This window comes from Pinus tabuliformis, chromosome Q (genome assembly GCF_031772625.1).
Source record: "Pinus tabuliformis cultivar Carrire ecotype Pingquan chromosome Q, CPIR1, whole genome shotgun sequence".
Taxonomy (NCBI): domain Eukaryota; kingdom Viridiplantae; phylum Streptophyta; class Pinopsida; order Pinales; family Pinaceae; genus Pinus; species Pinus tabuliformis.
Window position 1 is genome coordinate 352549745 of NC_142296.1, and position 72089 is coordinate 352621833.

General features: G+C 37.6%; 1 non-coding gene and 1 pseudogene across 1 annotated transcript; both read left to right on the top strand.

Moving 5' to 3' along the window:
- Positions 1-5140: 5140 nt before the first annotated feature.
- On the top strand, positions 5141-51235 carry LOC149219628 (leucine--tRNA ligase, cytoplasmic pseudogene; annotated as a pseudogene).
- On the top strand, positions 15774-15881 carry LOC149219629 (U6 spliceosomal RNA). Its single transcript, XR_016249809.1, has one exon. It is a non-coding gene; the product is annotated as a U6 spliceosomal RNA (small nuclear RNA).
- Positions 51236-72089: the final 20854 nt, after the last annotated feature.

Sequence of the window (72089 nt, forward strand, 5' to 3'; positions counted from 1 at the left end):
GACGGTGTGTTTTCAACATGATCTTCAGAGGTTGACGACACTGGGTTGTGCAAACGAGGAGACCAGTCCCTTAAGATCTGAGGGATGCAAGGACAATCTCTGTGATAGTGGTCTCCTTTGCAAATGACACATGGTGATTTAGGCCTGGTCGGTGCAGTGTGTGGATTTTCACTAGACGACGCTCGTTTGCCCCCATTCGCTTTTGGCTCCTTCTTCTTCTTCTCTTTCTTCTTCTTTTCCTTCTTCTTCTCAGGTACTTGACTTTTGGCTTTACCAGCCCCGTCAAGCGAAGAGGAAGGAGGAGAGCAAGAATTAGAGGAAGTAGAAGGTTGGTGGGTAACTCTGGACTCGTCTAGTTGCTGATTCAAATATTCAAGAATTGCGGTGTTCTGAACGACAGAGGTTGAGAAAAGCCATACTGGCAAACCAATTGTCAGTCCTGGAAGTGACATTGTGGCCATATGGGGTGCACCAACATCTCCCCAAGAGGAGAAGGGACTGGGATTTCCTCCAAGGGAAATTCCTTGGTTGGTGGATTCCATTTTCTCAACCCAAGATCAACGTAGGAAAGTGTAATGAATATTCTGTTTAAAATAAATTTTAGACGCTTTGACACAACTTGTTTTTTCAATTTTTAAGAGTCGAGAAAAAACAAAAGACGACTCTAGTCGCCTTCGATTTTTAATGAGCCTGAAGTGACAAGTGCTCAGATGGACCTTTTCTGTTAAAGAGTCTGAAAAGGAACGAAAGGGACTGCTCTGGAAATCTAGGTAGAGGGATTACCAAACCAATTGCAAAACTGCAGAATACTTTTTACGATACGGCAGTCAATCTTTCTGAATGCTGTGTTCAGTGCATTGTGATTGATAGGGCGGCAGACACGGATTCCTATGGATAAAGGATTAAGCCTATTGGGGTCTCCCAAAATATACTCGACGATACGTGGGAGCACAAGTCCGTATTGGCACTTAACGTCTCAAAGTGGAGGAATCACCCAACCATCAGTGAGAACAACAGTTACTAGGGTTTACGACGCTGGAATACGTCCCTAGCCTAGACTTCTAAATGTTGTGCATTAAGGTATAAAGCATTGTTAGATTCATTGAATTTATTTTATAGTTGATATTGTTTATGAATTTTGCCTTTCAGGTTCACCGCGAGATGTAGATGTAATTCCTAAAATGCAATCTAAGATGATAAACAAACTTTTTATCTTCTTTGTGCAATGAAAATCCTAGCTACTAAGGAAAAGAAAGACAGAATCTTTTCACAAAGAGCAAAGAGCACACTCTAAATGCACTTTCCTAAATCAAGCCAATCAGACTGTCTATATGCAAATGCACATGCATGTATTTGTTTTCGACTTTCTTAGTATATGAATGCTAAAAAGAAAGTTGATGCACAAATCTGAATTTCTTTTCAAGCGACAAATATATCAACAAGTTTCTTTCTGAAATAAAAAATGGAGACGATCACAACACCTTACGATTTTGAAATGAATACTTGTTCTTGACACTAGAAAATTACAAATTCAAACCAAAAGCAATAGTAACAGGATAATCGACCATCAACAGCAATCAAACTCTTTCCTATGATCTAAATCGACACTTGTGATAGTTTCAAATCAAAGGACGACAGTACGATTATGCTACTTTTGCAAAGGAGAACTGAAAATGACTCAACAAACACAAAAAACATTTACAGTTATTTTGTACAAAGGAGCCGAAATAACAGCAAGGAAAAGGGGTTTCAAACAGACATATACTGATCACAGGCAGCAAAATTCAGGAATAGAACTGGAAAGAGTGAATCACAGAAACCAAAATTGCACAGAGCCTAGCCTGATCAGCACACCTGTAACACAGAGAATTTGAAATGTAGCGCAGCTTGTCCACTCGGGAAGTGCGCTGAAGTTCAGATTCTCTGAACAGTACCTACGCTAGGCTAGAAATGAGACTCTGTTTGGGTTTCGGGTCACAGTTTGCAGTTCAGTTCTTGGGTTTTGGCCGAGAAAAAAACAATCAGTAATGCAACAATCAGGGGTAGATCTAAGGAGGATCTAAGAGCTATCACAAGGGCAATCAGAGAGTTTGTGAATCAGTTGTTTAAATCATAAACAAATCCCGGAGATTGACTGAAGCGACATTTATCTACTTTGAATTTGCATAGCAAATGCAGTTTGAAAGCTACCTGGCATGACTTCAGGCTCCGTCTCTAAGTTTATGAAATAGACAACAAGGAAGATAAAAAAAACAAACTAATTCCTCCCTAGCGGAGTCGCCATTTTGTTACAGGGAAAAGTGTCTATATAGAACTGCTCTATCCCACTAAGGTGTGACAGCTGCCTTAGAAACAAACAGAGAAAAGCTACTTTCGTTTTTCCTTTATGAATTATAAATAGAGAAGAATAAGAAGACCAACCTCTGTCTTGCGCTAATCTCCTGATTCGATTCCTCTCTTCTTTGATAGTCTTTCGCTACCTACTCCCTTGCACGCCCAGCTTCACAAGGTACCTGTAAGATCACAGTAGCATAGCACTATACAAAGACATGGATCTATAATCATAAACAATCTAGGATCAGATGTAAATTGACCATACAAATGCAGCAAACATAAATGACACAAGAGTATGGAGGAAAACTTGAATAGCTTTTATTGAGAAACAAGAAAGAGCCAAGAGGAGTTACAACCAGTTGTTCTGAACCAGCATCAACCTCCCAGCAAAGAAGCCCCTCTTCACCTCAAACAAAGCTTAGATCACCCAACACTCTGATGTTTGTCTCAAGAAACCAACAGCAATTCCTTACAATATGCAAAATTCCAGCCTCTGGATCTCTGGGATGAGGGATCCATATATAGATATCTGTAAGGGGGATGAGTCAGCTTGTGATTTGATTAGTGTCTTCCCTCTGGTAGTTTTTGCTTCCACTTGGAGATTGATGATCTCTTACTCATCCTTGGTCAAATTCAGTGAGGCAAGTGTCACAGGAGAAGATTCTGGAAGCTTCCATTGCGTCTCCACCTCGAGGAATGACACTGCCATTTGTCATTTCTCACCCATCGCACCCCATAAAAGGGATTTTTGAAATGCAACGCACCCAAACAGTGTATTTAGGTGCAATGCAACGCACTTAGTCAGTGGAGTAGCTGAAATGATCCTGTTTTGACCAATTCTGAGCAGTTTTTCATGGAGAACTTCTAGGAGAAGCTGTAATCTGTTGACCTTGTTCCCTTAGGGGTTAGAAAAACACTTTTAGGGACTTAGGAGCCCTTGATTTATGGACATTTCATGCTTGGGGTTGTAGGGCCCAAAAATGTCTATAACAATGACTACAAAGAGAGTGATGATGATTTGGATCAGATCTATAAAATAAATGTGCAAGATCAAGACTAGATTAACCCAATAGCTGATGTAAGGATTGCATGGAACCGAGAAATTTCATGTACCTCAGATTCGAATGAAGAACTAAAGCATTGGCAGAATAGGTTGCATGAAGTAACTATGTTGCATTGCAACATGATGACTAAATCACTACACTGTGTGTCCTCGAAGGTAAGAAACTTACACTATTATGATGGTTTAACTGATGTAGACAAGTTTCTGGATGGATTTGAATGAGAAGTATCTGAGGATCACTGCTTCCAAGCATTAGATTTTGTGCTATGTGCTACGCCCGCATGATGGTGGGGTACGCACAAAGACTTTGATGAATGGAGAGATTACAGGACGATGATGAGGTTGCGATTCAGTCATCCAAAAATTCGATTGGCTGAGAAATACGATGGGAGAAATGATCCACATGGTTATTTAGTGAAGTGGACTAAATTTTATGGAACAAAGCTGTAGCTAGAGTCGGTGCACTTATTCTATAATACTTTGGATACAATCCCTCTTGAATTGGTAGCTAGAAATAGAGTTCAGCCATGGCACGTTTTCAGCATATGCTGTGTTCAAAGCTAACTTCCACCGCGTCTACATTAAGGCATGCAAGGACCCATAATAGAAATGGTATGATTTACCATACTTTGGCACAGATCATGGCATTTAGGAGGTGATCAATTGCTAGCCAGCAGAGTGGTGCACCCCATTAGATTAGGATGCCAGAAGTAGTAAGCGTGCCAGCAGTTCGGCTAAAAAGAAAAGTAAGGATGCAACAAAGTAGGCTGCGCAAAATTTGGCTGCACAACGAAAGAAGAAATCCACAGAGAAGACTCGAATGGAGAAGGAGTGCAACGCTAAGGAGCAGGCTGAGAAAGAGCAACACGAATCACAGAAATGTGGTAAATCTCCTTCACCCATGACAGAGGAGGAAGAACAGTATCAACATGGTGGAGGAGGATATGAGGGGAAAATAACCCCATTTTAGCTAAGGAATCATGCACAGGAGTAGCAGGACGATCCCCTCGGGAAGCAAAATTCGGACAAAACGCAGGTCGGTCCCATGATCTTGGTGGACGGTGATCTTGATCAGATCGGTGACAATGTCCAAGATACTAGAACCGAATTGTTGCAAAAATTCGAGCAATAGCACATGAAGACACTGGGGAGTTTTCAAAAGGATCTACGCATGTTGCAGATCCAAACTAGTAGGATATAGGTGGGCGCAGGTCAAGCGAGCGCACCAGAAGTAAGCTTGGCACTGGGGACGAGTCAGGCCACAGAATTGGTCAGGACATCGGAACTTCACATGGTTACTCTATCGGAAGGGTCCCTATGCATAGAGTTTGCCGATGACTGAATCATATTAAGTACTCTTAAGAGCATCATGCTGAACATTGTAGTGCTCCCCAATGAGCTCCTTCATGCGCTGCAGGCTGGGGTGATGGAGGAATTGAGAGCTCAGGAGTAGTGCACTCACAATTTGATAACAGAATACAGGATGAACAATGAACAGATGTTCGCTCAAAAATTGTAGGCATCAAAGGAAAAAGTTACAATCCAGGCACAGAGTTCCAGGCTAGAGTTCGTGGTAGCAGAAGCGTACAAAACAGTGCCAAGTTGCGCATCCCAGAGGACACACAGCGAGAAGCTAAGATCTGTAAATTAGATGCAGGAGTACATGAGGCAAAGGTGGAAGTTAAGCGATTTTAATTCGAACTCAATATGAAGATCATAGAGATGCAGCTCAAATTATAACCTATGACTCCGCCTAAGGTTAGGGAGCAGCGTGAAGCCGCCATCAAGGAAGGGATGGCCACATTGGATACCAAACTTGCAGATATTGAATACAGAGATTCATGGGCTCTAGAAGTAGTAGGACAAGGTTAGGGTGATGACATGCTCAATTGCTACAGCGTAGCGCCTTGCCAAGTTATAGGAGTGGAAGCAACTCCTCGCTTAGGTTGAAGCAGATCAAAAGATGGAGGTCATGCTTAAGGCCAGGTTGTTACAAAGTATCCACCAACATTCAAGAGAAGTTGACGAGATTGCAACAAACACAAGAAAAGATAAAGTTGGACGTGGAAGGAGTAGCTACAGAGTAGCTCGTAGAAGAGGTCAAACAGGTAGACACGCAGAGCACTACCGAGGTTGCAATTGTGCATGTGGAGTTGGGGATATTCGCAACAAGATCATCACACCAATCGAGTGACTCGAGGGCGACTGAAAATCTTTGTGATGGGGGCCTATTGGGATGGGGGCCCCAGGGTCAGTTTTGGAGTTAAAAACCCAAGTTTTGATGTAAATTTTGTTAAAAAGATGTAAAGTCTTCACAATTTGTGGATGCGGAGTGTGTAGATAGTCAGAAGTCAAAAGGGGTTTTAGCTCCTTTGTTATGTAAATTCAAGATGGTTTTGAGATCCACCCATTGTCAGTGGACCATGGGATTGTATGTAAAAAGATATAAATAGGTGTGTCTTAAGAGATTCTAAACGGATGCTTATGTCTACCTCTATGGAAAAGGGTAAGTAAACAATGGGTAGATAGAAGGGAAAAGGCTTTGCAGCTAAGTGTGCAGGGAAATTTTGAGTCTATAACCTCATATTGAAGATCAGTAAAGAAGAATATTGAAGAAATTCACGTGTTTATCTGTTTAAATTTGTTAATTATGTTTGCGATATATGTTGTGATGGAATAATGTCTTTATGAAATAATGATGTATTGATGTGTGACTCTATTGAATAAGTCCTATTAACTGTAGACAATGCATGTTAATTACTTATGTGAGGTTTATAATACATTCTTTTATCTTTATTGAAAACTTAAGTCGATTTGTGCGAACTCAGATCTATGGTTTTTTTATGGTGCACGTAAGTGGATGATTCATTTGTTAAGGGTATGTAAAGACCTATCATAGACCTTCGTGAAGGTCTAGAGGCCATTAAAGGAAGTTGTAGTACCAAGCCCTAGGGGCTTATAGATCTTTGCAATGGTAGATCTAGGGAAATATAAGACATCATACTGATATTTGGATGTGGAAACTTGGTTCCAGCATCCTCCCATACTGCTTCGGGTGAGAGGTCAGCCTGCACTACACAGGTTGATGCCAAGAGGGCTAGTAGTGTAGAATTTTGTTTGGCACAATTAACTCTGAACTTGGTTCAGGACTCACTAAGCCAACATCTTGCTTGAGGGACATTTGTTTGTATGGTTGTAGCCTTAAAAACTGAGAATTTCCTACAACAAAACTTCTTTCACTATGATGTTAATCTTCTTGTTGCTTCATTTAGTTTTACGCTAGCATGAGGTTATACTTTAAGAGCTGGAGAATTTGTTTCTAATGCTTGTGATCTTCCACTGCTTTAACCTTAGAATTTTCTCTTAAAGGTGTTGTGACGGATGGTGGATGATATCCATAAATTTCCATAAATGAGGTCATTTTTTTTGCAGTATGCAGGCAAGTGTTATAGCACAATTCAACCAAAAGTAACCACTCGACCCATTGTGTTTTTTTATCAGATACAAAGCAACAAGGATATCCTTCCAAAAATATGTTCATTGTCTCAGTTTTCTCATCTGATTGAGGATGATAAGATGAGATAATAACTAATTGAGTACAAACCCAAGAAAATAGTTCTGTTAAAAAACGTCCACTGAAAATGGGATCCTTGTCAGTTACAATAATATTTGGGTTTCCATGTAGCTTTTGAATTGTTTCCATAAATGTAGTAGCAACTTTATTGGCTTTAAAAGGATGAGATAATTCACAAAAGTGTGCATACTTGGTAACTCTATCAATTACGACCCTGATGACACTCTTTCCTTCAGACTTGGGTAAACTTATGATAAAATCCATTGAGACCTCCTCCTAATGCTAACTTGGAATGAGCAAAGTTTGTAACAAACTCGAGGTCTTAATTTTCTGAACTTTATTTTGTTGGAAAAACAAACATTCTACCAAAAAATTCTGGATATCAAATTTAAGGCCATCCAAAAAAAATCCCTTCTTGACCCTATCGTAAGTTTCTAAAAATCATGAGCTCCCTCCTAATGGGGGAGGTGTGCAATTTTCAAAGAATATTTTGTTTGAGTTGACAATTCTTACAGAGATATAAGTGATCTTTGTACCATAATGAATCATTTTTCTAGATAAATGTATTAGAAGTATTATGATATTGGTGCAACTTTTGAATGAGTGTACAAACTTCTTTGTCATTCTTCCATTCATCCCTTGCTTCAATTATCCAATCGGGTTGGATAATAGAAGTGGAACAAAGAAATGCTCCACATCCTCATCCTTTCTTGAGAGTACATCTACAACAACAGTTTTCTTCCTTTTTTTGCAGATGATTTCAAAGTCATAACCCAACATATTTGTGACCCATTTTTGTTTCTCTTTTGAAGATAATCATTGTTCCAAAAAGTATTTAAGACTATCATTATCTATGTTTACCTTCAAGTTTCTTCCCATTAGGTAAGTCCATGATTGCTTTAGTGCATGTAGTATTGCCAACATTTCCTTCTCATAAACAGGTTTTTGTAAATCCTTTGCCTTAATTAGATGACTTTCAAAAGTAACGGGTCTTCATTCTTGCATTAAGATAGCACCGATTCCATTTCTTGAGGCATCACATTCCAAAATAAAGGTTTTTGTGAAGTCTGGTGTAGCTAGGACCAATGCTTGGAACCTTACCTCTTTAAGGTGTTCAAAGGTCTTAGTTGCTTCTAGAGTCCAAGAAAAATCATCTTTCTTTAGTAGTGTTGTTAGAGGTGCTGCTATTCTTCCATAAATATCAAAAAATTTGCGATAATATCTTGTCAACCCAAGAAATCCCTGAATATGCTTTAGGGTTGTGAGGATATTCCATTCCTTAATGGATTTAATTTTGTTAGGGTCTACCTTAACACCCTCACAATTTGGCCCAAATATTCCACCTCCTATAGTCCAAAGAAACATTTCGAGGTTTTTGCATATAATCGTTTCTCCTCCAATAGTTTGATAACATTGTCAACATGTTGAACATGATCCTTCCAAGACTTGTTGTACATTAATATATCATCAAAAAATACTAACACAAATTTTCTAAGGAAGGGTTTAAAAATGGAATTCATGAAACCTTGAATCATGCAAGGTGCATTAGTAAGGCCAAAAGGTATGACCAAAAATTCATAAGGACCTTCATGTGTTCTGAATGTTGTTTTCAAAATGTATTTAATTTACATTCTAATTTGTTGATATCTAGAACAAAGATCCAACTTGATGAAGTAAATTTCTCCATCTAATTTATCCATGAATTCATGAAGGATAGGAAGTGGAAATTTATCTTTAATAGTGATCCTATTGAGCTCCCTATAATCGGAACACATAATCCATGGTCCATCCTTCTTGTACACTAATAATATTGGTGTAGACAAAGAACTTTGACTAGGCTAAATTATACTGGCTTCTAGAATTTCCACAACCATATGTTCAATTTCACTCCGTTGGGAATAGGGATATCTATAAGGTGTGATGTTTGGAGGAACACTTCCTAGAACCAAGTGAATAGCATGATCATAATCACGAATAGGTGGGAGGACTTTGGGAGTATCAAAAGCCTTGTAATGATTTTCCAAAACTTTTTGGAGATCTCGAGAAATAGATTCTTTCGGTGTTTGAACCTCTAGTGAGAATAATTGTGAAATTACACCCTATTTTTCTTTCTTTAAAATCATTTGCATTCCATTAGAGTTCATTATCTTCCCTACTTTCCCTGTGATAACCATAAATTCAATTTCCTTTCCTTCACAAAAAATATTCAAGAAAATTTCTTGAAAATTAAAAACTATCATCCCCAAAGATTGTATCGATTTGATTCCTAGTACAACATTAACACCACCCATTCGAATAGAAATCATTATACTATAAATACATATTCCCCCATGATTGGTTTGATATTATTGCACTTTCCAGAGAAATAGTTCCCTCATTTGTAACCATCACTTGACACTTTAGTGCTGGGTATAGAAAGGAATTCATTTCCTTAGCCATCTTACAACGAGTAAAATTATGGGTATTACTTGAATTAATCAACAATATTACCTTTTTCTTCTTGATATATCCTTCTATCTTGGGAGTTTTAGGAGTGGTAATTCCCTCCGATGCATTACAAGATATGATCAGATTAATTTCTTCTTTCTCTAGGGTTGGTTCCTAGTGTATATCCTCTTATTTTTATGCTTCTTGTTCCTTTTCTTCCTCCTCTTAACAATCTACGTAAAATAATTTTTTCTTAGCACAGTTATGAACTTTAGACTATTTTCTATCATAACTCTAGCAACTCAATTTTTCTCTTTTTTCTGCCAATTTTTGTGGTGTCAACCTTGTAGGTTGTGGAAGGACAGAAGCAACAACACTCATGTCTTTATAGTTGAGTGGTAGACTTCCTTGTTGCCATAATTTTTCTTTCAAATTTTCTTGACATCGTGACTGCCTTCTGTAATGAATCGGGTTCCCAAACACGAACCTCATGTTGGATGTTATCCTTTAAAGTCCTTATGAAGACATCAATCCTATGCTCCTTTGGAATATCAGTTACCCTTATATTTATTGTTTGGAAGTCCTCAATGTGCTCCGCCATTGAACCCTTTTGTTTGAGATTTATTAATTAGCTAAAGAAGGTGTTTCTCTTTGTATCCCCATAATGTGATATCATTTCCTCTGTAAAAATTGATCAAGTGACAAGTAGTTTATGAGAAAAAATCCATCGATACCATACAAACTGATTGGGTTCTAAATATAAAGATGCAAAGTGTACCTTTCTTATGTGTTGTACATCATGTAAATCAAAATATTGCTCCATCTGTAGTATCCACGATAATATATCCTTGCCATCAAACTTCCTCATATCTATATTTGGAATGTGGTGGGTCTTAAACCCAAAATTGGATTCTCTAAAATCATAATCTGTATTCCTTTTTTCCTCATCATGATTTTCATTGATTACCTTGTCACCACTGGGACATCGTTGTTCTAGCAATGTTTCCAAATTTTCCTTTACTAATTCTATATTGACATTCATCATTGCTTCCATGTTTGGTTTTAAACCATCATTCAAAACTCCCATATCCCTTTTTACACCATCTATCTTAACATTCATCATGGCTTCCAATTCATTTTTTGTTACTTTTTGCAAGAGTGAAATTTGTTGCACCTGGTTTCATAATTTTGATATATCATGCTTCATTTCTTCCTCTTTTTCATGTGTCATAGTAGATATTTCTAGTTTCTTACTAGTTGTATCCATTTTTTTATTTCGAGACATTACATAATCAAGCAAGGATATATATATGCTTCACTACTCCCTTGGAATCACATCAAACTAATGTTTCAAACAAAATTATGCAAAATATAAAAACATACACACCTTTTCCTTGCTTTTAGGAGCTCTATCTTGAAACTGTTGTATCTCTATAATTTTAGCCTTCCAAGGTCTAGAATTATGGCCTATGGTATAACTCTAAGTTCTATTTTGAATTCTTTAAGTTAGACCAATATTGGATTCTTCAATATAAAGTCATGCCAAATATCCCACAATGGCTTGATTATGGACTAGTTTAGTAGAGAAAAATTGTGCGTGATGCCTCGTGTCACTATTTTAACGAACCCAAAAATCAATTCCAAACAAACTACAATCCATTCCCTTTTAGTCATTTTTATGTAATTCAAATCTAACGCTTGAAACGAAAATTATGGCAATTTTCCCTATGTTACTTGTTTGAGACTAAATTCTAGAGCATTCAGAACCCCTAACTTCTCCTGACCATATCTCAAAAAATATAGAAAATCAAGATCTAAAACATAGACATGGCATTCACCAATATCGTGGATACAGGTAGTCAAAATTTTAGATTCTCATGCTTCGTATAAAAACAATTATAGAAAAAATTCCAATATGACCTGTTTGAAGCAATGAAACCTAGAATCCTAAGCTATGATACCAAATGTTATGCAACCATCTAACAAAATAGAAGAAAATTTTAAAAAATGACTTTAGAAATAGCATGTTCATTGGGGTAACCCCCTTTACATCACATAAATAAACAATTCTTGGATGGTATAAATGACAAGGCCTCCTCGGTATATATACGTGTCTAAGGGGTCACAATATAATCAGAACCTAAATAATAATAATAATGTAAGGAAACAAAAATAACAATAGTGGGCTTCTATGGGGCACACAAATAACAATGTGGGGCCTGCATGGGAACAACAATAACAATAGACGGCTACACTGACAATAAAAATAAAAGGTTTATACTAGTATTATAGGGACCTAACATGGATTCGCTTCATCCATATTCTAGTGAAATTTTATTGGAAACTTATTAGATATTAACCCCTCAACAAAGAACTCTCATATTTTAATCCTTTTTACTAGAGGGAAGCCAAGATTCCCCAACAGAACCCTCCTCACCCTGCAAATATCTTCCCAGATATTTCTAGGAAAATCATATCAATGTTGTACTACTTATTATGATATGAAAATGATGAGGTTGTAGACGAAGTGGTATTAGGTTTTCTATCCACTTTATCTCAAGGAAATACACCTTCTATGTACTTCCATTTTAGTCAATTTCTCTTAGACACCATTCATGAATAATTTATGAAATCTAAAATTGAAACATCCTTTAGCCATCAATCATTTTTGGTGTACTCGTTCATGTTCCATCAGTTAGTTAATTTCTCTTAGTTACAACTTCAAAAGAAAGATATAAAGGGGAATTTATGGTCAATATTACAGTAGACATCGTTGTCTAGGAAACATCCTTAGGAGTTCTATTTTTCAAAATTTGTGGATCAATTTATATCAGTATGTTACAATCTCTTGAACAGTAGTGAAGCCTTAAGGATTTTACATGAGGCCAAGTGCACCTTACAACTTAGTGAAGAAAAAAAATTAGGAGATTTGTATTTGTATAAAATATTTACCGAGGCAAGGATGTATGGATGTGAACTTCCTCCATATCCTTTACCAGTGTTTCTCCATATTTTTGCACTTGGATTCATTAGATAAAGTTTCATCATAGATCAAATCCACTTTTTGCTAAGAAGGAAAGAGGCTCTTTTCAAACTAAAGGAAGAGGTAAGACCTTTTGATGTGAACAACAAGACTTCTAATAAAGAATTTGAATTATTGTTTCAACAAATGATCTTTACGAAGGGACATAGATGACCTTACGATCCAATTGCTAAGATTTCATGTATTAGAGTCCTACAGGGTTCTACCCATATATTAATTCACCAAGACCAGACATTGAAAGATATACAAATAGGGAAATATTGGAAGAGGGTAATGTAGAAGAATTACCAGTAGTGAAAGAAATAGAGTAGCCTCTAAAAGTTAATTTTTTTTTTACTCCTCAACTGAAAGAAAAAGAACTCAAGAGGGTTATTTCCAATGTTCCACATTCCACTTCAGATTCAAAAGTAACATCATTCAAAGCATTCAAAAAGAAAAATGTAAGAGAAAAAGAAGAAGAAATGTCATAAATTATGTCACTTGATATATGTTCACCTTCTAGAATTGCTTTGTTAGTTGATCTTGTAAACAATATACAACATGTGGAAAAAACAATACGACAATCTTCTTCAACTTCTTTCTCTAATCAAAGTAATATTTTGTCTCAATTTATGGAAATTAAAAAGAAGAATGAAACTTTGAAACCAATAACCTACAATCAAGTTTGGAAACAAGGATGTTCTAAAAAAAATAGAATACACTCAGCCTTGAATGTTGAGAAGGGGAAGTTTTAGTTGGACCTTTTAGAACCTTAAATTGAAGCAGCTAGATCAAAAAAAGGTTACAAAACCTCCATATTTTATTTTCAAACAAAGAACTTCCATCCTATTGACCAAATAAATCTCCATAGATAGATAGGGGATATTATTTACTCCACTTTAACCATCTCAATAATTAATTTGAATAAATTACGAAGTATGTTGAATAACACAATTTCTAATTTAAAGATGGAGAAAAATGTCTTGTCTTGCTATGAATAATAGGATTAAATCATTAGAGAACATAGTTATGAAACTGGGATTAGATCCTAATGATATCAATGTTACCCAAGAAATCATAAAGAATAGAAATGCAAACATTCAAGCTCTTTGGGAAAAGGTTAAAGCTGCCAGCTACTAAGCATAAAAAAAACAAGAAATTAGAGAGATGGAGAAAAACAAATAATTGATTTTATCAGTGATGATTGAAAAAAAGAAGAAGATTCACTACCAATATCACTAGTGGAATTGTTGTTGAAGGAAAGAGAGAAAGTCAAGGATGCAGATGGTTCCTCATCTCAAAGAACTTCAAAATAAAATAATTCAAGAGAGGAATTAATGAATGTGTTGTCATATTTGAGCATAAAGAATAAAGAAATTGATAATTTGAAGAGAGATTTAGAGAAAGATGAAAAAGAGAAACTTAAGTCAGATAATTCCTTAGTCATTAAACTTCAAAAGAATTACAGGTTACAAAAACAACTAGAATGACATTAAGGTTAAGATAAAAATGTTCATTTCTTAATTAGAGCTAAAGAAAGAGTATGGGTGAAGATCATGTATTCAATGTATGATGTTTGGAAATCAATTAGAATTATGGATGAACAAGAGGAATTGTAGAACGAACAGAAAGGGAAACAAATGAAATCAATAATGAGCTTGGAAACAAATCTAGTCAGGCTAATAAGATTATAAAGTTTTTTAATTCAAAAGCAAAGGAGGAATTATAAGAAATGGGTATTATTGATGGGTCTCATTCAATTATAAAAACTAAAAAAGGTTATGACTAAGAAGAACATGATGGTTCAAATGAAAGAAACATGTAAATATATTCAGATTCAGGTTAATGGGTTTAATAAGAAGTTATCTTCTCTATAACAAAGAGGTTTAACTTCTTTCAAAAATTCATAGGGAAAAATGATGTCAATGGAAGAATATCGATGATTACTTAACAGGGTTGCATAGGATAAGTAGAAGTTTGATGGAATGAAAGGGACTTTGTGTGGTTAAAGTCTTCATAAGAAATTATCTCATGATTTCTCTATAAGTTATGACATCAAATATCTATTCACGGTTAAACAAAACTTTTATAAATACACTAGAGTGGATGAAACCTATATAAAGATGGTTACTTTAGCTTATCCAGAAGAAGATCAATGGGAACTTGTTGAGATTACATCCTAAATTCAACTGTAGTGTCTCAAAGGTAAGCTATGTCTCTATAGATGATCAAGGTAGATCCTGCTTAAGAGATGTAGAATTTGAGCAGATTCAGATAGTGTGGAACACAATCCAGGAATCAAGGTTAGTTATAGATAATCTGACTGAAGATTTTATGTATTGATAAAAGTTTTTGTTGAGAGAATCTAATTTGTTATTTTGGATAGAAATTATTTTCATTGTAATCTTTAGAAATATTCTTTTTACAAACTCTATATATATTGTATATTTTTATTGGAAAATGGTTGATTCCTGGACCAAAAATTTGGATTTTTTGTAATACTTGAATATTTCAAAGTTAATCAAGGAGTTTTTTTTTAGCTTATAACATTATTATTTCACATGTGAATGCTTCTAGTGTTTCACTATCTTTTTTTCAATACATTTAAGATTGCATATATGATTGGGAAAGTCTTGGATGAGGATTAGCCTCCCTATCATCGCTTGACAAAGTTATGTTCGATACTAGGTTAATCAAAAAAGCAATCTATTTGTTTTAGTTACTCTACAATTTATAGATGGTTTCCTTTTGTATGATTCCTATATGCGTTACTGTTTAGTTATAAAATATCCTTCTACACACTTTCTAATATTAAGTATTTAGATTGGATATATAAATCAAGCTAATCAAACCAATCAATTCTTATAATAGTAGGTTGAAGCTATTCATCAACTGCCTAGCATGAAATCTATTATAATCACAGTAGACATGGTTAACTTTGCTAATTGAAGGGTGAAACCTAGTTTTTTCCTCCCACTATTACACCATATTCACCCTAATGAGAAACCATTTTTTCTCATTAGGTTCCCCAAACCTCATCGCGAGGAGGTCTAAAAACTTAGCTTGTAATATTTGTTTTTGATTTAATCACAACATTTGCAAACAAAAAGTGCAGATCAAGAAAAAATGGAGGAAAGGTTTTTGTGAATTTTTAGGTGATGTTTACTACTAGTGTTAGTGCTTCCCATATGTAAATTATAGGTGAATCAAAAAGCAGATAAGCCACTTTAGTAAAGTTGATTCATCGTTCAATCAACAAGATCATTAGCAGATGAGCCCTGGACTTCACTAAATCTAGTTCAATCAACAAGATCAATCAGAAAACAAGCTTTTGACTTCAGTAAAGCTGGTTCGACATGGAACACTACAGTCATCCAATGAAATTGAAATGATAGAAAAAATATTGGCATGGATCTGGCACAAGGATGACACACATAAATCAAGTAATGGTCCAAATTTTTACTAAAATTTCAAGAAAGGAAACAACATGGGTGGTGGGAAGATCAACAAGATTTTGAGCCTTCAACATCTTCATTGTAATTAAATAGCTTATATAACTAAAGAAAGGAGATTCAGAATACCACAGCTACAACATACGAGCTTAAATGCAACCACATCGTGATTCGTAGGACCGTAAATACAATTGTAAAATGGGTACAAGAAAATATGAAATGTGCCTTAAAAATCGAAATGTCAAATCATTTAAAAAATTCCAGATAAATAATTTTTAACAAGTGTAATATGCAGTGTTTCTACTTAGTACCTCTTATGGAACAAATAATTAATAGCTAAATTAAAGTAAAAACTATAGAGAACTAAAATTGCATATGAACAATTAAAAATGAAAAATATTAATATTAAAAATGGAGTTGCTTTATTTACATAGTTACTTGGTCTTTCAATTGATAACCATTTTAATTTATTATTAATAATTTTTACTAAGTTTTTATTGATATTAAGTAAAATTATATAACTAAGTTTTCACATATAAATTTTTACTCCTAATTATTGTTGGCCCTCAATTTTGGTCATCTTTACCTATCCTAAATCCATATATTTACCACCATATTCCATCCTATTTCACCTATATGTGCCTCATTTTAGTTGTATTTTGCATATTCAAGTAACTAAAATAAGTTTTTCAATTTTTGGATTTTTTTGTGAAAATTGGGGTTTTAAGAGTAAATTTGGATTGCGTTAAAAATTCTCGTAATGGCTCCTTTGAAGTCATATGTGCGGGAAACCTGGGAGAGATATGAGTGCATATTTGGAAAGCTTGGTAACTAGGGATGAAGAAACACCTATTGGTTCAGTCAAACTGAGCAAAAACAGGCCCGGTCAACGTTGATCAAACTTGACCTGTCATTCAGGAATCCCTAGTAAAAAGGGGAAAATTTATTATTTTGTGGGATTTGTCCTTATTTTGTGGAGCAGAATTGATGAGTTCGACCTGCATGGATGGATTAGGATTGATAAGGCTGTTAGAGACATTATAGAAAAGTTTGTTTATGATTTTCATATTTAAACACAGTTTATGGACCATTCAAAGTGTGTAATTTTGTATTGAGATTACTAAAGACTTTTGAGTTAATTTGAAGAATCATTTCTACTGTTCTATTTGTTGTTCATGTTGTGAATGTTTTATTAAGTTAGCTATAGCTGAAGAGTTCTTCAGGTATACAAGGCAAGGTTGGAGGGCCCCCATACCAAGCTAAGTACACTTTGGTTAAATTCTGTATAAATTAGCATAATTTTGATTCTGTATTTCTTATTTCAGTTTTATGATTTAGTTACTTAGATGTGTTATGATTTCTGCATGATTTCTAGATGATTTTGGTTTAAAATATAATTTGTGTAAGAAAGAACAACCAAGGATTTAAGTTAAATTCTCTTTCTATCAAATAATGAATCACAACTAAAAATCATCGTTTTGCATTTCTTGAATTATTTCTTGAATTCCAGTTTATCATTTGATGCAATGGTAATGTTGTTGGAGTAGGACTATGAGGAAGGACAATCAAGACCTTCTAAGTTACGAGCCTCTTCTCTTTCTTTCTACACATCACAAACTGCTGCTCCTTAGTTTCTCTTCCTGACGACAATACTGTGAGGAAGGACAACCAAGACCTACTAAATTAGGAGCCTCTTCCTTTTCTCACTACATCTTGAATCAAAGACTTTTTAGTTTCTTTAAACTTAGAACTTATTTGTAATACATATTTCCTTTAACCTTTGAGCCTTGTCTTCCAAAATTAACTTTCCCTGAAATCCATATACTTTGGACATGCTTCCAGGTCTACAAACCTGGATTGACAAGTAAAACACCTGCGTTAGTTTACTTAGTAAATTGGCCTGACACTTATTAAAGTGTTGAAGGAAACAAAAATAACAATGGGTAGTAAGAACACCTGGTAAGTGCACTTATTTAAATTTATTCTTATTTGTATATAAATGCAATTGATATATATATATATATATATATATATATATATATATATAATTGGAAAAAAAAAATTACAATATTTATTGTATATTAGTGGATGTATATATAAAAATAATATATTATAATTATTTTCGATGTGTTTATTATTATAATGTATATTTTGAATGTAAATTTGATATCAAAATATGGTTTCTATATAGTTGATAAAGCCTATATACTTTATGGTTTGAAATTTATTTTTAAATTAATAACAAAAGAATGGACAAAATGTAATGACATAAAAGTACTCAAATAAGCTTTAATAGAATGCAATAATGATTTTTATTGTAGTCTTTTCACAATAGAATGTCCTGTGGATAGTTGTCCACCATAATTTAAGACTACAATAGCAATCATTATTATGGCACTACGCGAATAAATTTTTTTTTTTCTAGATTTCTTATCTTTTAATATAATTTTTATATCTGGTAATTTAATTTCCAAGAACATAAAAATAAAAATTAACCTTGGATTAGAAAAGAGAAATTTACATTTTCAGAAATTAAAAATTATTTTCTAAATTTTAAAATACATAATTTAATATTTATTTATTTATTAAACTTTAATGAACTTCATAGAATTTATTTGACAATTTTAAAAGTAATTGAAGATCAAAGTTTATTTTGCCAAAATAAAAAACAATATAATATGCCTTCGACATGTATAATAACATGAGGGGACATCAAACATACTTACCACAAAATCCTATAGATATCATTTTGAATTGATTGCATTATAAATATAAAATATTAACATTCATTGTACACATTCCAAATGTAATAGTGATTGCAATAGAATATTTGATAGTGTTGAATTCATTTTTTATATAAAAAATAATCATTTCAACAATCCAAAATTGCAATTTTTATAAGAATTACTTTACCCAATTTTAATAATAACAAATGTAAAATATTTAATCTTCTTTGAAATTATGAATTAGATATTTTGCCACATGATTTTTTTTTTATAAATTCAAAAAATATCATTTTTTAGGAGTATATATATATATATATATATATATATATATAATTGTTTTATTAAAAATAAAAATCACATCAATTTTAAGAAACGCTTTATTTATACAATAATTTTGTTTACTTTCTTTTGAGTGAACCACACAACATTATTTTTTTATAATTTAATTATCATTACACTTGCTTCTAAATTGATATGATTATTTAAAAAAGAGATGTTTGATGATATTATAGATATTTCAAGTTGAATTTAATTTAATTTATTTAACTTGCAAACCTTTCATAGTGACTAGGTGTCTTGTTAAACGATAAATTTGACAAGCCCTTCATTAGAGAATCAATTTTTAATAGATATTAAGATTTGACATGTGTATTATTAATTAATTGTTATAACACTTAGTTGCATGGAGATATTTTTTTTATAATTAAATTTATTTTCTAACCATCAATTTCAAATTAATTAAAATTAGTCATTTTGTGCAAATGAACCAATTAAAAAATAGAAATTCAAATTTAAAAGATTGCAAAATTATTTTTTTAATTCTAAAAATATTTAGTCTAATATTTATTTATATCAAAAATTTAATAGACTTGATAGAATTTGTTTAAAATTTTCAAAATTAATTGAAAGTCAAAACTTTTTGAACCAAAAAAAATAATATAACCTACCCACTTAAATCATTGAATTTAATTATACTTAATAAATGGTTGCAAAATTATCTACTTTAAAAACAAGATATAACTTAAAAAGTAATATTAAAAGTTTATTTATCATTTCTTTTGTAAAATTTCATATGTATTTTTCTTAGAGTTGCATTATTCTTAGAGTAAATTTGGATATCTAATCAATCTTTTATAAAAAAATATTATCTATGAGTTGAAATTTCCGAAATAATAGAATTTTAAAATATGAAATTAATTATAATGTTATTTTTGAAATATATAAATAAAAGATTATCATGTATACATATTCTTATTTTACAATAACAAATTACATATAAATCTTGCTTTGAGCAAGATTTTAGTAAAGATGATTTGATAAAAAAATAAAATTAAATATTAAAAATAGAGTACTTTTGAAAATAAATGCCAAATTGATTTAGCTCATAATGATATTACAAACATTTGACATTATCAATTAACAAAATTAGTTGATTTCAATGTTAGGCCCCTATACTGGCCCACGGGGCTTTGGATTGACGGTGAATGGGTGCACTGTTAAGGCACTCCTTGCGATAGGTCACCGGTTCAAATCCCCTGTGGGTACTTAGGTTAGTCTTAACTAGAAAAAAAAAAATGTTAGGCCCCTATACTATTAGTGTAACCCCATATTGTTCTTAGTACAACCCCCTTATTATATTGTTGTACCCATGTAGTCCCCATAGAAGCCCACTATTTTTATTATTGTGCCCCTACATTATTGTTGTTATGTCAGCTCTGATTATATTATGACCCCTTAGACTCCTATATATAGAAAGGAGGTCTTGTCATTTGTATCATCGAAGAATTTTTCATTTGTGTAATGTAAAGGAGGTTGCCCCCTCGAAGAGGCTGAATTCTAAGGCATTTATCTCTCTTTTCTATCTTTTTGTGAGCTAGTTTCATAACATTTGGTATCAGAGCTTTGGATTCTAGGGTTTCGTTGCTCCAAATAAGTCATCATGGCATTTTCACTATAACTTTTTTTCTGCAATGTTTCAAAAGCGAAAAGCAAAACCATTTGAGACGAAATCACACTGAACCTTGGGTCTGAATTTCAAAGATTTTTGTGCTATATTTGCGGAGATATGATCTGATGAAGTTGGTCTTTTTGTAGACTCCTGAATTACATTCCAAACAGGTGAACTTCGGAAAATCATCATAACTTTCTCTCTGAGCATCAGATTGAAATTTCGTAAGAAGGTACAGAAAGCCGGTGGACTGTAGTTTCTTGTATATATTTTTAAGAGCCAAAGGTCGAAACAATGACACATGGCACTTCATACAATTTTGCTCTTCTGGAAAGGTCTATAATCAGGTCATCTTGGGAGATTGTGCATAACTCTTCCTTGGAGAATCCAATTTGGATCAGACTAGTGGCATTGGAAAGAGGACGCAAAGGGCTACTACAAGTCGCAATTTCAGAACTGGATGATCCGAAATTACAGAGATACATCAGATTCAATATCAAGCTCCTACAAAGTGAAAAAATGTGTGTAGTTTTTTTTTTTAATTCTTGCATAAGCTTGGTTTGAAAAATTAGTTTGAAGGAATTTAAAGGGCATAATAAAGCATTATTATTAATAATTGATGCCCTGAGAAAAGAAAATGAAAACACCTAGTAAGTAACCTGAAAGCTCTAGCATGACTCATGAAAAAGAGGAAGAAATGCAACATGATATATCAAAATTACAAGACCAAGTGCAACAAGTGTCACTTGCACAAAAAGTAATAGAATCTAAGATGGATGGTTTAAAAAAAGATGTAGAAGCTAAGATGGATGGTTTAAAGAAAGGTGTAGACGCTAAGATGGATTGTTTAAAGAAAGGCATAGAAGCTAATATGGATCACATGGAAGTTAAGATAAATGGAACAAACACTAAAATAGATGGCATGGATGATAAGATGGAAGACTTGAAAATAAATATGAATAAGTTGCTACAAGAAATGGTCACTAATGGTGAAAGGGTAGTAAAGGAAACTCATGATGAAAACAAAAAAAATGTTAATCATGATTCCATAGACTCTAATGTTGGATCGAAGACCCACCATATTCCAAAAGTCGATATGAGGAAGTTTGATGGCAAGGATCTCGCAACATGGATATTACAGATGAAGCAATTTTTTGATCTCAATAATGTTCAAAACACACAAACGGTACATATTGCAACTTTATATTTGGAACCAAATCAGTTTGTATGATATCAATGGCTTTGCTCTCGTAAAAAAATTATCACTTGGGCAATTTTTACGGAAGAATTGATAGCACATTATGAGGATACAAAAAGAAACACTTTTTTTAGCCAATTGATAAGTCTCAAACAAAAGGGTTCAATAATGGAGCACATTGAGGAGTTCCAAAAATTGAACATAAGGGTAAAAAATATTCAAGAGGAGCATAGAATTGATGTTTTCATAGGGACTTTAAAGGATCATATCCAACATGATGTTCACCTTTCAAAACCTGATTCGTTAGAGAAGGCATTCAGGTTAGCAAGGAAAATGGAAAGCAAAATTATGGAAACCAGAAAGCATACCGCTCACAACTATAAAGATGGAAGTGTTTTTGCCCCTAGCATTCCACAACCTATAAGGTTGACACCAAAACAATTATAAGAAAAAAGAGAAAAAGGGCTTTGTTACAGTTGTGATAGCAAATACACTAAAGGTCATAAGTTTGCTGAGAAGAAATTATTCTACCTAGATTGTGAAGAGGAAGAAGAAAAGGAGCAAGAAAGGTCAAAAGAAGAGGATATAATCCAGGAAAAAAGCTTAGAGAAAGAATAAATGAATCCAACCATATATTGTAATGCATTGGCCGGAATTACCACTCCTCTAACTATCAAGATAGAACGACATATCAAGAAGAAAAATGTTCAAGAAGTGAAAGATCACATCGAGCATCAAGAAATGAATCCGACCATATCTTTTAAAGCATTGGAAGAAAATACCACTCCTCAAACTCTCAATATAGAAGGACATATTAAGAAGAAAAAGGTTCAAGTAGTGAAATATCACATCGAGCATCAACAACAAGTTCTCCAACTTTTAAAGGATAACGCCACTTTGGTGCAAAATCGAATGAAACAATAGGTAGATTAAGATTGTAGTGAAAAATGTTTTGATGTAGGTGATTGGGTATTTTTACTGCTACATCTCAAGAAAGCTATTTATCAGAAGGAAATGTTGGCAATACTACATGCACTTCAGAAATGGTGACCTTACCAAATGGGAAGACTCTTCAAGGTAAAAATTGATCATGATAGTCTTAAATACCTTTTAGAACAACTATTATCTTTAGAAGAATAGAAAAAATGGGTCACAAATATGTTGAGCTATGATTTTGACATCATCTATAGAAAAGGGAAGAAAAATCTTGTTTTAGATGCACTCTGAAGAAAGGATGAGGATGTGGAAGCATTGTTTTGTGCTATTTCTATTATCCAACCAAATTTGATAAACAATGGAAGGTATGCATGGAAGAATGGTGAAGCAGGGTAGGAACTCATTCAAAAGTTGCCGAATATCCCAGTTCCAACAATATTGCCAGAACTTGACAGGGAACGAAAAAGCATATTGGAACCTGAAGCATTTACAGAACTGAGAAGTTGACAGCTACGAAATCGATCAATTTCGAAGCATCTCATCAAGTGGAAGAACATACCTGTTGAATATTTCACATGGAAGGACAAGAATTTTATACACAAGCATCAAGAACTACTCAAACGTTGAAGACAACACTTTATGAAGGAGAGGGGGATGTTAAGCCCCTATACTACTAGTGTAACCCCATATTGTTATTAGTACAACCCCCTTATTATATTGTTGTACCCATGTAGTCCCCATAAAAACCCACTATTGTTATTATTGTGCCCTTACATTATTATTGTTATGTCAGCTCTGATTATATTATGACCCCTTAGGCTCCTATATATATAAAGGAGGTCTTGCCATTTGTATCATCGAAGAATTGTTCATTTGTGTAATGTAAAGGAGGTTCCCCCCTCGAAGAGGCTGAATTCTAAGGCATTTATCTCTCTTTTCTATCTTTTTGTGAGTTGGTTTCATAGCATACAATTAATGATACAACATATTCCTCACAAAAGTTCACATGTTGAAACCAATATGGGCTACAGTATGTACATGCATGTATAATTCACAGTCAAATTCCTACTCAGAGTGGGTCCCCTGTCCAACAAAGAACAGATGCTTATAGACAAATTTGATGTCTGTTTGGTTGAGACTTTGAATGAAGTATTGTTGAAGAAAATGTAGCCATCACAAACTAAGGGTATGCAAAATCCCATAACAAGATACTTATATTATATGAAGTCCAAAAAATCAACATAGATTTAATATAGTTGACGGCTCCAATATAATGTTTAGAAAAGTGGACACATTTGTAATTTCATAATTAAACTAATTTCATTTGATTCAGGTTCGAGTTCAAGTTTGTAAATGATTATTATTGAAGATATTTAGAGAGGATACCGTTCTAAATGTGGAGAAAATGGCAACCCATGAGACTATTATTGAGGAGGATACCTCAGAAGGATAATAGATCTATCATATATTTGCAGGAAACACTCGTAAAATGATGGAAAAGAAATCATGGTCCTGGGTAGTAAAATGAATAAACAATAAACCCTATAATATAGGTGATCTCCTACTAAATACACTCTTGAATACTTACGAATGTATAAAATTACGATGAATGGTCTTGAATTTGAGAGTCTTCAGTAAAGTGCTTTGGGCCTATTTGTATAGGGTGTACCCTGAGTCATTTCTCAGAAAATTAACATATTATAAATAAGGACCAAAATTAATAAATTATTCTTATTGACATGAGCATAAGCACAATCTAGAGTATGGCATGCTTTTGAGTAAGATGTGAAATATTTTTCTTATTGATATATGTCAAGGATGAGGAATAACAAAGGACTAATACTAGTAAAAGATGTATGAAATCATTGAAGTCATTATCCTACTTCTCAGTATTTTGTATGGGTATGTTTTAAATTAGAACATATATTTAAACTACTTAGATGACAAACCCATATCAACCCAGAAGTCAGATATAGATTACCAACCCAAAAGTTAGATATAGCTTTTGGACACAAGTTGGTAAGATTCATGTTTTTGCATCCTCACTCTCTCTCTCTCTCTCTCTCTCTCTCTTTGTGATGAATTTTGATTTTATGATTAGTTATCTTGTAGTGGTGTCTATGTGTGTGAGTTACAATTCCCAACCTAGTACATTCTACTATGGAATGCTAGAATATATGCAACCACCTTAAAATTATTCAATTATGATGCCATTCTATATGTAATGTTATTTTTCATTTATTTTGGATTGATGATTATGACACATTTGAAATCAATGATATTTATGTGTTTATAATCACTGAGATGGCTTCCATTAATCTTCCATATCAACATATGTCTAAGATCCCTAATAATACCCCATTCTTGTTAGAGCTATCTAGCCATTATTTATTGGTTTATTGTTTAATTCTCCATGAATAGTCAATGTGGTTGTGTGTGCCCTTCCAATGCTCACAATTGTAATAAACAAAGGCATTGGAATGTTAAAATTTGAAACTAAGGAAAAATTCCACTTTGGGAAACTAATTTGATGGAGATGATGATTTCATTAAATTCCTATTTTTGATAGGATGAAAATTCACTTAAAGATCATCAAGTTTGGACAAGGGAAAGTGTATTTTTGAATTATAATCCCACATGTGTATATTTGATCAGCTCATCCGTAAAGAAAAATAGACACCCTTGGAAGCCTATAAATACAAGCTAGCTCAACCTCATTTGGACAACAACATCAACCATTCTTCTATTCTCTTTCCTGGTTTTGCCTCGCACAGGTCTGAGCCACACCCACAGAGAATGGGTCCGCAATAAGGAGAAATTTAATTGCAAATTTTGAAGCTTGAATTTCTATTTTAGGGTTTTGGGCTTCAGTCGCAGGCATGACATAGAGAGATATTGATTTCAGTCACTTGTTGGTCTGTTTATCCATGTGACTAAATCATTTCAATCACTTGCACAACACATCCTCCATACGACTAGCATCTGGTGTTTCTGAGTCACATTCATAATCTTTACAAAGGCTGATTTTTTACTGTAATCATTGGCTTATAGGGTGAAGGGAGTGATTGGAAACTCCTAGTCACACACATGTCTCCTCCTCCATGTGACCAGGAGCTAAATGTTAAAATTTCTGTTGTTCAAAGTTTTCGCTCTTTGACCACAGTGTTTGATAGTTGACCGCATATAGTAACAATTCATTACATGCTTCTAAATTTGGGTTTTGGGTATAAGAATGTTTAGGTTCATTTCATGGATGTTGTGTAATTTTTTTTGCTACATAGTTGTATGGATGATGATATGGATCATTGTACTCTCTTTTTATGAATCATTTAGTAAAAATATAATAAGAAGAATAGTTTGAAACGGTTTTCATCATAGTGGGTTTTGCCATAGTCTCTGACACATCCCAATCTCTCTATGTGTGCATGCTTTTCTCCTATTGTTCTTTTATGTTCCACTGCATTGATGATGATGATATTGTTCTTTCTAGATAGTATTATATGTTTCTAAATAATGATGTAAATATAAATAATGTTATGATGTTATGGGGTGAATTGAATGTGTAAAAGAAGAAATGAAATTATCAAAGCAAAGAATAATATATCTCTAACAACAATTAACATGGTATTGGAGTTGTGCTGAATAAAAGTCATTGAATGTCACCCCAATGAAGAAACCTTTTATGGAAGGATGGAGTAGACCTAAAAGTATTCTAGGGTTTGAAGGAAACCGTAGGAAATTTTTGTATTAGTGTTTACTGGATATTATGAGGTTAGGGTTTGAGAGAAACACTCAATTATGGAAAATATTTGAGATATCAAATCTAGAAACCATAGCATGGTCAATGTGAAGATGTTCAAGCACTTGTGTCAGATTTAATGAATCCCTAGATGGGATAGTCTCTAGTAGATTTAGTTGTCGATAAGGTTGGTTGAAATAGTGAAGGAAACATTGTCATATCCAAAATGGACAATGATGGCTCCTGAAGGCTAGTTCAAAAGTGGGATGATCACATCTCATGGAACATAAGTATTTTTCAATTTATGGTGCCCCTTTATGTCTTTACAATTTTTAGACTTACTGATGTCATTACTGTTTTGATTATTACTTATACTTATTGCATGTATATTTGAGTATTTTAATGCCTCTAACATTTTGATGAGTTGTGATAAGTGGATCCTTCTTGAGGATCATGGCTAGTGCAAGAAGAGAAGATCTAGCATTGGAATAGATAAATAGACACTTGATGAAAACGTGACAAAGTTCTATAATTTCCGATGTAAAATAAGAGGGTGCACATTGATGAGCCCCAAATTTGGTACCTTGTTGGGCTCATTTGGCTTAATTATCCTTGTTCAATCCTTCATTTTTCATAACTTATGCATTATTTTTCAGTATGTTTATGTCATTTGTACGAATAAGGGTAGTCACTCTTCCTAGGTGGCTAACACGTGCTCATTTCAGGTTTTTTGACACATGTTGGAGAAAAACCGAGCAATCATGGGCTAGAAGACAGCCAAGCTTGGGTTGAGGATTCGTAGGTAGGTTGTCTATTGCATTAAATAGCCTTCCTCAGGATCTTCACCCCCAACTCCGAGCTCCAAAGGCCACCAAAACCAGATCTAGAAGGCAGCCAAGCAGATTTTGGAAGGAGCTGTCCACTCACAGTTTGGGAAGCCAAGTCCCATAGATTTAGGAGGCTAGCTAGGGCCTCGTGGTGTATAAATGTTAAGGCCTCAGCCTTTGTGAGGGACTTTTGGAAACTCTTGCATACTTTGCACTACAGTGCTGCTAGCTTCATTTTTCTCTTATAGCCATTTTTGGCATAACTCTTGACTTATGATCATGTTTTGATAATGAGAAGCAGTTCGATTTTATATCAACTCTGAGTTTTCTATAGGAGCCATAGCTCTCAGGGTTGGGCCCAACCTGAGAGCCTAGGGATTCCTTCTTTGTACTGTTACCTTTTCTTTATGCATCGTTATTTTCCTTTTATGCATTTGAAACATGTTTCTGTTGAGCAGATTTAGTTGTGTTGGTTAAATAGATCACTCGTTATGAATAGAATTGCTTCAGATGTTTAAAGTAGATTGGTAGGATAATAACAGATAAATCTCCAAGAAAAGGGTCAACAACACTCTCAGTTTCACCTCATCCTTATTGGATCAGGGGCTGGAATTGAAGAAACAGTGCTGCCCCAACAAAAACACTAGTTTGCTTGACCATGCAATCCTTAGTGTACTTTTTTCATTTGTAGAAGTTAGTTATGGGTTCAGATCTCTGAAATGTTTCTTTGCATGATTGACGTACATGGTTCTCTTTACAAATAAAGCTGTTGTTCATTTGTTTCATTGACAGTTAGATTAGATTAGCTAGAACTTTGATTATTTGCAGGACTTTGTTGATTCGGTTAAATGTACACCGTGCAGGGCATCTCTACCACTCTCTCATCCGCCTAAGCTTCATCAAAGCCAGCTGCTCCTTCTCCTAGTTAGGTTCCTTGTCTCACACCTGCCCTTTTGCCCACGTAACCCTACCTTCTTGCTCCATCATTGTCTCAGCCGTCTTGAAGCCAAGGCATCCTTCTACACCCTCTCACCACTCCATCCATCAATCCCTGGGTCGCTCTAGGTCCCCATCCTACCTCTCTATCCATTCATGCATCTTCCCTCACTCACCCATCCTCTAAAATCCACTTTTTAAACATCCTGTAGAAATTTCTGAACATCCTGTAGAAATCCTTGAACATCCTGTAGAACCCCTGCAGACTTCCTATAGAAGCTCCCAAATGAGGTCTCTTGATAGCCAAACTTTGTGGAACTCTCCAGAAGGGTGTTAGGGACTCCTTAGACCCTCTCTAAACCTTCCCAACCTTTTCCAAGAATTTCTCCTCCTTGATTCGCCCCTGCACAGTAAAAAGCCAATGAAAAGCACATGCATGATAATTCTAATAACTCATTCAAAAATACAAAAAGATGTTTTCTTCAGGTAGAGGTAGTCTAGACACATGTGTTTTACCTTCATAGAAGTAATGGCATTCTTTCCAGTAGTTTTCATTCTCTCCTTTGCATCAGTAGGACTAGCTGGTAAAATTAGGGTTTGCTAGGGTTTGCGTCACTTTTTGGCTTTCAGTTTCTTTCCGCAAATATATTAGCTTCCTTTGAAGTTAGCTTTCATCCATCAGTTAAAAAGCTTCTTCTAAGAGCTCATAGAAGTTGGATTAAGCCCCTAGCAGACTTGTGCTAGCTGACCAAGTGACAGCTGCGGCAAGATCTAGTACTTGTGCATACAACACCATCGCTTCCAAGTTTGTTACGAACTACCGGGTTGATAAAAGTAAAGAAGGGAGTCCCAGGAGTTGCAACATTATTGCTATAATACTGGAGCCCACCATCTTTTTTGGCGTCGTTGCCAGGGAAGCGTAAGAGTATTGGTGATTGCTGCTTTTCTTCTATTTTCCTACTCTCGCCTTCTACTAAATAGTTTATTTCATTTCCATTTTGCAATTTCATTTCTGCAAAAGTAAAGTAGATATTCCCTGCTTTCATAGATTAGCATTTCAATTCTGCAATTTCAATTCTGCAAGCATAGATTAGCGTTTCAATTCAGCAAGCGTAGACTAGCATTTAATTCCTGCAATTTCATTTGAACAAAATAGATTAGTCCTTTCATGCTTTCATTTCAATTCCGCATTTCCATTCCAGCAAGATAGATTAGTTGCAGTTCAATTTATTTTAGTTTTGCAGGTACCAGAAGAAAAAAAAACAAAAGCAATCAAAAGTCTTTCCGTTTCGTGCCTCGTAGGAATAGAGATAAAACTAGAAAATTCTTACCCAATACCCCCACCACTTTGCTGAGTCACCCTTCTCTCTTCTTTGGTGACAGTGGTCCAGAAGAACTATAGGTGAACCTCCTGAAATATACGAAGATCCTATAACAGAAGAAGAGTTAGAGAACACTCCATCTGAAGCCATGGCTAAAAACCGAAACGGTAGAAGAGAAGATGAGAGAATAGAAGGTGCCTTTCCCATCCGAGAGACCAATGGAGACATGAAAATGAAAAACATAAGCCCCTCCGCTTTACCTCACTTCCATGGATTGACTATTGAAGACCCTGATACCTTCCTATTTGAGTTTGCTGTCCTTTTTCGAACCTATGACTATACAGAAGATGAGAAAAAATTGAAACTCTTTCCCTCTACCCTCAAGGATGCAGCATTACGCCGGTTCATGGGGTTACCTGGAAACAGTATCACCACTTGGGCTCAGATGCAGCAAGCTTTCAATACCAAATACCAGGACTACTGTAGGTCCAAGGAAGCCAAGGGAGAAATCTTTCGGATGACGATGGGAAATGATGAGTCTTTAGAAGATTACGAGGAAAGGTTCCAGCTTGGCTATAAGCGGGCCAGGTGCACACTTGACCCTGAATCCCTAAAGCTGGTCCTGCTCCGAGGAGTCCCTGAAGATCTTCTAGATACCCTTCACATGCTAGCTGGAGGAGATATTTACCAACTACCTTATGAGGATATAAAGACTGTGTTTAGAAACCACTCTAGGGCAGCCCGGAAAAGAGGTAGGGGAACCCCACTTTCAGCTAGTACTACTTTCTCCAAGCATGAGTTTGCTAATCAGCTAGAGGACCTCAAAAGTGAGGTGAGACAGACCATTGCCATGCAACTTGATACATTCCGAATCCAGCAGAAGAAAGAGGAAGCTGAGAGGGCTTTGGCCATCTTCTGTCCCAGGTGTACGAGGAAGCACCCTAAGAACGAGTGTCCATTACACTCAGTAGAGGTATGTTTCGTTTGTGAGGAGGACCACCCCACAAACCAATGCCCAACCTTACCTGGATTTAAAGCCATATACCAAGGGACTGAGGCACCCACTGAACCTCTCTACTTCCTCAACCAAAGGAAGCCGCATGGACCTAGACCTTACCAGCAGGGGATGCAAGGGACATCACAAGCTTATTATAGCCCCAACCAATCTATTCCTATGCCTTCTTGGGGTCCCCCCGCTCATCCTTCCTGGTCTGCACCTCCTCCATGGTCTTACCCACCTCAATACCATACTCAACCCATTACTCATTCGTTTCACTCACATGTCCAGCCACAGCCTCAGTGGAATGCACCTCAACCGGGGTGGAGGCACCAGTACAACACTCCTCCCGCCATTTTGCCTCCACCACCGACTCAACCACAACCATTACCTCCTGCTCCTCCAAGACAACCCCAAATGCCTGCTCAACTAAACCCGAACCCCAACAACCGACAGGCCCAACAGGTATATACTGGGGAAACAACATGCCCTACCTATGCTGTGGAGATCCAGGAGATCAACCTGCGATCTGGGAAGACTCTTCCAGATCGCCAACCTCCTCCCCCAAAGGACGAGGAAGATAAATAGGAAAGTGAACCCAAAGCCATTCCACCCTTTCCTGAGAGACTAACAGTAACCACACAACCCAACCCAGAAGAGAATGAGCTTCTAGGAGAACTCAAACAGTTGTGTGTGAGAATACCACTTCTCCAAGCCATCAAAGATGTACCGATATACAAAAAATTGGTTAAGGAAAAGTGTTTCAGGCACCCAGGCAGGCGAAAAAGAGATGCCTCAACTATCAATGTCATAGGACAACTATCTGATCTTATGTTGGGGCAAGTAATCTGTCCAAAGTATTTGGATCCTGGGAGTCCTGTAGTTGATGTCCACATCAATGGCACCATCATACCCCACACCTTGATTGACTTAGGGGCTGCCATTAATGTGATGACCAGGGACACCATGCTCAAACTCAACCTTCAGGGTTCCTTAAGGAAGACCTCGACAGTCCTGTAGTTGGCAGATCGCTCCACCGTGACTCCCAAAGGGATTGTGGAGGATGTCTTGGTCTCTGTTGACTCTTGGGAGTATCCTGCGGACTTCTTGGTCCTTCAACCAAAGGCAAAGCTTACTGGATACCCCCTTATTTTGGGAAGACCTTGGTTAGCCACTGCGGATGCTCACATAAGCTGTCGAGCGGGAAACATGACCATCAAAAATGGTCCTATGTCCAAGCAGCTAGTCCTATACCCTCCTGCCCAACCTCTGTTAGAGCATGACTTACCACTTTGGTTGGAAGAAAGAGAAGAGGATGAGGTATACTCTGCACCCTTGTGCACCTTAGAAACCACCAGTGGAGGTCCTCAAACCGAGGATGATTTGATTGAGACCTTGATTCAGAATCCGCCTCCCAGTGCATTGTCCTTAGAGAAATTGGTGGAGGATACTCAAGCCAGTACCTTAGTGGACCTCTGTGTGACTGATCCAACCTCTCCCAGAGTTAAGAATGTGGAGTTTGGCCTCGAGAGAACTTTAAAGATCAGCTCCTCCCTATCTCCTTCCCAGGAAAAGGAGTTGTGTTGCTTGCTGGCCAGTCATCTAGATGCTTTTGCTTGGAGCTATAAGGAGATGAAAGGAGTCCATCCTTTGGTCTGTACCCATCACATCTACATTAAAGAAGATTGTAAACCGGTCAGGCAACCTCAGAGGAGAATGAATCCGGCCCTTAAGGACATTGTCAAAGAAGAATTGCAAAAATTGTTGGATGCAGGATTCATCTACCCCATCTCGGACAGCGAATCGGTTTCCCTCTGGTGTTGGTACCCAAGAAAAATGGGAAGTGGAGAATCTGTGTGGACTACAGAGAACTGAACAAAGCCACCAAGAAAGACCACTTCCCTCTGCCTTTCATAGATCAAGTGTTGGATGGACTGACAGGAAAGAAGTTTTTCTCTTTCCTAGATGGGTTCAGTGGGTATAATCAGATCCAAATCAGCCCGGAGGACCAAGATAAGACCACCTTCACTTGTCCTTGGGGTACCTTTGCTTACCGAGTCCTTCCCTTTGGGCTATGCAACGCTCCTGCCACTTTCTAGAGAGTAGTATTGAGCATCTTTTCTGAGCTGGTCCATGATTCGGTGGAAATCTATATGGATGACTTCACTCCTTATGGGTCCAACTTCCAGGAAGCATTGTCCAATCTGGGAAAAGTTCTAACCAAGTGCATTGAGATGAACTTGTCCCTTAGTCCTGAAAAATGTGAATTCCTGATGACTGAAGGGACCGTGCTAGGACATACCATTTCTCACCAAGGATTACAGGTGGATCCTAATAAAATTGCTCTCATCAAAAAGGTTCCACCTCCTCAGAAGGTAAGAGATGTTCGGAGTTTCTTAGGCTTAGCAGGATATTATAGAAGATTCATTAAAGACTTCAGTAAGCTAGCCTCGCCATTGTTTGGCCTCTTAGCAAAGGATGTTGAGTTTATATGGACTGACGACTGTCAGAGGGCTCTGAATGAATTAAAGGATAAGTTGGTGTCCGCCCCGATCTTGAGAGGTCCAAACTGGGCCCTACCTTTCCACATCCACAATGATGCCTCGAACAAAGCCATAGGGGCAGCCTTAGGACAAGTTGAACAAAAACTTCCATATGCCATATACTTTGTCAGCAAAAACTTATCCAAGGTAGAAATGAATTATACTGTAACTGAGAAAGAGTTCTTGGCCGTGGTCCATTCCCTGAACAAGTTCCGACACTACATCACTGGCTATCAAACATTTGTACATACTGATCATGCTACAATTAGATATTTAATGAATAAACCTGATGTGAATGCTCGTATTATTATATGGTTACTTTTGTTGCAGCAGTTTGATTTGACTATCGTTGACAAACTAGGTAAAGAAAATGTTGTTGCTGACTTCTTGTCTAGAGTGGATTTACCTGCAGGTGAAGATGGAACAGTGGATGACCAGATGCCAGATGAACATTTGTTCGCTATCTTAGTACTCTCTCCATGGTTTGCTGATATAGCAAACTACCTGGTCTCAGCACAGTTCCCTCCGCATCTATCCTCAAAAGACAAGAGCAGAATCGTGAGGAAAAGTTCCTCATTCACTTGGATCGGGGGTAACCTGTTAAAACTTGGCCCCGATCAGATCTTAACGCGTTGTGAAAGGGAGGAGGAAGTCTTTGACATCCTCTTAACCTGTCATGATGGGCCTTGTGAAGGACATTTTGCAGCCAAGAGGACTGCCTTCAAAATTCTACAGGCAGGCTACTATTGGCCCACGCTTCATCAAGATGTCAGAAGATATATCAGCCAATGTGACTAATGCCAAAGGATGGGGAAGCCAACTCCAGGGGACGAAATGCCTCTCCAACCTCAAGTGACTCTTGAACCATTTGAGAAGTGGGGTATGGATTTTGTGGGTCCTATCAACCCTCCTTCAAGGCAAAGGTCTTACATCATTGTGTGCACAGACTATCTGACAAAGTGGGCAGAAACTAAGGCAATCAAAGCAGCGACAGAAGAAAAGGTGGCTGAGTTTTTAAGAGAAAACATCTTCTACAAATTTGGCTACCCAAGAGAGTTAGTCACCGATCAAGGAAGCCAGTTCACCTCCAACTTAATTGAAGACTTGCTCGCTCATCACAAGATCAAGCATGGGACTTCCACCCCATATCATCCTCAAGCAAATGGGCAGGTGGAAGTCACCAATAGAGCATTAGAAGGGATTTTGACTAAGGTGGTGAGCAGCAGCAGAAAGGATTGGGCAGATCGCCTAGTTGAGGCCACTTGGGCTTACAACACCACTTGGAAGACCACAACTGGCTTCACACCTTATGAGCTGGTCTATGGGAAGAGAGCTTTGCTATCAATTGAGTTTGAGTACAACACATTGAGGATGGCAGCTTAGCTGGACCTAAATCTCAGCCATGCTCAACAAGAGAGATTATTGTAGCTGAATGGGTTAGATGAACACCGAATGCAGGCCCTCCTCCACTCAGAAGTGGTTCAACTTCAGAGGAAGATATGGCATGACCGACACCTCAATGACAAACAATTCCAGCCGGGAGATTGGGCACTGCTGTATGATTCCAGACATAAGGATTTCAAGGGGAAGTTGAGGACAAGATGGCTAGGACCATATGCAGTGGAGAAGTGTAATGACAATGGTTCTGTCCTTATCCGGACCATTGATGAAGAAGCCATCCCCATGCTCGTCAATGGGCATCGACTAAAGATCTACAGGAAACCTATCTCAAGGCAAGAGTTCATCAAAACTGTGGAAAAATCAGTGCTGGTCATAGAGAAGGGTTCTGCCTCTATTTTGGGCATACCCTGAGCATCATTATATATATAAAAAAAAATCCTTGGGTGAAAACCTTTCTAAGGCGCCCAAGGCAGATGGTAGGGGTGAAAACCTCATTGAGGCGCCCCTGCTATCTCTCTGAAAACAAATTGGAATAAAAATATCCTTGGGTGAAAAACTCTCTGAGGCGCCCAAGGCAGATAGTAGGGCTGAAAACCTCATTGAGGCGCCCCTCCTGTCTCTTAAAAAAAAGAAAAAAAGAAAAAAGAGAAAGAGGCAGAAACAGAAAAAATAGGTTTAATCTTTGGAAATTGTTGCAGGTTGCAGGGACAAAATGCAAAAAGGAGGCCTCTCAACTCAAGGACAAGGGTCCCTACCAAGCTACCAAGCAACCTCATAAACACTCTCTCCATGAACACTCATTTCTTCCAAGGTGTGGACACAATCTGGTCATAGTTTAGCCTTCTACAGGAAGCTACAAGACTTTCTACAGGAAGTTCTGTATTTCTACAGGAAACATCCTGTAGAGCCTTTGGGCGGGCCAGGATCGATTATGAAGAAGAATTTGAAGCGTGAAGTCCATTGAGGAGGCATGCAACCACTCTTTTCTTCCATCCTCCACTTGTTTCACCTCCTTTCACCACCATTTCCGCCATATGGTCGAAATATACCTGCACAGTCATACCAAAACATTGTTTTCTTAGATAAAGGAAAAAAATTTGTTGGGAAATAAAGCATGCAGAGGCTCACACACTCTACCTGTCAAGGCAATCTCAGGACCCTACACCTGTGAACGGGACTCAATTATTTCGGCATGCACCCCAGGAGGAGAAACGGCTACAGGATGTCCTATAGGAATCCTGTAGTAGCTGATCTGGCTAGAGCACATACCATGGAGACACCAACAGCTCATGAAGCCGGTGCATGCAACATTCACCACCACGAAATTGGGTCTGAAGGTCTCGTAGCCAGTAACAACCAATGAAGAGGAGCACTAGTGCCCATGCACAAAGCAATAGCAAGCAGATCCGGCATTCCTCATCCTGAAGCCTGAGAAAACTCACGTCCATGGCTGCACAGGTAAGTGCCTAACCTTATTTCGTCAAATTACATAAGCTATACTCTAAATGTGCATGACTGTGAGAATGAACGGATTGAACAAGTCGGGTAGCCCTTCAACTGGCCACCACAACCAGTCCGACGGCCTCGTCGGATCCGAATGGCTTTGGTTATGTTGAAAAGACGGGAAATGGACACGTGGGAAGCGTCCAGTCGGAGAGAAGCGGCAGTCTAACAGGAATGGCGGTGGTGAATACAGAGGGAAGGATTCAGCAGTCAGGGACATGCCGCGGAATGATAGCGGTGACGTCATCCAATGGATCGATTGGGACAGCTCACCCCCGCGGCATGAATTCTGTAGCAATTCAAAATCGACTGGCTGAATCACTTATGATGCACTGTAGTCATTTACTCACAACCGTTTTGCAGCCGAGTACGTGTCCTCAATCCTCTGAAGGTTGTTAGCCCGAGTTCTTGGGTTGTTCCAACATCCTGTTGCTGTGCAGAAAGTCCAAAACCACTGTAGCGTTCCCCATAAGCCGTTCACGATTTCTACAGGAAGCTGCGCTACAGGGAGCCCGACATTACGAAGAAGTTTGAATTGTTCATGTCGAGGGTGGCAATTCTGAAATAAGGTAGGCCTGAACATAACTCTCCGATGCAAATGATTCAAAAGGTGGTGAATTCGACGTGTTGAGAGGGTAGGAAAATGTGAATAAAAGTCTGTTTATGAATTCAAAAGCCGCTTTCTTATCGTTGCATGAAATTGTCGTCGTAGTCTGCATGCGGGATTTTCTCCAGGGTTTTGAATTAAAATTGAGCCACTGTCAAGGCTCACTGGTGGGAAATTGTGAATTTTATATAACTGTGTGCATAACGGAGACATAGCTCTGCGCTCTGTCTAGAAAAATCCCGAAGCTCTACTTCTGTACACGAGCAGGCAAGCTCAGAACAACAAAAACAAGTTTTTTACCATGCCGGGAGGGTTCATTAGAAAAGAGCATTCGGACTCTAAGAAGTTACGAGAAACCCCTGAGGTGGTGGACTTGTTTTCCCGTGCACACTGGATGTCATTCTGTGACAAGCTTCAAGGTCACGATGACGAAATTGTAGAAGAATTCCTAAGGTCCTTGAAGCCGAAGTCAAAGACATTGGTCATTGTCAACTTCAGAGGATTAACCCTCAGACTCACCCCACAGCTCATTAGCAGAGTAACTGATCTACCGATGGGGGTACCCTGGGATAAGGAGGAGAGAAAATTGTGTCAGAAAGCTAAAAAGGAGTTCTTCTTTCCAGAGGAACAATTTTCAGAGGACAAGAATGGAGTTCGAAGAACTAGCCTACAGCCGTTCTGGAGTGAAGTCAGCCTCCAGATTATGAAGTATATTACGTGTGAGGGGCAATTTAGCGTCGTGTATGGCTATCATTTCCGGTTGCTCATAGAACTCAGGCACCAAATGGACCTACCCTCAGAGCAAAAGTTGAGCATTCCTTACTTCCTCCTACAATGCATGATTGAGTGTGCCACCAAACTGAGAGAGGGAACACCAGACTAGCTAGCCCATCATGGGCTTATCAAGCTCCTCGTGGAAGATGCACTCCACACTTACACCGTCCCTCTCTCCTGGGAAACTTTTCGGAATATGTCTAAGGATGATGACATCCAAACTTTGGTCGAGGAGCTCACTTCCTCCAGCAGCGAGGAGAAGGAGCACATTCAGGCAAAGAAGAAAGATAAAGAACAGGAAACCTCGGGCAAAACACCAAAGAAAGAACAGAAGGGAACACAAGGAAAAAGCCAAGCTGCCAAAACAAGGGGTGGTAAAACCACACCAACACCTAGGGAGAAAAGACTACAGAGCAGGGTGGAAAGGACTAAAAAGTCCACGCCAGTGAGGGCACCTCTAAGGTAGCCTCAGCCAAGCTAAAAGAAAAAGCACCCTCAGCCAAGCAGGCTAAAACGGTGCCGTCTGCTTCTACAGGATGTTTAAAAATGGCTTCTACAGGAAGCCAGAAACTAGCCACTACAGGACTTTCTACAGGAAGTCCTGAGAAAGGAAAGCAGAAGGAGAAATCGGCCGAAATTCTAGCTAGGGAGGTAGCAGCTATGCTGGCCACCCTAGGTACCTCTCCCAAGCCAAAGGAAAAACGAAAGAGGGAGACTCCTCTGTATTTCAAAGTGAGAAAAAGTGTAAGAATTAAACCCGGTAGACCCCAGCCTCCATCCAAAGACCCAGTTACCATTGAAGACACCGCTACCTTGCCAAAGGAGAAGTCCCCCTCCAAAGCATTAGTCACTTATGAGTGGGGGAGCCCGAAGACATCTACCTGGAGGGAGAGAATGGAAAGATTGGATTCAAAAGCATCTCTACAGGATGTTGAAGCTGTTCTACAGGAAACATTGGCCAGGCTCAAGGAGACCGAAAGAATGGATGGGGAGGTAGCCAAATCACCACAAAAGGAAGAAGAGGTAGAACACATTATAGAACCTAGCCCCCAGCCCAACTTGGGATCTTATTATAACTTCTTGGAAGATGGAAAAATCATCCCACAGAAATTCACAGTGCCACTTTTCGTTGCACTAGAGGAAGAAAGAGTGAGGACCCACACATGGATGAGAATAGCCAAGTCTGAAGGAGTAGCAGATATAGGCCCCTTGGAGGAACAACTCCAGGAGGCAAGAAGAGAATTGGCTATGAGAAAACATGTGGGAAACTGCCAGCGAGTATTTCTACAAGAAGAAAATGAGAAGCTCAAACGATAGCTACGACTACAAGGACAGAGGAAAGAAGAGGTCACATCAACAGAGGACACCACAACAGAACCTCAAGAAAAAGAAGGAATGCAAGTTGATCTTGAGGAACTAAACCAGCAACTACAAGAAAGAGAATTGCAGGCAGGCATAGAGATACAATCTCTAAAACAGCAGGTGCAAGAAAAGGAGGCGCAACTGGCCTGCATGGCCAGTTGGGCAATGGACGCTCTGCAATGTAGGCAGCCAGCCAAATCTTATGGCCTATACCTACGGGACCAGTGGTTGCAATTCCAAATTAACACATTGGCACAGAGGGGTATCTCCCAAATCCAAAACCCCCAGCAGTTCATGGATTTATGTAACAAAAGTTCATTAGAGGATAAGGCCAAGCTATCAGAGTTCTACCTTCATAATTTGGCCCTTCCAAATGTAACCTCATGGGACCCCAACACAGCATTAGGGGATATGCAGCTGATGGCAATGACCTCATGGTTAAACCACGAAGAAAAGAGAGCGGTAGAGGTCAAAGATGTCATGAACCGAGAGCTACATGAACCACTGCTGATTAGAGCAGAGCCAGGGGACCCCACAGCATTGGTATCAGCCCAAGAGCACCTAGCAACCAACTCTCAGGCTTTATTAGAATACATGGATCGGCAGGCTCAGGCCATAGCACACTTCAAGGATATGGAGCGATTATTAGGGGACAATTGTGTTCATGATTGCACCTGTAGGTGGAACACATTGTCCCACAGCCTCAAAATCAGGGAATATCACACTCCAACTAGAATGAGGGAGGCCTTGGCATGGGTGCCTCTCTACAAGATGTCTATGCAGAACCTCCAGGCCAGCTGGATCGGCCTCAAGCTAAGTCCACCTTTGCTTTTGGGATTGTTAGAAGGAAGCACAGAAAAAGAGGAGCATAAGCAGTGGGAAGAGGTGGAAAGGAAGGCCGGATTCCATGACAGTGAGGAGGATACTACTTCAGAAGCCTGGGATGTGAGGGTGGTGATTAAAGCAATGAAAGACGAGGAGCTGGACTAGTTGCCTAGAGGATTAGCAACCCTTTTAGTAGGGGGTGATGATGAGACCCAAATTTGGTAACTTGTTGGGCTCATTTGGCTTAATTATCCTTGTTCAATCCTTCATTTTTCATAACTTATGCATTATTTTTCAGTATGTTTATGTCATTTGTACGAATAAGGGTAGTCACTCTTCCTAGGTGGCTAACACGTGCTCATTTCAGGTTTTTTGACACATGTTGGAGGAAAACCGAGCAATCATGGGCTAGAAGACAACCAAGCTTGGGTTGAGGATTCGTAGGGAGGTTGTCTATGGCATTAAATAGCCTTCCTTAGGACCTTCACCCCCAACTCCGAGCTCCAAAGGCCACCAAAACCGGATCTAGAAGGCAGCCAAGCAGATTTTGGAAGGAGTTGTCGACTCACAGTTTGGGCAGCCAAGTCCCATATATTTAGGAGGCTAGCTAGGGCCTCATGGTGTATAAATGTTAAGGCCTCAACCTTCGTGAGGGACTTTTGGAAACTCTTGCATACTTTGCACTACAGTGCTGCTAGCTTCTTTGTTCTCTTGTAGCCATTTTTGGCATAACTCTTGACTTATGATCATGTTTTGATAATGAGAAGCAGTCTGATTTTATATCAACTCTGAGTTTTCTATAGGAGCCATAGCTCTCGGGGTTGGGCCCAACCTGAGAGCCTAGGGCTTCCTTCTTTGTACTATTACCCTTTCTTTATGCATCATTATTTTCCTTTTATGCATTTGAAATGTGTTTCTGTTGAGCAGATTTAGTTGTGTTGGTTAAATTGAATAGAATTGCTTCAAATGTTTAAAATAGATTGGTAGGATAATAACAGATAAAGCTCCAAGAAAAGGGTCAAAAACACTCTCAGTTTCACCTCATCCTTATTGGATCAGGGGCTGGAATTGAAGAAACAGTGCTGCCTCAACAAAAACACTAGTTTTCTTGACCATGCAATCCTTAGTGTACTGTTTTCATTTGTAGAAGTTAGTGATGGGTTCAGATCTCTAAAATGCTTCTTTGCATGATTGACATACATGGTTCTCTTTACAAATAAAGCTCCTGTTCATTTGTTTCATTGACAGTTAGATTAGATTAGCTAGGACTTTGATTATTTGCAGGACTTTGTTGATTCGGTTAAATGTACACCGTGCAGGGCATCTCTACCACTCTCTCATCTGCCTAAGCTTCATCAAAGGCAGCTGCTCCTTCTCCTAGTTAGGTTCCTCATCTCACACCTGCCCTTTTGCCCATGTAACCCTACCTTCTTGCTCCATCATTGTCTCAGCCGTCTTGAAGCCAAGGCAGCCTTCTACACCCTCTCACCACTCCATCCATCAATCCCTGGGTCACTCCAGGTCCCCATCCTACCTCCCTATCCATTCATGCATCTTCCCTCACTCACCCATCCTCTAAAATCCACTTTTTAAACATCCTGTAGAAATTTCTGAACATCTTGTAGAAATCCCTGACCATCCTATAGAACCCCTGCAGACTTCCTGTAGAAGCTCCCAAATGAGGTCTCTTGATAACCAAACTTTTTGGAACTCTTTGGAAGGGTGTTAGGGACTCCTTAAACCCTCTCTGAACCTTCCCAACCTTTTCCAAGCATTTCTCCTCCTTGATCCGCCCCTGCACAGTAAAAAGCCAGTCAAAAGCATAAGCATGATAATTCTAATAACTCATTCAAAAATACAAAAAGATGTTTTCTTTAGGTAGAGGTAGTCTAGACACATGTGTTTTACCTTCATAGAAGTAATGGCATTCTTTCCAGTAGTTTTCATTCTCTCCTTTGCATCAATAGGACTAGCTGGTAAAATTAAGGTTTGCTAGGGTTTGCGTTACTTTTTGGCTTTCAGTTTCTTTCCGCAAATAGATTAGCTTCCTTTGAAGTTAGCTTTCATCCATCAGTTAAAAAGCTTCTTCTAAGAGCTCATAGAAGTTGGCTTAAGCCCCTAGCAGACTTGTGCCAGCTGCCCAAGTGACAGCTGCGGCAAGAGCTAGTACTTGTGCATACAGCACCGTCGCTTCCAAGTTTGTTACGAATTACCAGGTTGATAAAAGTAAAGAAGGGAGTCCTAGGAGTTGCAGTATTATTGCTGCAATACTAGAGCCCACCACACATGCATCTAAAAACTACAAGGTATGTATGATTTTGTTTCAATGTTATGTTTCAGATGCAATATTGATGGCAAGGTATGCCCTAAGACATGATGAGTATATGGCTCATGCACATGGAATTTTGATTCATGATACCTATGATGAAATGATGCACTTGGTAGTGAAAAAGTATCTTGTGTTTTAGACATGATGAACTTCTTGATTCTATGAAGCAACTTAATATTGATATTTGATATATTGGTATACTTTATGTTTGGCTAACATCTATCATTTTCGATATCTTGATCCTATAAAGAAGGTTATAACCTTGACTCTAATAGATGGTAGCTTGATACTATTGATAATGGTTGTAAAAAGTATGGTAGCCATGATGATAGAAGTATAACAATGAGATTGATATTCAGGATATTTTGTTGACTGTGGCTAGTTTATGATGAGTTTAGTAATTAGGATATATGGTAAAATTAAATGACATGACTTGATGGAAATTTTATAAAATTTTCATATGTGATGATGAAGTAACTAATGATGGCATGTTATGACCATGATATATCTCTTAGAACATCATATAGATTGACTTTATGATCTAATAGTTATGTTAATCGATGATAACATTATGATAGTTAGGTTGATGACCTATTGCTGAAGGGAATTCTCATTAAGAGGGAGAAACTCTCCATAAGATCCATACACCTATTTTCATTTGAATTATATGTATAAACTAATATTTTTTGACGTAAGATTTGTCGACACAAATAGACAAATATTTGATATTGTTGGTTTGCAGCAAAGTTCTAGTCTAAGAAGAAAGACTTTTCCTTACTCTAAGTGTCAACTGCATGGAAGAAAGACTAAGGTTACAACTATATCCTCTTAACCACAAGGAAGAAGGCCTATGGGTGAAATTATGCCTGTAAGTCACAAAAATGAAGCTTTGTTCATGAAATCATAAGTAAACCTAAATGATGATAGTCTTATAGACATGGAGTAGACAATATAATGTCCTATGAGTAGGGAAGTTTGAATATGTTACTTACTATAGAGAATGTGAATGTGTTGACTAAAATTGTGTTTGAAGGGGACCAAAATATGCATATCAATATTTCATTGTGATTTAACCATTGAGGCTTGTGTATGATAGTATTTGATAACAATTACAAGATTTTGACTAGGTTTAGCTTATTGATATAGATGAGAAGTATTTGGAGTTTTGACATGATACTTGATAATGATTTAGAACTTTTACTTGATGTTGAGATATGTTTTGGGCTATAGATATGATTTTGATAGAAAATTTGGTTTTTAACTTGATGACGAATTATTTGAGTTGAGGACTGATGAGTTTCCTTGATAACAATGCTATATGGGCATAGTGACTTTCAGTGACTTATATTGGTACTCAGTTGATGTTTTTTTTTTTTAATTCATTATATTTGACACATTTGTTTAACTATTAATATATGTGTTTTAGTATGAAGTAATCTCACAATAAATCTATGGAACTTGCAGGACTTATACTTGGTGTATGCATTTGCATCTAGTTACAAAAATGTTTTATATTTTGATCACGAGGATGACTTGATGACGTTTGGTTTGATATTTCTTGAAAATTTATTTGAATAACAATAGATGAAGTTATAACTTGATATTTGGAGGAAAGATCTACCTATCACCTAGTCTGAAGAATTTGATGCAATAATTTTGATGATTTTGATATCAGTTCTAATTTGACTTCAAAACCTTGATAAGCTAACTTGGTTGATTTAATCACATAATATTTATTCATGTAAGGCTAAACATAATGGTTTAGTAAAATGTTATGCTTGCAGAAAGAATTGTATGAAGCAAGCTACCTGATCTTGATATGTTCACATTGACAATTATCTGGTGAAGCCACAATGATGTGTCAATCCAAACCTCTACTTCTAAAGTGGTCCAGGGTATGGCTTTGATTTTGGTTTTATATACTAATGGTCTATTCTTGACATAAGATGAACCTCTGATGATCAAAGTAAGAGGGATATGGTCTTTGAAGTTTGAAATGAAGTATCATGGCATGATGTATCATGTCCTGAAGTTGGGAAAAGAAAATATATATAGTAAAGCAAGTGGAAATGAAAATCTTTGGACACTCCAATCAAATTTCAAGAAGTTATGAAAAGATATTATTGAACCTACCTTGGAAATCGATAGTTTATTGAAACATTGATGTTCCAATGCCCATATGTATATATGTTTCACATATAACCTGAGTGAATTCATGATTGATCCGCTTCATACACATTGAGTTGCCACTGATATCCCTTCGAGATATTTGCATGGGATGATATCTTTTTGGTCTTAGACATTATTCTCATGATATGCGACTACATTGATGTACCAATGCTATTTAGTATCTTTGTTGATGATATACACACACTTGGGGGTTTCCTTAGTATGAGACATGCCATAATGTTTTGGATAAGAAGACTGCATTTTAGGCACGACCAAGGTTGAGTATGATGATGCTAGCATGGCTAGCTATGAGGCATGATGATGAAGCTATTTGGAGAGATGATTGACCAGGTTCTGGATATGACATGGATACATTGCAATGACAAAGAGTGGGAACTAATTGGCAAAAGAATCTCGTATATAGTTGGGACCGAGATGCCTTCATATATTGAGACAATGATACTCTATAAGACAAGCTTAGGATTTTGATTGCTATCTCTATGAGAGGGAATTTGAATTTGGTATCCCATTTGTGATATATATCTGTATCTATATCTATATCTATATCTATACCTATATGTCTATATATATATATATATATATATATATATATATAGATACATATTAGGTTGTGGTTCACGAACACCTTGGTCAACGGGTGGCGCTACATCCATAGAAAAATCTGGGCTGATCGACCCTAAAGGGAATCTAGCCCCATGGCCCAGTAGCTAGGCCTAACCCCAAGGACTTTGGGGAGAATGGACCATGTGACCTCCCGATGGCGAGGCACTAATTCTAACCAACTGAGCTAATGCTTGTGGCTATATATATATATATATATATATATATATATATATATATATATATATATATATATTTGATATGATATTTTATTTGATGTCATATATGAATAAGAGACAAATGCTATTAAGACATGATGACATGACCACGGTGATATGTTATTGATCTAGAGAGAGCATCACTAATCAAGGACATTGCACCAACTCTTCCCCCTGACTGAGCTCCCACGGTGTGGAATTGAGATAGAGGGCTCCTGGATTTGAGGGACCTATGGACAATAGGCTATCACCCTATCTCTTACCCATAAGGTTGGAGATTTTTCTCCCCTATCTTGGTCTTTTTAGAGTATATACTAGTTGGCATCATACCCACAAGCCGAGATTGTTGGGATTGTCCCTCCTTATATACATAATTGGTTGAGGAATATTGTCACATGTCATCCTTATTGTTTGGTATGTTGGCTATCTAGCCCAAGATCAGATTATGATGTAGGTGTTCTACCACATGACTCTTCAGGGTCATTGATCGGAAGATTGATGGACAATACGATGGGTTGAGATGTGCTCTGCTATATCACTTATTATTCGATATGGGGTTGTAGATGTTTATCTCCACCATGAGATTCAGCGTTGAGATATAGTCCCTGGTGATATGCTCTATGATGATAATGTAGGTCATATATTTTTCTCCCCGTTGACGTTTCCTGGTTGGTAGCATTTGGCTGCCCACTGGTAATGATTCTGAGTGGTAGCAGTGGCTCCCCAGTGAATAGAGGGTGGTAGCTTAGACTCCCCTCTGATGTCAAATTCTTCTTCTTTTATATTTAAGAATGCTCAGAATATGAGTAGGGACAATCAAGGCATAAGTAAAAATAAGTAATAAATGAATCGAGATGAACAATGACGATATGTGATGATGAGATCCTTGAGATTGGATATTATTTGATGACATGATACACATGACATGATGTAGTTTAAATTCCCCATAGTTGAGAGGGAGTGTTCTAATTGAAAACTAGGTCCAAATTCCACTTTGGATAACCCATTTTATGGATATGATGATTTCATTGAATTCCTCTTCTCAAGAGGACCAAAATTGACCTAAATATCATCAAATTTGTACAAGGGAAAGTGTAATTTTGAATTATAAGCCCACATGTGTATTTTGATCAGGTTGGTGTTAAAGTCAGTTAGACACCCTTGGAAGCCTATAAATACAAGTCACCTCAACCTCATTTGGACAACAACATGAGACATTATTCTATTCTCTTTCTTGGTTTTCACTCGCATAGGGTCGAGGCACCTCTGTGGAGAATGGGTTCACACAAAGGCGAAATTGCAGTGTCCGAAGTTCACATTTATGTTTTAGGGTTTTGGGCCTTAGTCCCAAGGATTACATAGAGAGATATTGACTGCACTTACTCACTAGTCATCTTATCTGTGCGACTAAACCATTTTAGTCACATACAAAACACATCCCCCATGCACCTGGATCTAGGGTTTCTGATTGATAGTCGCAGGATTTCTAAAGGTTTATTTTTTACTGCAGTCACTAGCTTACAGGCTTAAGGGAGTGAATGGAACATCCCAGTCACACGTGTGTGTCCTCCTCCATGCAACTGGGAGCTAAATTCTAAAATTTTAGTTGTTTTAAGTTTTCGCTCGTTGACCACAGTGTTCAGTAGTTGACCACACATAGTAATAGCTTGTTACAAGCTTCTGAATTAGGGTTTTGAGTATAAGCATTGTCAGGTTCACTTCATGGATTTTGTGTAGTTGTCTTTGATAGATAGTAGTATGGATGAAGATAGGGATCATTGTACTCACTTTTTCTAAATCATTTAATGAAAATCTAATAGGAAGAAGAATTTGAAATGGTTTTCCACATAGTGGGTTTTTCCCTGGTCTTTGACCAATCCCGATGTCTCTATATTTGAATGCATTTCTTCTATTAGTCCTTTATGTTCCACTCCATTTATGACGATGATATTTTTCTTCCTACATAGTTGGATATGTTGTTGAATAATTATGTAAATATGAATAATTTTATGCTGTTATGCGGTGAATTTAATGTGTAAATGAATAAAAGCAATTATCCGAGCAAAGAACAATATAAGACTAAGAAAAATTAACATGGAATAGTAACTATTGTCCCCAATGATTCATCGAATGATTATATGGCCTTATTAGATCTAAATCTAAAACCTTCCCTCAGGGCTGAGTTCCTTGTGAAGGATGAATGTGTTTTACCATTTAATGTAATCCCTATAATTAACACTCCAGAGTTGGGGGAAAAGTCATCTAAAAGGGTGTGTGTGTTGATTTGAAGATCAAGAGCCCAAATGATAAAGGAAAAATTTCTAATACAAATATATTAACTTATCTAATACATTTTACAGATGGAACAATGATAATGGGGCAGTTCATGCGAACGAAATTTCAATAAGAAAGACCACTAATAAGGAACAATATTTTAGAGATAAGGGAGATAGTCATGTATAGGGAGCCTACAAAAAAAGGTAATATCTAGGTCGGGAAATGAATGCATTATGGCCCATACTGACCAATGGCTCATAAATTATGGTGAACCTGACTCGAAAGAAAAGGAAACAAAATTTTTGACCTAGATGGAGATATATTATGATGAGGATTGGAATGAATTTCAGAATACCAATGTTGGCTTAATAAGTGGGCTTATTCTATATCATTTTTCCTTGGAACAATAATTCATTGGGATGAACAATTTCACATTGAGTCATTATAAAATTTCCCACATTTTTTAAATGGGGACATTATTGTGGGAATGTTCCTATAATCAAGCCATAGAAAATGACAACTTATGTTAGGCCCCTATACTACTAGTGTAACCCCTTATTGTTATTAGTACAACCCACTTATTATATTGATGTTCCCATGTAGTGCCCATATTGTTACTCTTGTGCCCCATAGAAGCCCACTATTGTTATTATTGTGCCCCTACATTATTATTGTTATGTCGGCTCTAATTATGTTACGACCCCTTAGACTCCTATATATAGAAAGGAGGTATTTTCATTTGTATCATCCAAGAATTGTTAATTTATGTAATGTAAAGGAGGTTTCCCCCTCGAAGAGGCTGAATTCTAAGGCGTTGATCTATCTTTTCTATCTTTTCCTCAGCTGGTTTCATAACATTTGGTATCAGAGCTTTGGATTCTAGGGTTTCGCTGCTCAAAACAGATCATCGTGGCATTTTCACTATAACTTTTTTTCTGCGATGTTTTAGAAGTTTCAAAAAAAACCCATTTGAGAAGAAATCACGCTGAACCTCGGGTCCAAATTTTAGAGCTGTTTGCGCTATATTTTCGGAGATATGATCTGAGGAAGTTGGTCTTTTTGCAGACTTTTGAATTACATTCCAAACAGGTGACCTGGGGAAAAACGTCATAACTTTCTCTCTGGGGATCGGATTGAAATTTCGTCAGAAGGTACAGAAAGAGGACAAAATTTGGTTTCTTGTACGCATTTTTCAGATCCAAAGGTTGAAACAGTGACTCGTGGCATGTCGTACAAGTTCGCTCTACTGAATAGGTCTATAATCAGGTCATCTTGGGAGATTGTGCATAACTCTTTCTTGGAGAATCCAATTTGGATCATACTAGTGGCATTGGAAAGAAGACACAGAGGGCTACTATAGGCAGTAATTTCAAAATTTAAATATCTAAAAGTACAAAGTTACATTCATTTCAAGATCAAGGTCCTAAAATCAAGAAAAAGCAAGATGAGAAATTTTGATGGCAAGGATCCAGTAAATTGGATACTTCAGATGGAGCAATATTTTGATCTACAAGGTGTACCACTGTTACAAAAGGTATGTATTGCATCTTCATATTTAGAACCAGATCAATTTTTATGGTATAAAGGGATTCGTTCTCGTAAACAACTTGTTACGTGGTCAATTCTCACAGAGGAAATGATAGCACATTATGAGGATACAAAGAGCAACACCACAACAATTGGAAAGAGTAAAAGGGCTTTGTGACATATTGGAAAGTAAAATTATGGAAACAAGGAAGTCTACCCCTCACAACTATAAAGATGGAAGTGTTGTTTCTCCTAGTATTCCACAACCTACAAGGGTTACACCACAACAATTGGAAGAAAAAAGAGAAAAAAGGCCTTGTTACAATTGTGATAGCAAATGAACTAAAGGTCATAAGTGTGCTGAGAAGAAATTATTTTACATAAAGTATGAAGAGGAGGAAGAAAAGGATCAAGAAACATCAAAAGAAGAGGATATATGCCAGGACCCAACCCTAGAGAAAGAATAAATGAATCAGACCATATCTTGTAAACTATTGGCAAGAATGACCACTCCTCAAACTCTCAAGATAGAAGGACATATCAAGAAGAAAAAGGTGCAAGAAGTGAAAGATCACATCAAGAAAGAAGAAATGAATCCAAACATATCTTGTAATTCATTGGTCGGAATTACCACTCCTCAAACTATCAAGATAGAAGGACATATCAAGAAGAAAAATGTTCAAGAGGTGAAAGATCACATCGAATGTCAAGAAATGAATCCGACCATATCTTGTAAAGGATTGGAAGAAATTACCACTCCTCAAACTCTAAAGATAGAAGGACATATCAAGAAGAAAAAGGTTCAAGCAGTGAAAGATCACATCAGGCATCAACAACAAGTTCTCCAACTTTTAAAGGATAACGCCACTTTGCTGCAAAATCTAATGAAATAACAGGTAGATCAACATCATAGTGAAAAATGTTTTGATGTAGGTGATTGGTTATTTTTACTGCTACATCTAAAGCAAGCTATTTATGAGAAGGAAATGTTGGCAATACTACATGCACTTAAAAAATGGCGACCTTACCGAATGGGAAGACTCTTCAAGGATGAGGATGTGGAAGCATTGTTTTGTGCTATTTCTATTATCCAACTAGATTTGATAAACGAAGCAAGGGATGAAGGGAAGAAGGACAAAGAAGTATGGCCACTTATTCAAAAGTTGCAAAAGACCTCAATTCAAACAATATCGCTAGAAATTGAAGAGGAAGGAAAAATCATTTTGGGACCTGGAGTAGTCACAGAAACAAGAACCCGACAACGACGAAATCGATCAATTTCAAAGTATCTCATCAAGTGGAAGAACTTACCTGCTGAAGACTCCACATGGGAGGACAAGAATTTTATACAAAAGCATCAAGAACTACTCAAGTGTTGAGGATAATGCTTTTTGAAGGAGAGGGGCATGTTAGGCCCCTATACTACTAGTGTAACCTGTTATTGTTATTAGTACAACCCACTTATTATATTGATGTACCCATGTAGTGCCCATATTGTTACTCTTGTGCCCCATAGAAGCCCACTATTGTTATTATTGTGCCCCTACATTATTATTGTTATGTCGGCTCTAATTATGTTACGACCCCTTAGACTCCTATATATAGAAAGGAGGTATTTTCATTTGTATCATCCAAGAATTGTTCATTTATGTAATGTAAAGGAGGTTGCCCCCTCGAAGAGGCTGAATTCTAAGGCATTGATCTATCTTTTCTATCTTTTCTTGAGTTGGTTTCATAACAACTTATATTTGGTATTATATATTCCTCGAGAGACCCACAATTAGGAATTCCCTCATATCTCTCGAAACAAATGAAAAAAGAGTTTTAATACTAGTATGCTTTTAATTTGTGAGTATCTATCAAGGATTTAATTTAGAAGCATAAAATATTTTGTATTTACAATCACATTTCCATTTTCCCTAAGGATAAATACCCTAGTTCATTCAGATGAAACATGCATTTTATGTTGAATTTAGAAAAAATGTCAAAGTTTATAGGAAATTTTAAAACATCGCATAAGGCAATAGAAAAGTTCTCTTCAGATGCCACTCAATTTTCTTTGGTTGATACAAGAGATGGAATGGATGATGCCAATTTTGTTTATGAGATTTCTAATGTCATGATTCTCTTCTTGACAAATGGGATTGCATGGATGTAGGATATTTTGGTTGCAAACTCGTTCTTAAGGAAAGTCCCTCCATATTTTGTAGATAAAATATTATATAATGAAATAAACATTGCAGTCAGGTTGACTAAATTAAGCTACAATTTAATGAAGTTGAGGGAGGCCTTGAAGATAGGTTTCTATGATCTTTAGGTGGCTGGAGGCGAGTACAAATTTTCCTATGCTTTACAGGTCCTAAATATAGACTTACTATGGAGATTCATGGATGTCCAAACAAGCTTCATCACACCCATATGCATTGATTATGTAGAACATGTTTGGAAAGAGGTTTGGAAGAAGGATGGATTTGTATTAAAATCAAGGTGTCCAATTACAGATCTCCGTGATCTTACCCTTCAGGGAGCCAATAAATATCTATAAGATACAATTGTTTCCATGTGCAAGCTTCTTTAGAAGTATACATTTTCTCCAATGAAGTCCAAGAAAGGTCAAAGAAACACTGCAAAATAGTTGAAGAGAAAAATAAAATTATAGGATTTCCAGACTATGTTGTAGAAAGGTATGAACTTTGGAAAGAAGAATGCATGAATATTACCTAAGAAAGTATGATAAGTGTTATTTCTCTCACCAAGACATATCGATTTCTTTTAAGGACAATCCTATTAGACAACTTGTTCATTGTAAAATAATTACTAAACAATGCATGCCATTTTTAAGGATCAAAAGGATGAAACACTTGTTGTTGGGCCTAAAGACATAGATGTAAAGCTACCTTTTGATGAGATGCAAGTGCTGCAAGAAAATGTTGACTTAATCAAAAAGAAAATATGAATTAAAAATTTGGAGATAATCATAGAATAAAAAAAATAATAAAAAAAATTAAGAAACATTTTTGTGACTAAATAATAATTAAAAATACTTTAGTGCATGAGTACCTGAATAAGATCCTATTTGATTTGAGAATAATTTCTTGGAGTAGTCCAGTCTTGGAGAAAAGCTTGATTCGATGAAGTAACAAAAAAATCAATATTGACTTTGTTGTTGTTGTATTGGATCAATGGAGGTTTGTTCCAAGATTATCTGAATGATAATTTATTCTCTACTGAATAGGGCCAACGATGTTAAGGTGGAGTCTCTTACGGGGTTGGGGGTGGGGGGGGGTGATTTTGGGCAAGAATGTGATTTCTAGTCACTAAAAATGTGTTCTAAATCTATAGCTCGATTCAACAACCTACAAAACCTTGGGGCATTTAGAATTAGTAGGTTATACAACTCTATTAGTTAAGACTACGCTGTTATAGAATTAGTTATTAAATATCAATTTAGTGAAGGTGGAAGCTCTTATGGGAGGGGGGGATTTTCGGTCACTAGAAAACCTTGGGGAATTAAAATTTCGTAAGTTATACAACTAAAACTTATTATTCTAAAATATATTTACCAAAATCTGGGAAACAATTACCGTAAAAGAGAAAAAGCATCTATTAGTTAGACTACATTATTATAGAATTAGTTATTATTATATATCATTTTTTTGATATAATTAAGCATATAAAATATCTATGACTCCATTAGGTTATATCCATATGATGATGATAATAATAATAATAATATATTTTTAAGGTTTCGACCTAACAGACACCAAGTAAGAATTAAGTGGGACCCCTTTGTTTAGGGGACAAGGGACCAACTCTGGGTAGGAATTTTATCATGAATTATACATGTGTGTGCATACTCTACCCCCTATGGATTTGGACATGTGCCTTTTTACGAGGAATATGTTATATAATTATCTATAAATATATTATTAACTGAGAATTTGAAATGTTTGTAATATCATTATGACCTAAATTAATTTGACATTTATTTTCAAAAATACTCTATATCTAATATTTAAAAAATATTTAGATGATATTTACCAAATAATTGTTCAAAGCAAGATTTATATGTAATTTTTTATTGTAAATAATAATATGTATACATGATAATATTTTATTTATACATTTCCAAATTAACATTATAATTAATTTAGTATTTTGAAATTATATTATTTCTGAAATTCCAACTAATAGATCATATTTTTTAATGTAAGATTCATTAGATATACAAATTTACTCTAACGATAATGTAACTCTAAGAGAAATACATATGAAAATTTTCAAAAATAAAATGATAAATAAACTTTTAATATATTTTTAAAGTTATGTTGTGCTTTTAAAATAGATCATTTTTGTAACCATTTATTAACTATAATTAATATGAATGATTTATTTTTTAAATTAGTTATGTGATATTGTTCAAACATACAAAAACGTTAAATTTGAGTCTCATAATATGGAGTTTATATGAACTCATCATCTATTGAATTATTATAGCTTTATTTCCCATATTTGACCTATATAATAAAAAATTACGCATCATAAATGATGGGTATTAAAATCTCTAGCCTGTTGATTTCACGTTTCAATTTTAAAGGGACCTTTCATAATTGTTGATATGCATTTTTCGGTTGCATTTACGCTCTTAAGATATGGTTGTAGTATTATTAATCTTCTATAATATTTAGTTATTAGAGGTATTTAATTACAATAAATATGTTGATGGATTGAAGCCTGAAATCTGGTTGATGTTCTTGCCACCGATGTTGTTTCTTGATTGAACTAGATTCACTTCAGTGGAAGGCTCATCTGTTGATTGATCTTTTTTATTGAGTCAACATTAGAGAATTTGAAGGCTCATTTGATAATGATATTTTTGATTGAATGGTGAACCAGATTTTATAAAGTGGAAAGTCGTCTTCTTTGTAGCCTCTCCTACAATGTGAAGAGTGGACACACTAGTGTTAATAGTAAGTAATGCCTCAATGTTCAGAAAATTCCTACCTGCAATCTTTCTTTATATGCACTTTTTGTTTGAAAATGTTGTAATTAAATAAAAAAAGGATATGACAAGATAATATTTCCAATGCTCCTTCCCATCATCAGGTTTGGGGAACCTAATGAGAAAAAATGGTTTTCCATCTCGGGGGAGATAATGCAATGGTGGGTAGAGAAAATCTATGTTTTACCCTGCAACTACCCAAGTTAACTATGTCTACCTATACTATTTATAAATTGAAGTGTGATTACAATGAATATCATGTTGGTTCATGTCATTTGTCAGAGATTATGCAACCGTGGATTGGGAAAATAGTTCACTAAAAAGAAAACAACCACCCCAGACAGGAGGATACAAAAAAGGGAAGAAAAAACCTAAAGAGCACAAAACAAAGAATAGGGGAGGATAGATCCAGGGTGATCAAAAGAGAAAAGAGAAAATCATCATGGATGAGAACACACAAAGGCATTCACTGTGGAGAAGCATGCATAGGGAGGAACTTATGGTTGTTCTATGGCTCCCAAGTGAGTTGTCTTACTTTCTAGTTGAGTAATAGGTGACAGGGTAGCTTATCCAGGTGAGGGTAAGTATCAAGACACCAATGGTACTAGAGGGTGGATATCGGGCTTCTCTAGAATCCATTGACAACTTGGTTGGCGATTTAGCTCTTGGATTCATGGCAGCAATTTCTAGGGTCTCCTTTGCTTGTTGAGTAGTTGATATTAGGTTTTGGATTCCCTCAGTGGGTGAAGCCCTTGGATTCCCTATAGGGTGGAGGTGAAGCCTATGGATTCCCTGGAGTTTTCTAGTTGTTTAACAACTGAAGGGTGGAGGAAGTAGACCTCTCAATTCCCTTTAAAATTGTGTACAACTATGTGCTTGGTGGATTGAGGAATGAGAACCCTTAGATTTCACGTTTCAACCAACATTTGGTACACAATCCCTCGAGCAAGCCATATCAATCTCTAAAATTTAGCACGGGGGTGATAACTACAAGTGAGGAGTGTCTGCAGCCATCTATGGTTGCGTGAAGATTTATAGTCTTTGAATTTGTTTCCTAAAAGCTCACAAGATAAGTACTCTTATGTATCTTTTACATGAGAATGATTGTGTTGCATTTTTTTATTGAAATGACATTCTTATGCAAAATACATGATTGTATGTTGCATTTTTTGTTTAAATGGTATTGATATGTATAAGGAAAATAAATGATTGTAAAATTGCATTGGAATCAACCATAAGAGGCTTTATTTGGTTACAAAAAAATTTAGAAGAATACTTATTCTTGTTACAATATGATGTTACCTTGATAGTAGTTTGGATTGGCATGGCTAATCTTATAAAGCAACAATGTTGAGGATTTCCACCTCCCTTATTCATATTAACCTATGATTTCCATGATGGGCATCTATATCCTATTGTAATGTGTGCTCTGATGATGGGAATGCACATTAATCAAAACCAAGACTTGGTTCATGGATCTATGAGAACTCATAAGTAGGGTGTGACCTTATAGGATGAGTTGACTTGATTTTCCCAGCCTTCTAGTTTTAATAGAATGCATGCTCATTCTATTTGCCTTAATGTTGAATCTCCTCATGTTGGACACCATAGTATATGCCATATCACAGTCATGAGATAGTGTGGAAGCTTCTTGCTTGAGTGGATGGTTATAGCCATGGCGTTCCAAGGAAAGTTACTTTTCACAAAGGAATAAACATATGGTCCATGTTAATATCCAAATGTCATAGATATTCTTGATGAGCACCACATCATTGCTAGCCAGGTTGCTGCAAGCCATAGGGCACACCTTGGTGCGCATATATTTGAAGAGAACTGATATCCTTGTAGCTTTGTTGATACCTTATGAAACCCATGGATCTTGAAAGAAGAATATTGTTGTAAGGTCATGAGGGATAACACTAGTAGGTTCCATAGCATGCTCTAATGGCTATGGTGAAACACAGGTGAAAGTACATATGTTGGAAGAATCCTTGTGGCCAAGGCAAGATGGGACTCCTTGGTGAATGATGTATAGTTCTGGAAGGGAGGAAGCACTTATGAAAAATCACTAGATTTAACATCGAGCTTGTTTCTCAAGCTTTGGCAAAAGATTCCTTAGTTTGGGCCATGGCAAAGTTCTATTATGAGCAACGTGGTTGCGACCTCAAACATAGACTTATCCTTATAGTGAAGGTGTTCTGAATTTAAACAACAACGCAACAAATTGCAGATATGACCATAAAAATAAAGATGCAGTAGGAATAAAACTTCATTTCATTAATATCAACTACTAAAATATGCTTACAAACATAATGGAAATAAGGCTAGCTCAGGTGATGGTAGCTTATCTATGAGAATAGATGTGGCCGCTACATGCCTCTATACTATGTTACAATGAGGATCAATGGCCTATTTATTATTGCAAAACATGAGAAAACCCTAAACAACCAAAACCCTAACCCCAGGAGATGAAACACCAAGAGTTTATGGGCCCTGTTGGGGTTAGTTCGGCAGCAAACTTCCCTAGGTCATAACTTGAACATATTATCTTTGTTTGGCACGTATGATACCTTTTTGGAAAGGTCTCTTCAAGTACTACTGGTTTTGTTGTAGGCTCCTAAATTTGCTTTGCAGCAGACCTAAAAAAAATTCCGTTTAGGGGGTCAAATCTGCTCTGGAAGTTCAACACTCAAAAAACTATAAAAATAGTAAATGCTGAAATAAACAAGGAAACAATTGAAATCGACTAAAGGTCTAGGTGGAGTAGATGGATAGAAACCAATATCCACCTAGATCATTCCTCCTCCCTTAGGAAGAAATGTTCTCCATTGCATGCAAAGCCTCCATGAGGGGAGCAAATTTTTGTTGAACTTGGTACCTGGTGAGCCACTTACCTTGGTGCAAGAGTTAGCTAATTTTGACAACCTGATATAGTTGGATCTTCTGCTGGCAAGTGTTGTTGACCTGTGTGTCCATAATCATATTAGTTTTGGCCTATTCCATGCAGTTTAGATTTGACTCTGTTAGTGTGAGATGTTTTGCAATGTATGATGTGTCATGTAATGGTGGGAAGTATGATCAAAGGCGATCCAGATTGAACACTTGTTGCAGACCAAGGAATGGGGGAATGTTGAGCTCAAAATAATTTTCTCCCACAACGTTTGTAATGGTGTGAGGACCATATCAAAGTGGTCTAAGATTTTGATGGGCTCAAGTAAGGCATTCTTTCTGCAAATGTGACCCAACTTTATCACCCACCTGAAACTTATGTGGAACCCGATGTTGATCATGTCGCTTCTATACTTGGCATTTGACTTCACCAGGATGTTGTGAAATTGATGGTGGATTTTTTGGATGCACTCAATAAATCTGCTCACTTTATCGACCTCGGGCAATAGATGTGTGGATTTTGTCTATGTAGTCTCCAGAGGCATGGAAACATCAATCAGACACAACAATTGAAATCCTAGACCCACTTGAAAGGGACTTCAACCAGTCGAACTATGAAGAGATCTATTATAACTGTCTTTCACATATGGAAGGCTCTCATCCCAGTTCAAGGATGGTTGAAGTTGTACATGCGGAGTATGTGCACTATCATCCTCTTGATGACCTCGGTCTAGCCATCAATCTGGGGATAGAAGGTAATCGACTTGGTGAGCTTGGGGTCCAATAGTGTCCAGAGGCTTGACCAAAATATGCTTAGGAACCTACTATCTCGATCTAATATAATGGTCTGTAGGACCCCAAAATGTACCCATACTCATTCAGAGAAGAGTTTAGCAGTGTCCTCTATTGTGATACACTTCTTGTAGGCTATCAATATCGCCCTCTTAGAAAATCTATCCACAACCACGAATACACAGTGATTACCATGTTTCTTAGAAGGGAGGCCAGACATATAGTCCATGGAGATGGATCCCCATGGTTGGCTGGGAGTAGGAGTAGGAAGAGGCGTATACATGCCTTACTTCTTTATGGATGTCTTGGTGATGATGCAAGAAGTGCAGGATCTAATATATTTCCAACATCCAGTTGTAGTTTGGTCCAATAGAAGTACTTATGTAGTACAACCATAGTTTTCTCCATCCCAATGTGTCCTGCAATGCAATTGTAGTGTGCCTCCAAAATCAGTTTGGTATGCTCACTTGAAGGAACACAAATGTGGCCTAGGTAGCATAGTAATGCATCTTGGAGGTGGAAATCAAGAACATGCTTCCCATATACTAGCATCTGGCATGTGGAGGCAAACTCTAGATCGTTTTTGTATAGTTGCGGCCATCCAGAGGTCTCGTGACTGCAAAAGTTGAGAAAAATAGACAGCGCTGCAACTAGGGGCCACAGTCTACAGCATGATTAGTGCTACCCTTTTTGTATTTAGTGTTGAAGTGGAATTGCTACAGATATGTAGACCACTTCTGATGGCGATCATTTTGCAACTTCCCTATGTCTATATAAACTCAAGAGCTTGGTGATCAATGTGGATGACCGTCTCCTTCCCTAGAATGCAGTGCTTCCACTATCGACAAGCCCGCACAATGGAATACATTTCTTTATCATAAATGGGGTACTTCCGAATTGTATCGGAAAGTGTCTCACTATTATAGGCCACTAGATGCCCATGTTGGGTGAGGATTGCACTAATAACATAGTCTAAGGCATCTGTCTTGATTACAAATCGTTGTTGCAGGTCTAACAGTGTGAGTATCAGTGTAGAGCAGAGGCGATGTTTCAACTCTACGAATTCCCTCTGTTGGGACTTAGACCACAAAAAGTTTTCTTTCACCTTGCCCTTAGTAATCTAACACAAAGGCCAAGTGATATCGTAGAATCCCAACATGAATGTTGGCTTGTTGGGGCCTGACCCACGTTCGGAGTTAAATAGACAAACAAATCCCAGTACTACTGGCCCTTTCGGCAACCATCTGGATAGCCCAGACTAATGTCTGACCCAAAGTAGTATGGGAGGGTGCTATAACCAGGTTTCCGCACATTGTAGATGTCTGATGAGTTCGACTAGTTCTTTGTTTGTCTCTGCGCACAGGTTGCTTCACTCACTTTCCCGTTCCTCGTGGCCTGATATACTGTCTTCGCAGAGCCCTACCCAGGGGTTGTGAGCCGTGCTCTACGCTATTACCAAAGATATTTCTTATATTCTAATCTTAGTTAATTATCTTCACCTACTTGAATTTCTTAAGTTATACTTAACAATACAAAACATTCATATTGGTTCGCATAGTTAATAAACAATATATTTGCAAACTATATCCACTCATGCATTAAACCAAGAAAAGATACACAAAATTATAACAAAACTTCTCCTTATTGGTTCTCCAATGGTTACAGACTTGACCCACCCTATGCACTCAGCTGCAGGGGTCCATGCCCTTAGTTGTGGACTACTAGGCCTCTGGACACTCAGCTACAAAGTATTTTCCTACTCTACGACCCGTAAACACACTTTACACTTTGACTCAATAACTTAGACTTCCTTATTCCCTAGTTCTCTTTTACACTTAGAGCCTTGCTCTATTTATACAATCCCATGGTCCGTGGACCTTCAGTAGGTCTATCCAGTGGAAATTACATTACAGACCTAGGGTGGACAACCCTGTGACTCTATCATCCATTCGTGCTAGGCGCTCGCAATTTCTAGAGCTTTTACAACAAGATTTGGTCAAAACTTGGGCTTTAAGCCCCAAAACATGCCTTGGGGGATTCCATGCCCAACAGGCCCCCAACACAAACATTGTGACTCACCCTTGAGTCACTCTGTCATCGCGGAGATCTTTGTGCGGAGTCCCTCCAACTGTTCTCGAACTGTGGCAAGGTCAACAACACATTGAGCTACTGCTTACTAGATCTGCTGCATACATTGTTCTGAGACATCTATGTTAGAACTTCTTCTTTGCATCTATGCCGGTATCCACTGTATTTTTTTATAGTCCCGCACCTTTGTCTAGATCCTTGGAGCATGAAGACTGTGCTTTTATCGGTTAGTCAGATAGCTGGGCCACCCATGTAGGGCTTCAAGCAGCTGCCATTCACTTTACTTGGGAAAAGCTTTCCATTTAGTTCGACTAGTTGTACCACACCTCCATCTATGACCTCCTTAACAATGTATGGTCCCAGCCAATGCATTCTAAACTTTCCTGGGAATTTATCAAACTTACTATCATACAGAAACACTAAATCATTCACCTTGATGGTGTGCAACTTAATATGGCAATCGTGCTAGGCCTTCTCGCGCTAGTTTTACACCTGCTGATGAAAGCTAAACTGGAACTATTCCTCCTCATGTTCTTCCAACTGCACAAGCATTTCTTTGAGGGCTTAATGGTCTATCATACCTGTGGGCGCTATTGTGCAGAGACTAGGTAAAATATACTCCATTGGCATGACAGCCTCCATGCCATAAACTAACCAGAAATGTCTATCCCATCAATTTCTTAGATGTTGTCCTATAAACCCATAGTACTGCATGTACGCACAGGTCCCAATCTCTCTGTTGTGCATTGCATACTTTGGTTAGCGCAGTTTCCAGTATTTTGTTGAATGCTTCTACTGTCCCATTGGCTTGTGGGTGACACGGTGTGCTTTTCTAATGATACACCTGGAACTCTTATATTAGCGCACTAATGGTTTCATTCAAGAAATGTGTACCACGATCACTCATTAAAATTTTCGGATAGCCAAATCAAGTCAACACGTGTTCAAACAAATATTTTTCAGCTGTGGCAGCCATGCAGTCTTTGACGCTTCTACCCAACAAGTCAGGTACTCTGTCACAGTGATAATGTATCATGCGCCCATTTTTCCCTGAGGTTTGATAGGTCCTACAAAGTTGATTGCCCACTTTTCGAAGGGTTGTAGCATCATTTGTGAATTCAAAGGCATCTCATCCCTCCACTTTTGAATCCTGGTGAAGGGTTGACCACCACAACCCTGCACGAAGAATCTTTTGCATGGTCACTCGTCCTGCATAGTGTCCTCCTGCAGCGTCGCCATGCGCTTCTATGAGGATCTGACTTCGTACAAATTCTGGTATGTACCTTCATAGTATCTCATCATTGCCCATTTTGTATAGGTGCCTTTCGATGACCAAAAAATCAGCCGTGTGCACCACGAGTTCCTTCTTTTGTTGGATGAGGTATTCCTTTAGCATAGTCCCCATTGTCAGAAAGTGGATTATATCTTGAAATTTCACGTTCGCGATGTGGACAACAAAGAACTGTGCATGAGGCAATTCATCCTCCAAACTAGTAGGTTCCTCTCCCATCTCAATATGTGACAAGTGATTTGGTCCCGCGTTCAGGCATCTAGGCTTCACCACAACCACAAAGTCGTATTCTTGGAACAATAAGAGCCACCTACATATGCGCCCCCCAACACAGGATTATTGACCAGATATTTTAGCGCCGAATGGTCTGTATACATCTTGAAATGTCCTTCTAGAAAATAGGGCCTGTTATTTTGGACCGTGTACACCACAGCCAACCCTTCGTGCTCATTTGTGGAATAGCTTTTTCCTACTTTGGACAACCTACAACTTCCAAACACGATAGGGTGATCCATGACCTCTTTGCTTCTTTTGTGAGCACTGTTCCCAACACTATACATGATGCATCCACATGGACATGAAACTCCACATCCCATTTCAGGAAGACTAGGATTAGGGCAGAGGCCAATTTCTCTTTTAGTACATCCAAGCTCTTCATGTAATCATCATTCGAGCAAAACGTGACGTATTTTTTAAACATTTTCTCAATTGTCGTGGTGATCTGGGCATAGGTTTTGATGAACCTCCTGTACTACCCCGTATGCCCCAAGGTAGTGCGCAACATTTTAACACTTCGCACTGCTCCCAAATTCGAATTACTGCAATATTTGTGGGGTCTACCATTAGTACCTATTTGCAGACCACATGTCCCAACAGCTTCCCAAAGGGAATGAGGAACATACACTTTTTAAGCTTCAGCATGAATTTTTGTTGTCGGAAAGTATCCAGCATCAAGCGTAAGCTCACTACATGATGCTTAACCAATGCAAATACAGTCCAATCATCCAAATAGACCTCTAGGAATTTGTGCATATATTCTTTGAATGTTGCAACAACTATGTGCGAAAAGATGGTTGGTGCATTCTTTAACCCAAATGGCATAACAATGTATTGAAAGCAGCCCCACTCAATCTTAAAGGTGGTCTTGTTCCTATCTTCTGGCGTGATTTTGATCTGGTGGTACCTTGAGAACCCATGAGTAAATGAATAAGCTTCTTGCCCGCCAACATTTTCCAATACTTTGTCTATAGACAGATTCGGGAATTGGTCGTGCACATAGGCGTCATTCAATTTCCTAAGGTCCACACATATTCTTATCTCACCCTTCTTCTTCTTCTTCTGCACTACCATAGGGCTTACCCAATCAGATTCTTCCATTGGCTCAATGATTCCGCTGTAAGCATTTTGTCTAGTTCTACATGGACATTTTCCTTGTACTTCGGATTCAAGCAGTAAGGCCTTTGCTTAACTGGCTTCACATTGAGTTTTAGGGTGATCTTCATCATCCCTAAATCACCAACGATCCTCTTTAAGTTTGTGATCTTGCTCAGGAATAAGTCTTGGTAATCGTGGAGTAACTCAGTGACCTTATCCACTGTGGTATCATCCCAGTAGTCGTCGAGCATTGCATACTTCGATTTAGCCTCCGTACCAATATTTACCTACTTTGTCTTAAATGGCACGGTAATGTCAAGGTATTCAATTAAGGGCCCTTGAACCTTACAGTAGCCTTTGGTTTCTGGAATCTTAACTTTATGTGGATCTTTGTCATCTTCTTCAATGTTTACATTGTAACACTCCAGCATGTAGCTTAGCTAGGTCAACTATTCAGGTTGAAGCACTTCCATAGGCTCATGGGGTATTTTAGAGATAGCTACTTTACTACTTGTAGCACATCATCAACAGTATCCCACCAATGATCCTCAAACGTGAAGGTTAACAAGAATCCTTCGCACAAGACATCCCATTCGTTTGTGACATGGCAGAGCTCTATCTCTATATACCAATTCATGGGTATAATATCCAAGGTGTGATAGAACAGGTGCACCCACTCAGGTTGTGGCTCTTCCCCATAGACCTTTGTCCATTTTGTGAGGTGTGCACATGGATCATCCCATCTATCATACTTTTCTGTTAACCGCATTTGAGGCTTTCCAAACCGCATGTGCATTATCCTTCTACATTCGCACCAATCCTCAAAACTCTTCTGGTGTGTACCCCACCACCTTGCAGTCATAGTGTACAGTACCAATTTCAGAGCGTTGAAAAGGTATTGTTCTAGCACTTCTCTTTCAAATTTGTTCAGGAACTCCTCCACTTCACCTAACGCGTCATAGGTAGGTAGACTTCTTCTCTCTTTTGTTACACAGCACAGTGATCTCATCATCATGTTACAGTTGAGAATGGTTACCTTATGTAACCAGTTCTGCCATCATTCTATGTCTTCATCAGAATCTGATGCACATGAGATTTTGCGCTCCCATGAGATTCAACCATCCACGATTGGATTTACCCAGTCTTGCTCGCATGTAGTTATATTGTAAATATAGTCAAAGTCATCTTCATTGTCATAGTCGTGCACTAGCTCCATGCAACATGATCCTTCTACAGGGTCTAAAGGTACCACTACTCGCAGAGACTTTTTCTCAAATATCATCTTGCACTTCTTTCGATTTATCACACCATTCATGTCAGTGGCCCAATCTATTTCGAATAGCACAGGGTAGGGATTGTTGTCATCAACAATCTCTATCATATCGAAATCTGCTAGTGCACTCGCTCCTTCGATGCCTACTGTGATTCCTTGCAATCTCCCCATAGGTATGATTTTTTGCTGGTTTGTCATCCACAGTTGAGTAGGAGAGCATTACAACGCAGGCCTACCCATGCACTCCCATGTCTTCTTTGGCAAGACATTCACGTCTGATCCTAGATCCAAATCACTTGGTCCATCTCATATTCCTCGATCTACACAGTCAATCTCATCTCCCTTCATGTTCGTGTCGTGTGCTTCCTGAGCTTCTAGACTACACACAGTTCTCCTAGCGCAGTCCCAGCACATCTAGTTATGAGTTCTTACAGCCGCTTTATAGCCTTGCTATTACGTAGCAGCTTCATGCATGTCTCCAAGAATGTAGTGAGCATCAATGGGTCCATGTCTAGCTCCAGTCTGACTTTGCTTCCTGAAATGGAGGCATCAGTGAAGCTCCTCTTAGCTTCAATGAAGGTCTCCTTAGCGCACTCCAAATTAAAATTTGGTTCCTTTATTGGAGCCTTGCGAACCCAGGTAATTCCTTCAGGCTACTTGCCTTTGTCATACCTTGTCGTAATACCACTTCGTAGCATGGTATTTATATTAGGGTCTTCCTTGCGCGGCTCAGACCTCATCATTTGCAGCTTCTGAGTCGGGGGAGGCTGGAGTGCTCCCTTATCATTCCACCTCACTATCAGTGTGGGACAGTCTATCTCATGATCAAACTGCGTACAATATAAGCATGATGGTCTTGTTGGATTTGTACAATTATGGGCATAATGCACCGACCCTCTGCATTTGCAGCATATCAGCTATCCATGACCTCTTCCTGGTCCCATTCCACCTTCACCTCATCCACGCCACTGAAATCCAGTGTGTGCCATTCCTGTGTTTTGATCGAGGGGTCATGTTTTAGCCTGAACTCTGTAGGTAGGAGTCTGATCTAGCATCATTTCATAACTTCTACAAGTGCACTCATCATGGCCTACTGACCTGCAAAAATTATAGAACAATTGTTGGGAATTCTACGTATACTTCTGTAATAGATGTCAGTTATCTGTACCATGCTTTCCTCCTATCTGACAAATCATGCACCATAACACATGAACTCCACTTGGTCCTACTTGTGCTTCCAGTCTCAATGGCATTAGTCCTCCTCTCACGAGGTAATTCGTGAACACTGGGCAGTGGTCCTTGTCATGTCCCTAGCCCTTACACTTTACACGCCATACCTTGTCGCGCACTTTTGGACAAGCCGTCCCGTCTTGTTTCAAACTTTGCATCTCAAAGCATAAGTTTTTCAACTGCATGTGAATCTGCTAGACTCCCAGATTAGGCTCTTGTATTGAAGTCTCATGCAATCTCATTGCAGCCTCCTGTTGGCTGAATAAATCATTCTTGTGGACAAGACCGATCTCCCTAGTATCAGAAGATAATCTAGCAACAAACAGAAAAAGAAATCTATCTTTCTCTAGACATATGCAATTTACAAATAAAAACTATAGAGGTGTTACGATTCTACCTTAGATCCAACACTTTTTCATTGTAGCCATCCTCTAATCATGAGAAAGAGTTACATTTGAGAACATGTAATCACAAATAAGCAAACATCAAATAGCACCTACATAGCAAATATAGTAAATCATGTCTATTATGGTGATCAAGGAATCCATAAAATAAACCATAAATGAATAGCTTATTGAGAAAAACAAACTTATTTTTATTAACTTTTAAGTAGAAGAACCTTACAACCTTTTCAGCCTTGATGTTGAACAAGCTCTTCCTGGGATCCAAAACAAGAATTTCCTTCACTTTGACAAGCCTTTCACTCTTCCAAATAAGATCTTAGAGGTATGTAATCTCTCCTCATAAAAGCTCAACTAAGAAGACTAAGTTCCAGCAGCATATCACCTCAAAAATATTCAGGTGTCAGTCTCCCAAGTAACCAGCCCAATCCTTCATTTTATAGTGCAAAGGAGGAGGTTACAGGTCCACCTATGAATGGATAAAGTCCTCCTTCAAAGGGATAAGCTCCTCACATCAAGGGGTTAGCCCCTTAAGGTATGGGATGCATGAACCTTAAGAGAGCAAACTTGCCACCTAAAGATTCCTTCCAAAATCTTCTAGAAATGACTGAAAGTGAGTTTTTTTAGAATATACGCATGCCTTTTAACTTTTACAGGGGTCCGCACCCATAACACAGAGACATAGCAGTCAGGTGTGCAGGAGACATGACCATTAGTTGCGGGACCACAAGTAATGCAAAGAGAAAGTGTGGAACCAGAGTTTTAGAGACTTTTGAGGGATTTCTCTTATTTTCAAGGCTTGATATGAGGAACTGAGGCTTAGGACTTGCAAAGGAGGAAAGTATGAGTGATAATGGACTCACACAGATTACAGAATGTCAAGGTGACAATTTTTAGTGCAACAAATTGCCCCCTAAAGTGCAAAGTCTGTAATAGATGAAGATAGAGTTTGTCATCTATGAAGAGTGAAGTACTTTATCATTTCAAGGATCACCTTGTAGACACCCCAGTCAAAACCTGTAAAAACATTTAATGCAAAATATATATATGTAGGCATATCATTTCTGAGGTAGGCATTCCCATGCTCAGATCAAAACTAACTAGAAAATTGACTAAACTGTTCTGATACAGGAATGCTTTTATAAAACATAAAGAGTATAGACATGTGTAGACATAGTATGGGCACAACCATCTGTTTATGAATAGTCCACTGTATAATGGATAACAAAATTCCTCGTAGCTTGGATGGTAGAAACTAGATCCAGGGTCTTGATTTCCGCTTCTCGAACTAGTACAATTCTATCCATGTGAATGAATGTGTCGAAGTCGAACATGGTAGAAACCACTTAATTACTAGTCAATGATGTAAACTGTTAACAAGTGTGAGAGAAACCACCAGTAATGTCAATGGCTCTCAATGTACCGAGTACAATCCATGAAATGTGAATAAATGAGCTGAAGTTGAACATGTCATAGAATCTTTTGATCGAAGGTCAATAATGCAACCTATCTTCGAAGGCGAGAAACCTGCCATTAGGGCATGCAGATTTCAAGGTACTGACGATTTCTAGATTAGTTTTCTAGATAATGAGTTGAATTCGATAGAAAGCAATCTGTCGTAGGCAAGCCCACAACACAAAATCATAGATCGTGTTTTGAAGAAATATATTGGCAAGGATTGACTCAGGGATGGTCAAAAATGGATGGCAGATATTTTTCAAATGAATGGTTTATTCAAACTGACCTCTTGAACACATAATGACACTGCAGATGGTTTGGTGACAATTGACCCAAAGCTAGTACCTAGAAACGGGTTGAAGACTTTCAATATGGTTTTATTAACTGTTAGGCAAAGGATTTCCCAACCCAGGTGAACAAAAGTGTCATGTTCAAGAGTGGTTAATGAATTTTCTAAAACATAAAGTGTAACGAACAGGTTCATTTTTCTCTCCTTTCCCCCACCATTTCTGGCAAGTACCTCTTTATTTTTGATAAGCTTGAGGAGGATAACATGCTTGTTTATAATCTCATCCTTCGGATGAGTCCAACTTAGTTTAAAATTCGAACCCTAAGAAGGAGTGGTTCGTTCCTGTTTAAAATTGAACAGGTCCTTTACTATTAAATTTTAACGAGTCCAGTATAGGAAAAACTCGGTGTTTTTCAATTTTAGGGAGTCAGAAGAAAAACTTAAGAAAAATCCATGGGTGTCCTTTTTCGTAAATTTGTGTCCCTCAAGCTCGAAAAAGTATAAAATAATACTTGAGAGAACCGCTTGACCATTACAATCAAGGAGTACTTTTCATAATTAGTGACTCTGATCCGAAAAAGTAAAAAAGTGATCGAAGACACGTCGTTTCATAACTAGTATCGAGCTTGAAATGACAAAAGTCTGCCGATATTTTCATGTTTATATGGTCAGAAAAGAGCTGTAAGTGGACTGCCTTTTTAATTCCATTTAACAAGTTAGAAAGGGAAAAACTCAGCAATCTTTTCATATTTTACGAGTTAGAAAAGAGCTTAAAGAAGACTCGTCCTAGAGGAACAAGTGGTATAAAGGGTAGCAACTGGTTCTGGCAATGGTGGAACTGCTCAAAACATGGAATGGTTAAGAGGCTGGCTAATAAAACCATTCATCGCTACAGTCCCTCAGGAAAGGAAAAACAACCAAGTGAAAGCATATGATCAGCCAAAGAGATGGTGCCGATGGAGTGAAAACAACCAAGGCTCATCTAGCATAATTTAGCAGATAAAAATGGCAATCATGAGATGTAAATCGGGCATGGGTTTATTTTTACACAAGCTTGAACCATAGAGAAGTCTGCTTGGATCCAGTTTCATGTTTACACAAGTTTGAAATGAAAAACTATGCTTGTTATAAGTTTGCATGCCCCTAGCATCATGATGAAAATCGAGGTACATGCCCCCCCAGCTTCATTACATTCAATGAGGTGGATGGAATGAAGGTTCACTTTCGAGGGAGTTGTTTCACTTTTTAATGAGGTTGATAGAGTAAAAGAACTATCCTCATAACCCTTATTTCATTTTTTAATGAGCTTGACACAAGATAAGGAACTATGCTCACAACTCCTTGTTTCATTTTTTAACGAGGTTGACACAAGAACAAACTATCCTCGGGACATATGGTTTCATTTTTTAATGAGGTTGAGATAGGAACAAACTATCCTCAAAACACCCGGTTTCATTTTTTTTTAAACAAGGTTGAGACAGGAACAAACTATCGTCAGGACATCTGGTTTCATTTTTTAACGAGGTTGACATAGGAACAAACTATCCTCGAGGAACCTATTTCATTTTTTAATGAGGTTGAGATGGGAACAAACTATCCTCGAGGATCTTGTTTCATTTTTTAATGAGGTTGACACGGGAACAAACTATCCTCGAGACATCCTGTTTCATTTTTTAACGAGGTTGACATGGGAACAAACTATCCTCGATATTGGTCAGGAATTAGAAAATGACTGTAAAACCTGATATGAAATTTCAAAGGGACTCAAAATCATTGCACCATCAAATGAATCCACCTCAGAATTGGAAGGTACGATCCAGGGATCATCAAAAGGAATAGTGTTCGATGAAATCATATAAATATTTGCAATAGAAGGCGATACGTTAGGAGGAGGGAAGGAAAAAGTTCCTAGTAAACCAGAATATTTAATCAAACCTATGCCAACATCCTTATAAGGGATAGTCATTTTACTGACGTGCTAAACACTATTTGTAGAGGCTGGGTCGGATGAGAAATAAGTCAGCTGGTCTATTGTAACAATCTTTCCGTTATGAGGAAAATGTATAAGCCGAAAGACTGATGAAACAATAGCAGTCATAGCATAAGACCAACTGCGACCCAGGAGAAGGTTGTAATCTAGAGGGGCATCAACCACTTCCACATCTACATTTATGGTTTTGCCTTTGACCCCTATAGGTAAATCCTACAAAATACCAAAAGGATGGAACCATCGGCCATCAAAAGCCTTTAGAATTATTTGAGACTGATTGAGTGTGGGAGAAACAAGCGATCTCCAACATTGGATCGAAATAATACACGTAGAAGCTCCTTCATCAATCACAATTCAAAAGCAAGGTCTTTTTTTAACTAACACTGGAATCTGGAAAGCCATTTGATGAGGTAGGCATGGTGTACTATTCTCTAAATCAAAGATTATTAGGTTCGAATCCTAAATGTCAATAGCTCCTATAGCAGACAATAGTAATTTACGCTGTGCTGGGCATGATTGCAGCACTTCCAAAGCTGACATTGCTGAAGGGGAAATGGCTAAGTCTTTAACAATGTTATAATTCTGAACAGCTCTCAGATGTGGATTGAAAGCTGATTTTCAAAATATACCTTTAGCAGGCAGTTTGATTACTAAGTCAGGGTTGGGTTTCTCGATCTATAGCAGATCAAAACCAGGAGGAGGTGTCGTTGATGTGTTTGAATTAGAAGATTCTGCTTCTTTACCATCAACAAGATTTTTACTACCATAATCTTGCGATTGCGTCGCAATCTTGACATGAGACATCATCATAATCAGTTCTTCTGAGGTATTCGAGGAAGAAGCAAACACCTTACTATATTGAGTAGGAAAAGGATCCGTCAAGAGAACCTTTAACAAATTTCAAAAACTCTGCTTGCTATGGGCATTCTTTGGTAAAATGATCCTCGTTGCAAATGAAACAAGGATAGCGAGGTTTTCGTTTTTCGTAAGTAGATTCATTTTTATTGGTTTTATCTTTTGAATTTTGATTGTTTTCGTTCTTCCCCTTTTCTTTACTACCGGATTTGGTTGTAGATGAATCTACAACATGGACGTTGGCAGAAACTTCAGTGGAAGAATCTCCTTTTGGGGAATTAGGTAAAGTTATTGTAGGAGAAGAATTCTTTGAAGATTTCTTCTTGCTTTTAATACTAACTGAACCAATAATACCATTCGCAGCATGAGACCCTGAAGGAGCTGTAGTTTTTGGAAGATCAGGGTTTTCTTCATGTAAAGTACCTGACTACGTACAAACGAGGTCGAGGTACTGAGCCTGAGCAATGACTTTCTCTTCAGTGACAACTCTTGCCTTAGCTACATCTTTAGTGATTTTAGGTAACAATGATTTAATGAACCATTCCACTAAAATTTGATCCGGAATGAAAAATTTCACTAAACACCTTCTACGTCACCATTCATGAATATGATCAGAAATATATGTGGACGTGGATTGTTTTAGTGAAGTTAACAATTCCCTGCCATTGTCGTATCTGACAAGCAACTGAAAATGAGTTAAGAAAGAAGTGGCTAGCTGACTGAAATTATAAAAAGAGCCTCATGGTAACTCAATGCACCATTTAGTGTCAAGACCAATGAGAGTTCGTTGAAAAAGACCCAATCGAATTGAATCATCAATGATTGAATTAGATGCACATGAGAGGTGATACGTCATGACGTGATTTGACGGATCCTCCCCTAACTTACCCTCAAATTTCGAGATATCACTGGGAAATTTATTAGGCATTGGTGGCCAATACAGAAGATAGTAAATCGGATCGTTCGTAAGGCATGACAAATCAGGTAAATCCAAAGTTGCAATAAATGGTAACTAATGGTTAGTGTCACAAAAACCTTGAGTAACAAGACTAGCCCTAGGAGGAGGATATCCAGGATAACCTGGAATCGGATTTGCATTAGGAATGCTATAACCTCCTAGAAAACTAGGATTAACTGAACCAAACTAAGGTTTTTGAGGATGTTGATAAGTATAGCCAGGATACGGTTGATTCTGATAAGCCGGGTTTTGTACAGTAGGACCGAATTGATACTGTCCCTGGTACGGTTGATAAGTGAATTACGATTGACTTGTAGCAATCGTACTTTGACCAGCTTGTCCTGCAGGCATCTAGACTGAAGTCTGAACTGTAGGTCTTGACTGTGGAATAGAGACTTGAGGAGTTTGTACTAATGTAGGGATAGTAGAAACCAGAGCTACAAATACTCCAGAAAGTGGTGTGGTAGGTTGAATAGAAGTTGCAGCAACAGTTTGAGGCGGAGTCTGAGGTGAGATAGGCCCAAGCTGCTGAACTGTACCAGATGCAGGGATTTGAATGGTAGGCTGGATGGGCTGTTGGGTTGGACAAGAAGCCAAAGGATGTCCAGCTTGATAAGGTAACTGCACATTAGGTTGCAAAGTCTGTTGAGTTTGAGACGGATCCCACACCATGTTCATTACGGGACTCATAAAAGGTTGTGCATATGGAGGACCATAACCTGGTAGAACGTAGGGCTGATAATTATGTAGTACATTTCCAACCCCTTGTAAAAATGATTGACCAGAAGGCGGTTGGAAACCTTGAGTTGGGTACTGACCTTGAGGTTGATAACCTTGAGGCACATACTGAATTTGGGGTTGATAAGCATCTTGAGGAGTATACTGAGTCTGGGGTTGACCTTGGGGTATGTACTATTCTGAAGGTTGAAAACCTTGAGGTATCCCTCCAAGCAGAAACTGACTACCTTGGCCCCTAGGTGGTAACTGACTACCTTGCCCCCCAGGCAGTAACTGACTACCGTGCCCCCCAAATAGTAACTGATTACCTTGCCCCCCAGGGGTAACAGACTACCTTGAGGTTGAGGATTTGGAATACTACCAGACATCATAAGAATTTGCTCTAGTTTCAACATTTTAGTTCCATTATTACTAGGTGATAACTGATGTTCATTCGGTCAAGGAGTTGTTCTTGAAAAAGTGCCAAAAAGTGACTGATACCCCATAGGAACAATAGGACCGCCATATAAAAATGTTTCTGGTGATTGGGAAAACATAGATGACTATCTTGATATGATTGACCAAGGATAATAACCTTTGGGTGTAGGATGAAAATAATCACATGCAAATAAAGAAAATTTCAATAAAAGCACCTAAAGTCTCTAAAGAAACAAACAACTGAATCACACGCCTAAAAAATCTAAGAGTTCAAACCACACACAAACAGTAACTTCCTGTACTAAAAACACTAGTTGGTGATGAAATCCAACGTCATAGAATTTTAGTACAGAAAGGGCAGTTGGAACAGTTACCCTAACAACCTGC